Here is a 72,089-nt window from a genome sequence, read left to right as displayed (position 1 = left end):
TGGAGAACAATGAAATCAAGAGGCAGATTCAGGAGCTCCTGCAGAAAGGTCACATCCGTCCGAGTTCATCGCCTTGTGGGAGCCAGATCATGTTGGTACAGAAGAAGGATGGGACGTGGAGACTCTGTATTGACTATCGGGCACTGAACAAGATCACTGTCCGTAATAGGTACCCGATCCCATGGATTGATGACCTCCTAGACCAACTAAAGGGGGTGAAATATTTCAGCAAGATCGATCTGAAGTCAAGATATCACCAGGTACCAATCGAACCCTCTGATGTTTGGAAGACTGCCTTCAAATCCAAGGAGGGCCTTTTTGAATGGTTGGTTATGCCTTTCGGATTGACGAATGCTCCTGCAACCTTCATGAAGCTAATGGATGACATCTTGCGGCCATTCACCAACTCCTTTGTAGTAGTATACTTGGATGACATTCTAATCTTCAGCCAGAGTTGGGAAGAGAACCTCCACCACATCCGACAAGTTCTCCAAACACTGTGGCAACACAAGCTATGTGCCAATTTGGAGAAATGCACTTTTGGCATGACCCAGGTTCAGTATCTAGGATACATCATTGATGAACAGGGGGTGCATGTCGATCCAGCCAAGATCCAAGTCATTCGGGATTGGCCATCTCCAACCACTCTAATAGATCTCTGCAACTTTTTAGGTCTTGCCAACTTCTACCGCAGGTTCGTGTTGGGGTTTTCTCATATTACTTGGCCCTTGAGTCAAGTCACCAAGGGAGGGGCGAAAGCAAAATTATTTTGGTCTGAATCTCAACAGAAGGCATTCATGGAGTTGAAGGATCGCCTCTGCGCGGCACCAGTGCTCGCGTTACCATATTTACAACAACCATTTGAGGTCGAGACAGATGCCTCTGACTATGCTATTGGGGCAGTCCTTACTCAACATGGACATCCAGTGGCATATCACAGTGAAACACTTTCAGACACAGTCCGGAAGTACCCCACTTATGATAAAGAGATGTATTCCATTGTACAGGCTTGCCGACAATGGAAGCATTACATTTTGGGGAAGGAAACGGTCATCCACACAGACCACCGACCCCTGCAGTTCATGCAGACCCAAGGGAAATTGCAGAATGATCGCCATCAGAAGTGGTCTACATACCTGCAACAGTTCCACTTGAATATCAAGTATAAGAAGGGCAACACCAATAATGTTGCAGATTGCCTCAGTCGACCACCGATCATGGCGTTAACCACCGTGCTCAACTCTTGTGGGCACGAGACTTCTGATTGGCCACTTCTCTACAAAAGCGACCCAGAATTTGGCCACACATACCAAACACTCTTGGAGGGTCAACATGTTCCAGATTTTCACCTCCAGGATGCCCTGTTATGCCACCTGGGTCACCTTTGTGTTCCTTCAAGTGAGCGTGCCAAGATGATTTGGGAAGCACACTACTGTCGGGCTGCTGGGCATTTTGGGGTCGAGAAAACAGTGGCAGTACTGCAAAATTATTTCTACTGGCCGAATCTTCGACAGGATGTTGGGAAGTACATCAGATCATGTACTGCCTGTGCCATTGCCAAACTGACCATTAAGAAGCATGGCCTCTATACCCCGTTGCCTACCCCTAGTCGACCTTGGGAATCCATCTCCATGGATTACATGTTAGGCCTTCCTTCCACTAAGCATGGAAATGACTGTGTTTTTGTGGTCGTCGACAGGTTCTCGAAGATGGCCATTATGGCGGCCTGCAAGAAGAATATCACAGTAGAAGCCACTGCTAAACTCTTCTTTGAATGAGTGTGGGTACACTTTGGGATCCCACAGTCTATCATCTCAGATCGGGACAGTTAGTTTCTCAGCACATTTTGGTCCAGTCTCTGGTCAATGCTGGACACCAAACTCACGAAGTCCACAGCCTTCCATCCTCAAACTAATGGCCAGACAGAGGTTGTCAATAGGATGATTGTGCACATTCTGCGCATGTATAACTCAAAGCATCCACGCACATGGGACGAGAGCCTCCCCTATGTTCAGCACAGCTACAACTGAGCTCTTCATAGCTCCACTGGCCATAGCCCTTTTCAGGTGGGTTTGGGATTCCAGTCACTATGCCCCATTGATGTGGCCATGCCACTTGCAGCTACTCACATAAATTCAGCTCATATCCAGTTCGAAACAGATAAGGCCACCAGCTTCATTGAGTGCATCCAACATATTCGCCAACAGGTCCATGACATTCTTGAGAAATCAAATGCCAAGTACAAGCAACAACATGATCAACATCGGGTGCCACACAAGTTTCAGGTGGGCAACAAAGTCTGGTTGCATTTGCAAAAGGAACACCTTACTAGAGCCTATCAGAAATTGAGACCACTCCGATATGGTCCTTACACCATTACTAAGGCTATGGGAGACAATGCATTTGAGCTCAACATTCCCCCATTCCTTGGCCTGCACCCAGTGTTCAATGTGAACCGCCTTCGGCCATACTTTCCACCATTGCTAGACACATCCGACATTGCAGAACAGCTCAAACCCACAGAATTAAATCCAGATTGCATGGAACAAGTGGAAACTGATCGGATCATGGACACACAAATCAAGAACACTTGCCAACAGAATATCTAACTGTATCGAGTTGTCAAAGTAGGCCAACTCCTTCAGCAGGGCAAGTGGCTCACCAGGGAACAAGTTCAGCAAAAGTTTCATCATCTCATGGAGGAACTCAACGCAATGGGGACCATTGCTTCCTAAGGGGGGAGGAATGATCCAAGTGGATATTGGTGGCCACCTGCCAAGTCCACCTGGAACCCCACCATTGTTTCTCTCAACATTTTCAGTTTCCTTAATTGTAGCACAACTTACTATTTTTAGCAGTTTTTCGGGTCCTGAACTTCTGGAGCCGTTTTGAGGCCCTAAACGACGTTTTTTGGGAAATATGGGGGCAACTTGGGTCCATGGACCGACGTTTCCCTTCCCAAAGTGGTAGTGCTCGGATAGATCTTTCTAACGAGCTATTGTACGCGTCAAATGGAGATCATATGCCAAAGTTACGACCTCGGGAAGTTGATGTACCAATTTACCCAAACGGGGCCCACAGTTTGGCATTTCATCTCCTAGGGTTAGGTTTTGGAATGTGAAGGGTTTTCCATTGTTTCTCAACAATAAATAGGCCTTCGAGCCTCATTGTAACACAGTTCAGAGGCATGTAGCCACCACATCTCTTCTTAGAGATAAGCTACCATCGCCCTAGCTAATTTATTTCCATTTCTGGTTGTAAGCATATTTCAGTGTTTTTCATTAATGAAATGAAGTATTATTTCCGCTGCATCTTTGTGTATATGGTTATCTCTGTAATTTGTTGCATTCCTGTTTAAATCCGGATCAACAAGGACTAGAATAGACCCTTAATATCCATGATAGACATTTCGTGAAATATGTCACAAATATGTAATCTACAAGTTTAAACAATAGATCTGAGCATAGGGGTCTCATACTTATCTGACAATTTCTAGGAAGCATTGTTCCCCTATATCATTAGTTGCATTATCATCTACTATGTCATAGATACATTTTTCATTCATTCAAAAATCAAAACATGAGGAGAGCCATACATCATGATTATCATAATACATGTTTATAACCAGAATAATAACAATAAAAATATCAAGGATACATCAGCCATAGAATCTACATATAAACCAGTACATTACACATAAGATACTAAGGAAAGAACCTCTTATTAATGAATTCAAAACCCAACCCAATATGGGACTATGACGTTCCACCTGACCATAGATTGACCAGGCCAAATATATCATCAGTCAATCAGCCTCGTACCATATTCCAAGCATGAATATGGGACCCAAACCAAAAGAACCAACTAGGAATTTCAAGGTTAAACCACCTCATCCTCATCCATAGAAGCTAGGCTTTACCGCACTCCACACCGGATCACTAGGCTAAAATATTGAACATGTAATAATAGGATTTACCATGATCTCCACAAGATCAGTAGGCCAAAACAAGCATGGATGCCACTACATTTATCCACATAAACTGTGAGGACTTTTATTGTCTCCTAGTCTCTACACTTTACCACAATCCATACTCTGATCCAGCGATCAGTAGGCCATAACTGAGACACCAATATCTGGGCTTTTTTGTAATCTATCCTGGATCACTAGGGCCTAAGCGAGACTCCACTCTCCAGGTTTTACCATACATCCCATCCTGGGATTACTATGCTTGATGAAGGGCACCCACCTATAAGTTTTACCATATTTCCCACCATTCACCAGTCGAGGATTCCTAGGTCCATTGGGGCACATAATACGTAGCTTTAATGCAATGCACAGTCTGGTTCAGGGGTCATTAGGTCAGTGGCTTTACCAAAATCCATAGTCTGGTTCAAGAATCACTAGGCCATGTGTTCTTTCTTTCGGAGATCCACCTCACTTAGCTTCGAATCCAGCCAGCAACCTAGCTCAACCAAAACATGAGAACCTCATCACACCATGACTATCTAGAAATGGCAAGGCTAGGATGAAAACACTGTCACACCTGAAAACTCATCCCATGACAATAAAGAACCACATGCAATACCATGCATTCCAAAATATAGTAAGGAAATCACACATACAAATTGATGCCTACAAAGGATCTTGTTGTAGTTACGTGATCCTTCTCTTCCTTTCTTACTCTTTCCTTCTTTTCCTTTCTTGGTCCAATGTTAGAATGCTCCAAGAAAAAACTAAGTGTCTAGGAGTAAGTGGGAGAGAGAGAATAATGAGTGCCCCACCAAAACTTGTCCAGAAAATCTTGCCAACTGATCCTCATAAGCTTTTTTATCAATGAGGCCTCTATTTTCTTCATTTTCCATTATTTTCCTTCAATTTCCTACTCACATGAAACCTATGACCTTTCACCTTCCTTTTCTCTGAATTTCCTATAAATGTGCCAAAAATGTCATTTTTCTTTTCTAAAGCCTTTGTCATTGTCTTTTCCAATTTCCTTAGCCATAATAAACCAAATGAACACCTATTAAGATGTGTTTCCCAACATTTAGCTTGGAATAATTGTCCCATGATTGTGGCCTTATATGTTTTTACACGGTTTTTTAACCAGGCTTGTTACAAAAGTACTTTGTAGATCTTATGATTACTTATTAATTACTACAAATTTGAAAATTTTTCCAGTTACTTAAAAATATGGAGCTCTTAAATGGTTTATGGGACTAGGTACTAACTCTGTAAGACCATGGGATGATATGAAAACATTTTTTTAGAAATATTTAAATACTATTGTACACAACATGATAATAAAGAGGAAATTTTGAAAATGAGTCAAAAGGGAGATGAAAATTTTAGGGACTTTATAGAAATATTTGTATATAACATTAAAGGGGAAAAATTAAATAAACCCGTATTTGATACACTAAAATCCATTTTACTTTCAACAATCAGAGATGAGTGAATTGATCTCCTTAATCTAATGTGTAAAGGGGATGAATGCTAATTATCATTTGAAGAAATTTGTGAGATATGTAAGAAAATATCAATAGGAGAGTAGCCATTACAACTTGAGATCAAGGAATTTCTACTATACCTATCATCATATCCTTTATGCATTAAAGACACTAACCAACAAATAGTAGAAGATATAAATGTCATGGATGAAGAAGACATACGGAATGACCTAGTTGAGTGAATTAAACAAGGGAATCATGACTGTATTCAACTTCGGTTTCTGATAATCATTAATCTAGAGCACCATTGATTTGTATTGGGGTAGATTAGTAATGTTTTGGTAATTACCCTTATCAGAAGATAAAAATGTGCTTGAGTTTTGACTCCAAAATAGAAAGTAAAAGCATGAATTTTATGTGTTTTTACTTAAGTTAGTTTCATGAAGAAACTTAAAACTTGAAACCAAAACACTGAATGGAAGCATGTATCAAACAATAACATAGCTGAAATTGATAAAGGAGTTCACCCCTCCTAGCTACATCTCCTTGAGTCAGATCTAAAGGCGTTACCCCTTCTCATTATGCTCAAAATTCTTCAATGGTAAAGAGTACATAAATGTGCTGACAAAAAGAGTGGCTAGTTTCTCCTTCAAGGAAACATTCTTCTCCCAAGAACTCTCACTCTAAACATATGACAACCTCTAGTTACTCATGGAACAATCAACAAGATAAGGGCTCTCAAATCAAGACCCCATACTCCAACTACCATGAGCATAAACAAGTACAACAATCCACTTGAAGTACTTAAATAGTTCTCTTTCTCCATACACATATAGAGAAAAGAAGAAATAAAGCTATAACACTTCTGTAATGGCTGTTGCAGAAAACATATGGAGGCTGGTAGACCCCTACAAGGTCATCTCCATCTTGGAACTCTTCCATAAACTGAATCAACACTCTATTTTACAAGGGCACCCATAGGCTTCACTTTACAAAAATCCTATCCATAAGTGCTCATTTAGTCTTGAAACCTATTCCAACACTACTACACCAAGGGCACTTTTGAGACAAAAAAAATCTTTTGTCTCAAAAAATCATTTTTTTATTTTAGTTATTTTATATTAAAAATTAATATCAATTGATTTGTCTTAAATATAAACTTTAAGACAAAAATAGGTTGAGAAAAAAATATTTTAAGACAAAATGTTATATTTAAGACAAAAATAGTTTAAGACAAAAATATTTTAAGACAAAACTTTATATTTAAGACAAAAATAATTTAAGAAGAAAATATTTTGAGACAAAACTTTATATTTAAGACAAAAGTAGTTTGAGACAAAAATTTAAAGACAAAACTTTATATTTAAGACAAAATTATTTTAAGACAAAAACAGTTTAAGACAAAATTATTTTAAGACAAAACTTTATATTTAAAACAAAAGCATTTTGAGACAAAAATATTTTAAGACAAAACTTTATATTTAATACAATGACCACTTTTATATTTAATATTTATAAGAACTATTGTTGGTTTGAAAAAGTGTTAAGAATGAATATATAGAGATGAGAATGTGAATATTAAAAAAACTATTAAGAATGAATATATGGAGATGAGAATCCGAATATTAAAATACACTAGAAATAAAGAAAAAAATTATTTAAAAGAAGAAATATGAAGAAAAATCATTAGGCATATATTAGTAGGTAACATATTTGTAATGATAATGAAGCTTGAAAAGAAAGAGGTATTCCTGTTGCTTAAGAGATGCATTTCTAACATTTAAGGCCATAAATAAAAGTGTAATGATCATGATGTTAAGGGAGTAATTTAAGCTTCTGAAATTTTGTTTATGTAACCTTTAAAGTTAGCCATGGGGCCTCTTCCTAGTAGTGTTGGAGTATTGGATGTAAGAGGCAAGCAACTTGGTGTATGTTAATCTCTAAGAAGGTAGTTAAATATACTTGTTACTCATAAGTTATGAGTGTCTCGAGAGAGCTAATTGAATCTTTGAAGAAATAAAATAATATCTCTGATATCACAATAAGGTGGAGCATTTGAATACAAAAATACCAACATTAAGATATGGCATATGCATTTTTCTCCAGGAAGGTGGTGATATATCTCAACGTAAGTTAGCTAGGATCAAACTCTAAGAATAAGAATTATAGACAATCCCCTTCCCAATCGTGAATCATGAAGCTCATCTCATGGAACATCAGAGGGCTCAACAGCCCAGGGAAGGGACGATTAATAAGGAACATGCTACAACAGGAAAAGCCTCAAATTCTCTTCTTGCAGGAGACCAAGTGTAATTCCACAACATTGGAATAGATCCTTGCCAAAGGATGGCCAGGAAGCAAAGAAGTGGCGGTGGAAGCCATGGGAGCCTCAAGAGGGCTATCCATCGTTTGGGATGATAGAGCTATAACACTTACCAACATACATGTCAGTAAGCACTTTATTCAGGCCAAGTTTCATTTAATAGGGACAAATGTTCATGGACACTTAACTAATGTCTGCTTCCCCCAGGAGGCAACAAACAAAGTAGACACATTGAACACCCTAACTCAGATCAACTCAAAAAGATCCCACCCACTTTGGATCATAGGAGGGGACTTCAACATGATTACAAGATTGGAGGAAAAAAGAGGAGGACAGATCAAGCTAGATTGTGAAAGCACGCACTTCAAAAACTACATTCATAACAACAGGCTTATAGATATGGAATTCAATAATGGCGTTTATACTTGGAACAACAAGCATGCAGATGCCCACCAAATTGCATCTCGGTTAGACAGATTCCTGATCTCTGATAACACAATACATCTTGGCGGGGATCTCTTGGCCTCTATATTGCCACTCTCTGGCTCGGACCATTGGCCTATTAGGCTTGACTGGCAAGGACCGGGAAACATTGTTCGCAGGCCCTTTCCCTTTGAAGCCTTTTGGCTGAATCACCCCAATTTTCATAACCTGATAACAGAGACATGGAGAAATTTCACACCACCAGAAGGCGCAAAAATGTACAAGCTCCAACAAAAGCTAAAACATATCAAGGAAAAAATAAAATAGTGGAATCGCTTTACCTTCAACAATATTTTTCACGCGCAAAACACTCTTAAACAAGAGATGCAAAAATTGCAGCAGAGAATCATAGCTGAAGACAGGTCCGAAACCATAGCAGAACAGGAACGTCGACTACAAATGCAGATCTCAGAAAGAGCAAGACAGGCAGATATTATTTGGAGACAAAAATCGAGGATCCGATGGCTTAAAGAGGGCGAATGCAATACAAAGTTCTTCCACCATACCACTATCCAATGGAGAATGCATAACATCATTACTCTCCTCCAAAATCGACAAGGGGAACATCTAGAGAAGCATGAAGATATAGAATAGGAACTCCTCACCCACTTTCGGAGGGTGCATCAGGAAACGGAGACTGATCGGCTGCCAGCTATAGAGAAGATCATCAAGATTATTCCTAAGATCGTAACTGAGGAACACAATCAAATACTCCTCAGGCCTATTTCTTTACAGGAAGTGGAGACAACTATGCGACAGCTCAAAGTTGGGAAAGCACCCAGACTAGATGGCTTCACTTCGGACTTCTTTCACAACTTTTGGGATCTAATCAAGAAGGAAGTCTGGCAAGTAGTCGAGGAGTCTAGAGTTAACAGATGGATGCTTCCATCCTTGAATTCCACCTTCATCGCCCTCATCCCTAAGGAGGAGAACAGCCAGACTCCGGACAAATTCCGACCTATTGCACTATGCAATGTATTGTATAAAATTGTCTCCAAAGTGATCGCCACACGCCTCAAGCCCCTGCTTCCTCTTCTTATATCACCGGAGCAATCAAGTTACGTGGAAGGAAGGCAGATCACCAATGGCATAATTCTCACTCATGAAATCATTCACTCCCTAAAGCAAACCAAAAAGGTAGGTATGCTCCTAAAATCGACCTCTCAAAAGCTTTCGATACTTTAAGCTGGAAATATATTCAAAAAATACTGCTAGCCTTTGGCTTTAACCCCCCTGGGTAAGATGGATTATGAGTCTTATCACTTCTACCTATTTCTCAATTCTTGTCAACGAGACCCCCTCCACCCCCTTCCACCCGTCCAGAAGTATCCGACAAGGGGACCCTCTGTCACCCTTTCTATTTGTTATTATGGTGGAAGGTCTTGGATGTTACATCAAAGATGCCCTTCAAAACCAACAATTACGTGGCCTTTCTTTCCAGAATACCCCTGCTTTCACCCACCAGCAATTTGTGGATGACAATATGTTATTTGGTCATCCTTTAGTGCAGGAAACCCGTAAGCTGAAATCAATTTTATCTGACTTTTTGGATGCCTCTGGCGCCTGCATTAACAAATCAAAATCTCAAGTCTTCTTCTTTCACACACCTCCCATCACTCAAGCCTCCATAGCCAGAATTTTGGGCTTCTCGATTGCATCTCTGCCCTCCAAATACCTGGGAGCTCCAATGACAGCCTCTACCTTAAAGCACTCATCCTAGAAAATTCTCCTAGAAAAACTTGAAGCCCATATCTCTTCATGGACCTTCAGAGCTCTCAATATGGCGAGTCGCCTAGTTCTAATCAAGGCAATGCTACAATCTATGCCACTCTACCTCTTCATGGTCCTGGCAGCACCCAAATGGGTTCTTAAAGCAATCAAAAATCTTCAACGAGATTTTTTATGGGGGAATACGAAACAGAAAAGAAAATGGGCTCTGGTAAAGTGGGAAACAATTTGTCACCTAAAATCCTCTAGAGGCACTGGATTACGGGATCCTCAGCACAGCAACGAGGTCATGGGAGCGCGCATCTGGTGGAGATGGCTCTCGAACCCATATACTCCTTAGGCAATCCTCTGGATAGCTAAGTATGCTCATAATAGACCAGTGGATGATTTAATTCGGCTCAAAGAAGTTGGCACAAGCTCTCTAATTTGGAATGCTGCTAAACAACATAAAGATCTAATCCAAAAACACAGTTTTTGGGAAATCAGGAATGGATATAATGTGAGGTTTTGGGAGGACACCTAGAAGCAAATACCAAAATTGAAGGACCTACTCACGCCTCACCAGCTTCAGGATTGGGTAGAGCAACCGACGATCAAAGTAAATCAACTTTGGGAGGAATTTCACAACCAAGGTTATAGGCAATGGTTATGCCCGAACCTCATTCTTGGGCAAGCCATGCAATCCATCGAAGATATCTTGGATACGGAACTCTCAAACAGGAAAATTCGCCAATCAGATAAGAAAGACATCATCAGATGGGGTTATGAAATGAGAGGTACCTTCACTTCCCGAGAAGCATATCATATAATACTAAGGGACCATATTGTCAAGGATAGCCTCTGGCACAAAGTTTGGGAACCACCAATTTGGCCAAAAATCTCCACCTTTCTCTGGTTGTTGTACCAAAATAGAATCCTTGCTTGGGATAATCTAAGGAAATGGAGTTTTCACAGACCTTCCATCTGCCCAAATTGTAAACAGGCAGAAGAAACTAAGGAACATCTCCTAAACTCATGTCTATTAGCAACCCAACTTTGGGAGAAGGTTAGATTCAAATGTCAAAGAGATGGAAAAAATAAGGAGGATTTAACCAGCACTATTTGTTCTTGGGCACCTCACCCTTATAAAAGAAAAATCTTAAACACCTTATGGAAGCTAATACCAGGTTTCCTCAAGTGGACAATATGGAAAGAGAGAAATAGCCGCATCTTCAAAGACCATTCCTCTCCCATAGAAGTTCTATGGATCAATATATGTCAAAACATATGAGAAACCTTGATGCTCCAAACGTGGCTTGATGATGATTTCCCATCCACACCACAGGAACAAAATATATGGCTGAACTAGAACCTTCAGTGGAACCATGAGCAGGTACACCTAAAGAAAATCCCTCCCTCTGGAGATACACCTGACAAATGGACTCCACGCCTAACACACATGGTACTGCTCAACTTTGATGGAGCATCAAAGGGAAATCCAGGTAAAGCAGGATTTGGGAGAATATTTAGAAATCACAAGGGCAATGTTCTCCAAACATTCATGGGGTCAATAGGTTGGGATACAAACAAATCGGCCGAATTAGAAGGAATTTTGCAAGGACTTCTCTTGGCTCAGAACAATAGATTCTTCCCACTCATAATTGAAGGGGACTCTCAGATGTTAATTAACATGATCAACCAGATCTTACAGGGAACTCCAACACATAAAGTGGGTAGCAGTTGGAGATTGGCGTAAAGGCAAGAACATATTGAATAGTGGCTACTCATTCATAGAGCAGTTACCATCAGGCACACTCATCGAAATGGTAACAAAGTAGCAGACTTCCTAGCAAACATTAACATTGAAAGTGGTAAGACTCTTCATGTAGGAGCTCTTAGCGCTATAGCCAATACTCATCAATTACAGGATTTCAATGATCTAGTGAAAAAGGAAAGGGAAAATGCAGAGGAAACGCACCTGGATGCGGGTGTCAACAATGGCATTTAAATGACAAGATGGAGCGCTGGCGGGTTGGGAAGCCATCTGGCTAAGTGCTTCATCCTGAGAGCTCACCGCAGATGGATTAAAAACACCTTGTAGGTGACATTTATTGACTCCGAAAGCTGTGACGAGCTCACCGCCTTCAACACCATGGCCCCTGCAAACTGTTTTGTTACTCCTCCCCTTCTCCATGGCATTTGTCCTCCGCAAGCGGCTGAACCGTGTTTCAGAACTGCTACAGGCAGTCACTGCCTAGTTCTCTCTTGTTAGAATTTTGGTAATGGTTTTCATTTTTCTCATTCTTGTCATTGTCTTCTTGATTGTGGTTCGCCCACCCCTGCTCCTGCTCATCATCACCTTCATTCCAATTCTTCCGCTATTAATTCAGCCATGGCTCGCCTCAGGCACTGCATGCGCAGTAGTCGTGGAGGTTCGCATGGAGGTTTTAACCGCTCGCGAGCTTTTACCGGTTCCACCTCTGACTCCCCAGACTCAACTACTGAATTTCCCAACTCGTTCACTAACCCCACTCATAGCTACCTGAATACCAAAAGTGGGAGAGGTTGGAGGGACAATGTTGTCCACACTGTGGATCTCCCACTCCCTCCTCTTTTTGGCCCTCACAGCACACAATTTCATTTCTGCAGTTCACTAAACAGGCCTACAATCACTGCTACCATCACAATTTCTTTCAAGGAAGAGTCTGCAATGCAAGCTACTCTGTCCAGTCATGGGAACAAGCAAAACAGGGAAGAGACAAGTATTCATGGGGTCAGCAACAAGCAGCAAGGTGAAAGTAGTAAGGCTCTGCATGACAAAGATAAAGCTGGGGACGCTGGTAAGCGACAGATGGATGCTAAAGGCACTGTATATTCTCCAACTGTTCAAGGTCGTGGCACGTCTGAAGAGGATGACGATTGATATCATTTTGCCTACCACATTGAGGAAGAGCCAGCTCTGGAGGAACCACGAGCCTAACATGTGGCCTCATGCAAAGGTCTCCAGCTCCCAGTTAGATTCGTCTCACTTTTTTTGGTTTTTGGTCTCTCGCAAAGGTGTCTGACTTCCAGGCGGATATGTTTCTATGATTCATGGTTTTGTGGTCTGGATGTGTTCTGTCTTCACGCCAAGTGTCTTGAATTCTCTGGTTGACTCTCTGCTAGGTGGAAATGGCATACTGTTACTTGGTTATGTCCCTATCTTTTTGGTTCAGGATTGCATTCCTCTTTGTTCATTTTGGAAAACCAAGGTCTACTTTGAAATAGTTATTCTGGTTCAATGGCTGGTTTCCCCCATAACAGGGGTAGTCTTCAAAGCTTCTTGGACTGGTTTCCCCTCTGTTGGGGCAGTCCAATACCAACAGTTGCATTTTGTGATGATGACTGATGCTTAACATCTCTGAGATCAGGTTTCTCTGTAACTTTTTTTGTATTATATTAATAGATCAATACTACTTAGAAAAAAAAAACCTATGTTTAATACAATTAACAATTAAGACACAAACATATCAATTTAAGATGATATTATCTAATTACAATTGAAAAATTGATTGTGACAGTGCGCCCTAAGTCGGCCAGCTTGTAGACAGCTATTGTCTTGCGCCTATACCGAGGTTTTTATTTTACTTACCATTCATGTTATCTTATATAAAGACAACAATTTGTTGGGCTCTTTGTTTTGTGGGGGTAGTCGACTAAGAAGAATGCGACAAGTTTTACTGACAAGATTTCTCGGACATCAATTCCTCTTCTGTCCCTTTCATATATGTTGATACGATTAGAGACAACTTGTCTATTGTTGCATTTGGCACTACTACATGGAGGGGGACTTTAAGACAATTTTTTAAGAGAAAAGAAATATTTTGTCTTCAAAATTTCAATATGAGGCGATAGTAAAAAAAGGTAAAGGTAAAGGATTAGGGGTCTGTCTACTAGCATTCACTGAGTGGTTGGTTTACCATGGTTGTGAAGTGATATTTAACAAAGGAAAAGAATTCCTGAGACACATAGCCACGGGGCAAGTGAAGCAGATCGGGGTTCGTGTGAAGAGCCTGTATAAGCTAGATGTGGAAGAATGTGCTACATTAAGCACTAATGCGGAGAAAGTGAAGGTCGTGATGTCGATGAACTTTGGCACAAAATACTTGGTCATTTGTATCATGGTACCTCGAATATTATAAAAAAAATAACCAATCGCCTCTCTAAAGGAGCACTTAAGCAATAGGATATATGCAAAGGATGTACATTACAAAAGTACATAAAATCCACATTCCATGATCAGGACAACAAAGCACATGCAGTCCTAGAAAGGATCCAGTATGATGTTTATGGACCTTTCTTGACAACCTACACTGTCAGACACAAGTATTTTGTCACTTTTATTGATGACTTCTCACAGAAGTGTTGGATCTTCTTCACGTGGAATAAATATGAGACATTCTTTGAGTTCGTAGAATTCAAGACACTAGTTGAAAATGAAGCTAGAAAGAAGGTGAAGGCTCTGTTGTAGAGGCTGCAACACCCTCCAAAATTTTGGCCTACACTTAAATTTCAGAGCCTACTATGGATATTGTGATCAATCGTTCCTTAGTCACTTATTGGTAAGTTGATGATCTCAAGCTCCCCTTTTCGATCTTAAGAGTTGTTTATGCTTTTATCTTTACATAGAATGTGTCATCTTTGGGCATGGGGGTAATCACTTGTCATGCAAAGGGAGGTTTGTTTTGCTTCAAGGGGAAATATTTATGAGAATGATACATGTTTAACACTCATTTCACACACTCTCACACAAGTTTCACCTTTATCCTCCGGAAGTCTATAATCGAAGATTCACTTGTCGTAAGCTGCCACAAAGGTTGTTGCATTAAGTGAAGTATGTGTTATATGTTCTGGATGGTCTATGTTGTATCGATAAGTTTTCAAGTGTGTGATCGTAGTGAAGTTTTATCACTATTCACATAAGTTCCATTGATCCCACACTTAGCTAAATTTCGAAGTTTCCCTAGCAACCTAGCCTCATCCAACTTTCATGAACTACATACTTCACATATGTAACCCTCAAGCTTTTCCGTTGCCTGTTCGAACCGTGCAATGCGTAGAAATCCCAACCTCCCTTACCATTTAGAAATGCACAGTGGTTTCCTCTAGTGTCCTTCCCTCAGCCGGAACCCACTATCTCCAAAAACTGTCTCCAAATGATGAAAAATGATTTTGGGGTAAGGCCAAAACCCCTTTCATATCAATATTCAACCCTAAGACCTGTGGGTTTTGGCCCACAAACTTATCAGAAGAATTATTCGTGGCCTTAGCCTTTAAAAACCAGGACCATACGACTTAGTCGATTTTTCTTTATAAATCGGGACCACAACACTTTATTGGAAATACACAGGAATACACGGGAAAACACACAGTCGAAAGCATGGCCAGACTTCAAAAAGAATGAACCCGCGTTCATAAATCGTCGAGTCCCCACATCCAGTCCATTGGCGTCCCGCTGCACTTTCCATTCATCGATCTTTGCCGTCCATTACTTTCCCAGATCCAACAGTCAACATTCACTCTGAATATTCAAACTGGCACATCAATCCTCCACCATCGATCTGCACTTAGTGGATCCGATGGTCCACATCGATTTCAGGTGGACAAATAGCACGAGGATTAACCACCCGATAAAGCGGTTTCCTCTCTCCTCCTCGCTACTACGTGTCAATCACTAAGTGGAATTGGGTTCTCACCCTTCAATATCACTTACCACTTTTCACTCACCCAAAATACCACTTCCACTATTTCGAAACCACTTTTTTTTCACGAAATAACTTCCGTGCTCTTCCACCGTGTGATGACTGTCGATCTGTTCCATCGGACAGTTCTGATGGTTCCTTCAGGTTCCTCTGTATTTTGATCTAGACCATTGATCTCTGAGATCCAATGGATCCTGTGCATTCTCTCATTCGTCAACCATTTGAGGGATTTTGGGCTTAAAACACAGTTCTGCCACCAACTCTGTCTACACACGACACACCATATATAACAATATTTTCGTTAATCAATGGATCGCCATCGATCGTTATAATGATCGATGGTCGATCAACGATCTCGTAACACAGGAATTAAGCCATCATCACATATATATACGGATAACACGAAAAGGCATTATTACATATACACACACTGAAATCCACACAATATCAACACTAAACATACTTTATATTATACATGATATGATTACAGATTTAAGGCAATTTAGCCTTGGGAGCAAATTCCCCTTCAACTGCATTTTGATCACTCTGTTCTCACAAATTTACTTTGTTCTCACTCTTTCCTATTGAACACGCAGGTTCATCATTTATAAACACATTGGATTGGATCACTGAAAGGATTCGATCAAATCCTCTCCATGAATCACTCAATTGTCCCTAATTCTCTCTACATGCATACATACATATGGCAGATTACATTAAATAAGTCTTCTAGAGACTTTATCCATTCTATCAAACTAGCTTTATTTTAATAGAAATGTCCCATGTTTACTCCGATGGTCCACGTCGTCCTCCTTGTTCCGCTTTGGATTCCTTGTTTGATTAAGAGTGTCGAATGCTCCTGCATTAGGCTCAAGGATGTCATGTTTGTTCTAGGCCTAAAGAAAAATCTCATCTTTGTTGCAATTTTGGAAGACCATGGTTGTGAAGTGATATTAATCAAAGGAAAAGCGTTCCTAAGACACATAGCCACGGGACAGGTGAAGCAGATCAGGGTTCGTGTGAAGAACCTGTATAATCTAGATGTGGAAGACTATGTTGCATTAAGCACTAAGGCGAAGAAAGTGCAGGTTGCGATGTCGATGAACTTTGGCACCTCCCTAAAGGAGCACTTAAGTAGTAGGATGTATGTGTAGGTTTTAATCCCGTACAAAAATTACCTGCATACGAATTCTAAAACACAGAAAATAGACAATGCGAGAGCATAACACATAAAACACATATACAAAGAGATTTTCCTCTGGATCCCAAAACTGAGACTACCAGCTTCATTTTTTCATTATGTTCCTTTCAATGTTATAATACATTTTTCTACATGCCGAAGCATCCAATACCATGGACCGAAAACCATCGCGTCTAATACCATGGACTGAAAACCATCACGTCCAAAAACATGTGCGAAAATCATGCACAAAACCATAGTTGGGTCCGCCCATCCTAACATAGGGTCTAGAACCAAAATTTTCTAGGGCGCTGCCTCGGACCCCATAAAGTGGGGTTACAGGTAGGCCTCAAACCCCCTGTGACCCCCCCCGCTACACAATCAACACAACAAAGGCGGGCTCCTCCCTCCCTCTAACCCCCCGGTTAACTACGTGGGCTAGTCGTGGAAAGAATATAACACAACCCAACAGTATGCAAAGGATGTACATTACGGAAGTACATAAAATCCACATCCCATGATCCTGACAAAAAAGCACACGCAGTCCTAGAAAGGATCCACTATCATGTTTATGGACCTTTCTCGAAAACCTCCACTGCCATATACAAATATTTTGTCATTTTTATTGATGAATCTTCATGGAAGTGTTGGATCTTCTTCATGTGGAAGAAAGATGACACATTATCCAAGTTTGTATAATTCAAGGCACTGGTTAAAAAAGAAGCTAGCAAGAAGGTGAAGGCTCTATTGTAGCAACTGCAACACCCTCCAAAATTTTGGCCTGCACTTAAATATCGGAACCTACTATGGATATTGTGATCGATTGTTTCTTAGTCACTTATTGGTAAGTTTATGATCTCAAGCTCCCCTTTTCGATCTCAAGAGTCGTTCATGCTTTTATATTTACATAGAATGTGTCATCTTTGGGCATGGGAGTTATTGCTTGTCATGCAAAGGGAGGTTTGCTTTTCTTCAAGGGGAAATATTTATGAGAATGGGTTGTCCTCAAAGGTGTATGTAGTTGGTGTTGTTTTGGTTATATGCACTCCTACTTAATATAAAAATGATAAACATTATATATTTGTGTGTAAATTATTTGGATTCACATGGATGCACTACTAGTTCATTTAGAGAACCTTTGTTGATGTATTATGGTTCAAAGGTGTATGTAGTTGGTGTTGTTTTGGTTATATGCACTCCTACTTAATATAAAAATGATAAACATTATATATTTGTGTGTAAATTATTTGGATTCACATGGATGCACTACTACATGGAGGGGAATTTTAAGACAAAATAATTTTTTTGTCTTAAAATTTTCAATATGACGTCGCACTAGTAAAAAAGGTAAAGGATTAGGGGTTCATCTTTACGCTATTGATGGTTTCTTCGGGAAGTAGAGCGATGGAGGTTGACAACAACTAATGATATTTAGGGCAATGGAGGCCGAAAACAGAGGTGTGTGTCGTGAGAGGAGTGATGGAGGCACTTTCTAAGAATGTTAATAGATGGTAACATAGTTGGAGTACTTTTCGAGGTCTCCATCGATTCTGTTTTAATATGTGTTTTTTGACTGTTTTATTTATTTTGAACGCTACTTATATCAATTGGTTGTTGTTATTAGCACATTGTTGTGCTAGATTGGCAACATGGATTAGATTCACCTAAAGGATTGTTAAAAAATGTAGCAAGAAATTCTCAATTTGATTTTTCCTTGATTAAATTGAGAAAATTTGAATTTCCACATTAGTAGACAACTTGGATGCAATTAGCTGCAAATCTACACCATAATTTCTACATCGTATCATAGCAGGATTCACATTAGAGCAGGAATTTCAAATTTGTTTCTCAGGAGGTTCGAATTTGCAGTTCAGTGTAGCAAGATCTCTTAAGAACTGAAAATATGACCTTCAATGGGCTAAGGCTAGAGTATGCCTTGGAAGGAAACTCTAATTTCATTGACTGGAAGGATCACATGGAGGAGGTATTCGATGAAAATGGATTGCTAGAATACATCAAGAGAGATGTTACAAAACCAATAGAATCTTATGCCCAAAACCTTGCTCAGTGGAAGAAATTTGTAGCCAAGGTGTGGATAATAATATTGGAGGGAGTATGAGACCACATTGTCAGCAATCTCCATGGGAAAGAAAATCCTTATGGAATGTGGTGGGCACTCACAAATCTATTCTAGAATGGTAGTGACAACAAAAAGTTGGTGCTCAAGGATAAACTTTGAAATATCAAGATGTAGAAGAATGGCTTTATCGTGCAATATCTGAGGAGGTTCACACAAGTTCGTGATGAGCTTGCAGGAGTTGGTGTTACTCTTTCAAAGGATGACTTGGTAAGAATATTCCTCCTAGGCCTTACCAAGATTTGGCATAACTATCAAGATTAAGTGAACGTGAGGGAGAAACTACGGGATTGGGAGCACTTATGGTGTGATTTGGTACAAGAGGAAATAAGGCAGAATACCAGAGATGGGACCTCATCCAAGGGCAAGGATGAAGAAAACTTTGCATTGGTTGAAAAGGGAAAGAAGGGAAAAGGGGAATAAATCTCAAACCAAACCAAAATCCAACCAAGGGAGAAAGAAGAAAGATTTGTCAAAAATTAAATGCTTCCATTGTCATGAATATGGGCATTATGCCACGAAGTGCCCACAGAAAAAGGCAATCAAGAAGACCTTAGGAGGAGCAGTGGGTGAAGCCTTGGATTTATAGTTTGACCTTGACTTTACCCTTATCGCATGCATGTCCAAAATAGTGATGGGGAGTGTGTGGTACTAGGACTTAGGTGCATTGTTCCACATGACAGGGTGTAGAGACATTTTTAGTGACTTGGAGGAGAAATATCTCAAGATGCACATCAATCTAGGGGATGACGGAAGGTACAACATGACCAGTATTGGTATAGTCACCTTTCAGAGGGAGTCAGGCTCCCCTCTCAAGCTCAAGGATGTCATGTTTGTTCTAGGCCTAAAGAAAAATCTCATCTCTATTGCAGTTTTGGAAGACCGTGGTTATGACGTGATCTTCAACAAAGGAAAAACATTACTAATACACATAGCCATGAGACAGGTGAAGAAGATCAAGGTTTCTGTGAAGAATCTATATAAGTTAGATGTGGAAGATTGTGTTGCATTAAAAACTAAGGAAGAGAAGGGCCATGATGTAGGTGAATTTTAGCACATAAGCCTTGGCCATTTGCATCATGGCACCTCGAATATTATACAACAAATATCCACTAGCCTCCCTAAAGGAGCACTTGAGCTGTAGGATGTATGTAAAGGATGTACCTTGGGGAAGTACATAAAATCCTCATTTCATGATCGGGACAACAAAGCGCATGCATTCCAAGAAAGGATCCACTTTGATGTCTGTGGACCTTTCTTGATAGCCTCCACTGCCTGACACAAATATTTTTTCCTTTTTATTGATGACTTCTCACATAAGTGTTGGATCTCTTCATGAGGAAGAAAGATGAGACATTCTCCAAGTTCATAGAATTCAAGGCACTGGTTGAGAAAGAAACCAGCAAGAAGGTGAAGGCTCTCAGGAGAAATAATGGAGGTGAGTATGTGTTGAATGAATTTAAAAATTTATGTGTGAAATAAGGCATTCAACGAGAGTTGACAACACCCCACAACCCACATCAGAATGGAGTGGTTGAAAGAAATATCCATAGCATTTTGGAGCAACGAGGGCGATGTTGCATAACCAAGGCCTACCTTTGCATTTGTGGGTTGAGGCATGCAATACAACAGTGTGTTTGTAGAACTGAAGTTCTCATCAGATTCTTGGCATGATTACACTGGAGGAGGCTTTCTAAGGAAGAAATTTGGATGTGTCGCACTTCAAGATTTTTGGAGCCTCTGTTTACTGCCATGTCTCCAAAGACTCAAGGAATAAGATTTAGTTGACCGCATAATTCAGGGTATTTGTGGGTTACACAGAAACTCCCCACAACTAACATGTGTACTTTCCATCACTCATAATGATAGTTGTGTGAACGGATGTAAATTTTGATGAGGAGAAATCTATGTGGTGCTCTCTTGAGAGGGAGATTTAGATGCCACCAAAAGATGAGATTTTAGCTCAAAAAGAGGAACCTCAGGAAGTTGTAGAGCAACCACAAATTGTGGAGCAGAGAGTGGAGACATTCACTAAAGCAAAATCTCCAGAGAAGGCAGAAAAATAACCAAGGAAGTTGATAGACTTGTGCAGGATGCGAGGGAGAATGTGGGATATCCTTCAAATTTGCGTAAGCAAAGGAGGTCACCTGAGAGGTACACTGGCTACATGGCTCTTATGACTGAGCTTATAGAGATTGAGCAATCCTATTTTGAGGAAGAAATAGAGCAACCTGTATGGGTTGATGAAATGTTGGAGGAATATGAATCCATTGCAAAGAACCGTGTTCGGGAAAAGGTCCCAAGAACAACATATAAATCAATAGTGGGTTTGAGATGGATCTTCAAGGTGAAGTAGGCAACAAACGGAAGCATAGGGAAGTATAAGGCCAGATTTGTGGCCAAGGGGTACTCTCAAGTTGAGGGAATTGACTATCAGGAGACATTTTCTCTTGTAGTAAGGTACTCATCCATTAAATCAATTCTTGGTCTGGCTACGTAGATGGGGTGGAATATCCACCATATGGGTGTAAAAACAACATTTCTGAATGGGGTTATTAAGGAGGAGGTGTACATAGAGTAGCAAAAAGGTTTTGAGACATTTGATCAAGAGTCTCATGTGTGCAGACTCAAGTGAGCATTGTACGATCTCAAATAAGCACCTTGTGCTTGGTACACCAAGATCGATAGTTATCTCACTGGTTTGGGCTTCACCATAAGTGAAGCAGATGTGAACCTCATCACATATGGATAGAAGGAAAATTTCTTATAATTGTCTTATATGTTGATAATTTTATTTTAACTAGTGATGAGCCATTGACCATATCTTACAAGGAGGACCTTGCAAGGGAATTTGAAATGAAGGACACGGGTCTCATGCACTAATTTATTAGGTTGGAAGTATGACAAGCTGATGGGGAATTATTTGTCTCTCAAGGCAAGTATGAAAATGAGATACTGCAAAGATTCTACATGGAGAGTTGTAAACCCATGGAAACACCTCTAATGAACAACTAGAGGAAGGAGGATGCCACTTCAGGTGAAGTGGATGCTACCATTTATTGATAGCTAGTGGGTCCACTCATGTATCTTGTGAACACATGACCAGATATGTGATGTGCAGTCAACGAGCTAAGCCAAGCTATGGTTAGGTCAACCAAACTATTTTGGAAGGGAACTAAGCATGTTTTACAGTACCTCACAGGCACTACCTAGTTTGGACTATGGTACAGACGAGCAAAGGGAGTGAAGTTGTGCGGCTTCATGGATGCAGATTGGACACGAAGTCCATTAGAACAAAAGAGTACATCAAGTGTAATTTTTAGTGTTGGGTCCGTAGTTGTTTCTTGATACGACAGGAAGCAAAGATCTATGGTGCTCAGCTAGACAGAAGCATAATACATGGCTGCAAGTCAAGAAACATGTGAGGCGATATGGATGAGAAAGATACTTGTTGGACTATTTGATCAGATGATGGATCCAATTGTGATAATCAGAGTTGCATCAATCTCTCTGAGATTCCTATATTTCACTATCGATCCAAGAATATAGATATCCAATATCACCATTTACGAGACTGTGTCTAGAGGCAGATGATGTTGCTACACTCCATTCTAATAAAGGAGTAACATGTTGACATTTTGACAAAAGATTTGTCAAGAGGGAAGTTCAAATTTCGTAGGTGTAGGATAGGGGTGGTTGATAATCCCTTTCTTGCAGAGAGGGAGTCTTGAAAGGTGTAGCAAGAAATTCTCAATTTGATTTTTCCTTGATTAAATTGAGAAAATTTGAATTTCCACATCAACAGACAGCTTGGATGCAGTTAACTTGTGTGACATGGCTTGTGTCACCTGGTTTACTTAGTAAATTTGAGTTGGAGGAGTTAGAGTTTAGTTAAGCATGTATGATTTCTAATTTGTAGCAATCAAAGTTAGATATCTCAAGTTGTTTTCAGTTAAACTAGTTCCAACTGCTTGAGGAACTAGTGGAAGGCCAATTGTGCAGTGGGACTTCAGTCAAACTCGGTGATCATCCAGTTAACTGATCAATCAACCTAAAATATCTAATGCATGGAGAATTCTAGTTCCCCAGCTATGGTGGAGATTCCAAGGTAGTGTATCATCAACTGTAGACTAGCCTTGAGTGTACAGGTGTTGCATGCAGTTAGATGATTAACCTTTGGAATTTCACAATCCATTTTGTAAAAATTCCTAAATAATAGGGGCTTAATTTCTCAAGGAATTGCACAAGGAAATATGGGCTCAAGCAGAGGTAGAAATTTACTAAGTCTAGGTTAGAGCTTCTCAGTGAGCAGAGAGACAGGTCATTCACTTGTAGGTTGTGCTCAGTTGAGCAAATAAATTGCAATACATTTCTATTGATCATATTAATGCAAGCATACATTGGGGTTTTTAGTATATTGTTTTCCCTAGGAAAAATTTTGTGTGCATGTGTGTTATTTCTTATTGCATGTATGAAATTTTTGTTCTAAATTGTGAATTACCTTCCAGAGAGCATTAGAGTAGGTTTGTGTCCTATGATTTTGATTAAAACTTCATGAGTAGTTGCAACTCTACACCATAATTTCTACAAGGGTGGTGGAGGGAAATTATCTATGACAACTTTTGCGAGAAGAAGATGTTGAGGATAAAAGATTGGATTTTGGAAGAATTAGTCACAAAATTCACAAGGGCGGTAATTTTGGTTGCAGGTGTGGAGGTAGATGGATTAAATGTAATTTTGGCTGCAAGTGTGTAGGTAGACAAGTCATAGTTACTCCTTTGATTTTTGTCGATGATGTGTTACTATTTGGTAGATTGACCTCTTTTGATCGGTCTCTAGACTCCTTATGAATAATATTAAATCTCATATGATTTCTTCTTACCCAGATGGTGCATTGATACTAGAGATTTATCATATTTTTGGTGTTATCTCCACTGCACTGGATGCAGATTTTAAATATCTTAGATTTATACTCCAACCTAATTGTTATGGAATTAAGGATTGGAGCTGACTTATAGAGAAAATCCAATGTATACTTTTATCATGGGTACACAGGTGGCTCTCCCTAGGAGGCAAGTTGACTCTAGTTCGAGCAGTCCTTCAGAGCATCTTTGTATATTGGCTTCATATTTTTTCTCTGCCTAAGAATATCAGTAAATGTATCTTTTTGGCTTCATCTTGGCATGGGACAATTTGTGTCGTAAAGGACAGAGTGGGCCTGGTTGTTGTTTACTCTGTATGGAGGCGATGGATGACCATACTCATCTATTTCTTTGATTCTCCTTAGTAAAATCAATTTGGAATGGTGTATTTAATATGTTGCATTTACAGGCAGATTAGAACTACTCTTTTGTGGTTTATTGTATTAAGGACTGGATTATTGAATATAAAACATTTGGACAACTTCCAATATACATTGGGGTTTCGACCCAAAGAATGCATTACTGTCCCAAGCTCCTTTGTTGTGATACATCCACCTCCATCCTTGTAAAAAAATCTAAAAGCCTCCCTGAACTTAGACATAACCTCCATCCCATATTCCTTTAGTAGATAAAACCCTTCTCTCATTTTCTGACCATGCCAATCTACCCTCCATCCCATATTCTCTCACGAGCCCTGTGTAAACCACCATTTCGTTCAAGGATGGGGATTTTGATGCCTACTCTAACCATATTTGTTAGATAGCTTCCCCCTTTTCTTGCTTATGGTTTCTTGAGTTGGCCTCCTCTAAATATTCCCTACTCTCCTTAAATTATTTGGAAGGTAGTCTTTGGCTGCTAACCCCATTTTACCGGAGATCCTTGACATGTCCCTTGAAATTTTGATTCGGCCCCATGATCTATTTTATGCCAGTGAGTCGAAAGCTTTAGATTTCTTTTCCGCATATTCATTCATGACCAAGCACTATACCACTAGTTCTAAGAATCTTGTGGTTACTATCACCACAATAAATGTATATTGTATTTTAGAGGAGATAAGAATTGTATATTTCCCTTTGGGACACTCAAAAAATATTTTGATGCACCCTATTTCTCTAACACTCTAGTCTACTTTATGACCTTAATTCCCATTCCATGTTCATCCATGTGGATGCACTTTATGATGTTATAGGACAACCTAATGTCCTTGTCAACTCCCTCTCATCTTCCTTGCCATGTTTTCTAGGACTTGTGTAGCCAACAAGAAATTTGGGAGATGAATGACAACAAGGTAGAAAATCAAGGGGTTTTCAAGTCATTTATTTAGGGTTCCCACTAGAATAGTCCCACCATATGATCCACCCAATCCCTAAATTGGGGTTTAGTTCTATTTCAATTAATTATTAGATGATCATGGTGGGCCATGATTCCAAGTTAAATTTTATGACTCTTCATAGGATATTATTGGAGATACTTTAGGAGACACCTCTTTGGCTAAAGGGTTAAGGAAGGATTTTGACTTCAATATCAAGACATCAACCATATCCTCAACATTTCTCCCATCAACCATATCCTCAACATATTGAACCAACAATCAAGAAGACAACTGAGGTGAAGCATGGGCATCCTCTATCGCCCACGTTGTTCAGGATATATATAAATCTATGAATGCCTCTACACTCCACCAATTTTGCATCAATAAAATTTTGGGTTGCCCCACTATCCACCAAGATGGATACACATTGTCCCTGCAATGTGCCTCTGATTCCCAAAATTGCCAAATTGGGATTTTCCATGTCAAAATTTTAATTCGAGATTGACCATGCATTGGAAGGAAATTAACACATTATTAAGACATTAAAAATGAATAATTGACACAATACCAAATCCAATACATGCATTGATTTTTATCTCACAAGGTATTTAGACGCTAATTGAGCAAGTTCACACGAAGAGAGAAAGGAAATATCATGATACATTGTTCAATTTGTAATCAAGAGCATTATCTTGGATAAGGGAGAAGTAACATTTAGTTTCTTTCTCATATACAAAGGAAAAATTATGAAACAATGTAAAATGCCTTTCGTGAAGCAATGTTGTTGTAAAGGGTGGGGATTTTGGGTAGAGGGTTATAGGTTTTGAGGTATTAAAATAAGTATTTGGTAAAACTAGGGGATATGTACTAAACTAGGCATGAAGTAGTATTGACTATTTAGTAATAGAAAGAAAAGGGTATTCTAAATCGTGAACAAACTAATGGTTGTTTATCTCACCACTTGAAAGGATTTTATGATTTCAATGAACCAAATGAGGGGGAAGATTATACAGTAGTAGTACTTTTTTGCAATGTTCCAAATCAGATGTGAATGGAGAGGACTTTGCAAAGGTTTTTTTGCAAGGGTCAAGGGTCTCTAGGCTTTGATAGTTGATCAAAATGGTGGAATGAGGACGAGTTATCCAATGCAATGTGATCAGAGGAAGTGGATTTAGTTGTATGTTTGGATGTCATGAAGATGCTAAAGGTTGCGAGGTTTGTTCTGGCAGGTGGAAAGGACAATGGGAATTGTTCTTTGCCAAGGAAGAGTAGATTAGACTCCTCTTCTTTGGCAAGAGATATACACAACAAGGGGTAACTAAAAAATTCATTTGCGCATTTTGACATCATTGTCGATGACATTTATTGTGAATGGGTTGTCATGTTGGTTAGCTAGTGTTGGGGCATAATATGATGGAGACAATCAGGAAATCTACTTTCACTACAAAAAAGGGGCAAACAAGAAGTTAATTTTTTTTGCAAGGAAATTCTGAATACATTATCACATTAGTTTAGTGGTTGTCATTTATTAATATGATCATGGTGGGTCATACTTTCTAAGCTAAATGCTATGACTCTTCATAGGATATTTTTAGAGATACTAGAGGAGAGACCTCTTTGGCTCAAGGGTTCAAGAAGGATTTTGACTTCAATATCAAACCATCAACTATATCTTCAACACTTGTGTGATCATGGAGGAGGGGGGACATTTCTCTTCAAAATTATTCCTCTACTTTGTAGATTTTTCAAAGTTGTTTGATGTTATCTTCAGGGAGGCATTGTTCCATGGATGAAATTTGCATTTCAAAGATTTTGTTTACTTTTATTATATGTCTACTAGTTTCTCTAGGAATTTTTTCTTCTTCCTTCCAATTTAAAGTGGGAAAGTCTCCGCTTTAAAATGCCCTGATATTGTTTTGCAGTTACCCAAATCCACTTCCCTGTTGTGTTTGCTGAGGCAATTTTGACTTGGCCCAAATGATTTGTTTCCACAAAATATGAGATTTCCTTGCCATTTTTAACATTTACTATTGATTTGTTTTCCATTTTGGGATGAGGCCACTCACTAAATATCCTCAATGAAAATAACGCATGAACCTTGATGAAGCCCTAAAAGAACAATCCCTCGTTCATCCGTAAAAATCATTGAATTTCGCTTTGAACAAAACAAAATATGCTCAATACTAAACTACCCACATAAATGGTATTGAGATGTAATAAAATTTACTCCAAGTCTAAGTTTTCGATTCCTTCTCGAGTCGGAAAAACCACTAGTGGTATCGAGTTGGTAAAAGAAAGTAGGATCTGTTATCCAAAATCCTAGCTTAGTGCCCTGAATCCCTAATGTGACTGATACTTTGATTAATTGAGCTGATGTATCGATCCTTTGTCTCATGGATAGCTGTGACAACTCGATTTATTGATTTAGCTGATCTAATCTCAGGGTTAACTGTGGCAGCCGAATTTGAATCCATGATCCATTTGTCGTTTGTAGAAAAACCACGAGTTCACTGAAACCATCAAGAGAACATGGACAATTCTTCATGTTCTTCCACTCCAACATAATTATATTATCAACATTATAAAACATATAAAATATGTATCAATTTGTACCAGGCAAATCTACTTGAAAGGATCACAACCTATAAGCTCGACCGCTTACTCCAATAACGTCAAGATAATTAAACAAGTGACCTTTAAATAGAAAATATTTTTTAACAATGGGAACTCAACTAACTAGGTTGACCCTTAAGACTATGTATTTTTACCATTCACTTTGAAATTTGAGAAAAATAATTTTAAATTTATAAAATTACTAGCATTATAAATGAAATATTTATAATAAACTCATTTTTGCATTAAAATAAAACTTTTATTAAGTTAAAATTAAAAAATTTGTATTACCAAACTCCTCCAACAACCAGAAAAACAAACAAAAAAAAATATCAGAAATAATAGTACTCAAGGTGTAAAGAAGCAATAAATGTAAAAGACACTCATACCGATGAGAACACACTTAACATAATATCAATGAATTTTATGGTTAAAGACTTGCGTAATTACATTAGCGTAAGTTTTAGCGTAGGTTCTAGATAGAGCCACATTCCGCCGAGGGGGTCTTATGCCTCCCATCCTACCCTACCTTTTCAGTTTCAAGAAATCTCTTTCTTCCGGAGCATTCCACGCACTCCAATAATGAGCAGACTTCGGAGGGATCGAATCCCATTACCACACTCCAATAGTGCGCACACTTCAGAGGGATCGAATCCCATTACCTCAGTTCAAGGTAAGAATTCTTTGAATCAAAATTATCCTCCACCTCCTTGTCGGAGCTTGATTCTATTTCTCCTTCCCTGGGTTTTAATGCTCTGAAAATTTACAGGTGTGCTCTGTTTTTTTGATCATTTTGATATATCTCCCTGTATAGGTTTGGTGTATAAATCGGTGACCTTCTTTGCCAATCTGTTTTATATCCTAGGCATTTTGTTCAAGTAAATCCTGTATTTGGTATTTGGTGTGTCAGTCCCTACTGCTTCCCAGTATGCATAGGGTATCCAGGTTTTTTCCCTGTCTTTGCTACAGCTTTCAAAAGCTCTTGGATGTACTATCTGTTTCTCTTTATATTGCCTCAATATAATACAATTATGCTTTTTCGTTCTGAAAAAAAATAATGTTGCTGGAAGTTGTTCAAAGAAGAAATTTTAAAGAATTTATGCTTGTATTGTGAAAGTTTATTTCTTTTCATGATCGACATGATTTTGTCCAGCTGATTGTGAATGTAATTTTACAAGCTCTAGGTTTTTTAGTGAGGGTTTATGGTTTTGGTGGTAATTTTGGAGAATAATGTTTATATCCTGTAGAGCATTATGAACGCCTTTGATTTGGCTTTAGCCGATGTTTGTTTTGTGCTCGTTTTGTATTTTGCCAAAACAGAAGCTTGATAGTTAACAACACCCGCCTACCTAGGGTTCGAATCAGGGATCTTGGATGAGGATAAATCTAAATGATCAACGAACACCCGCATACCATGGGATTCGAATCCACACCCTATGATGCTTTTTTTGAATTTTTCCCAAACTGGAAATTGATTGATAGACAACGACACTCGCCTAGCGTGGGGTTTGAACCCACTATGCGAGATGATTGTTGTCTGTTAAACTTAGCGATGGTTGTTTAGTATTTTTCCAAAACAGGGGCTTGAGAATAATAAATCCCGACGGTTCTAACAAACAGGAGCTCAGAGAATAAGAAATCCAGAGATAGAAATATTTCATTTCAAAATATGCATTAAATGAACACAACACGCCAAACGTAGGGTTCGAACCCACGACTACAAGATTAGGAACCTTGGGCTTTAACTACTGAGCTAGATGGGTTACTCCTTTTGACTTCCCACTTAAATCAAACTCCAGAATTATTACCTTCAATGAATTTAGGTTAAATTCAACACAAGTAGTTTACTATTAATAATTCCATGTTGTGGACATGCTCTTGAATTGCAGTAACATCAACTTTCAGTTTGTTCTCGGTTTTGAGTGTCCACATTCTTTTTTTTCTTTTCAAAGGATGGGGATGTTTTAATATATATATATATATATATATATATATATATATATATATGATGGAAAGATTAACTACGTAGACCATGAAACAATAATTCAGTTGCATTTGGCTTTTACATTGAAATCAAGGAAATGGAGGCTCAGTGGTAGTGAAGGGAAATATGGAACTAGGAAGAAAGAGAAAATAGGGTTTATTTTATTTTTGCTGGAACCTCTTTTTGTTGTTGATCTCATTTGTTTATCGGTAGGGATGATGTAGGTGCTCGTGATAGCACTAGTTGAGACATGCCAATGGGGTTGTGGTTTAAGGATGATGACGTTCCCATGCTAGGCTACCCCGAGGATTCACTTCTCTTGGAGGTGCGAATTAGTTGTTAGGGCCAATATTATGGTGCAAATTTTGGTTGATTTTGATGAAAGAGCACCCCTTGGTGTGGCAAGTCAGCCAAATGGAATTCATTTGTTGTCAAGTAATTGAACTTTTGTTCGTGGTCAGTTGTTTAACTGACCTACGGGTCTTTTTTACCCCACCCAGTCCCTGACATTTTTGGGCCAGTTGTAATGCTTTTTGACCTAAATACAGACTTCAAACAAAATAGTATACAATAGGCACCGCTAGTGCAATTGTGGTTGTATACAGTAGTCACCACTAGTGTGATTACCATAGTATGCAGGAACCACTAGACTTTATGCAATCTCAAATGCTCTTGAAATCTGGAACTGTTGATTTCATGCCTTAAAGAACCAGATTGATGCCACTAAATTTGGATCTGATTTTTAATTGTTGTTTCCTTTCTTTCAAAACCTCTTCCAGTTATTATTAATCTCTTATTATTTGACTACTCTGCCATTTACCTCTGAAATAATCAAATTTACTTCTTGAATATCTACAATAGCCCCAAATTGGTTGATCCCTGCCTTAGAATACTCTGCCACCTCATTCAATCTGAAATCATCACATGCCATGTGTATAGAGTAGATAGAGCACAAAAATGCTTCATTGTCATCACCTATTAATGCAACAAAAGGAGACAAAAAATCACTCATTTGTTGGCAGTCTCCACTGTTCGAATCATATAGAACATAAGTCTCAAGGATGGTGAGTAATTTTTCATAATGATGCTTACGAGATGTTTATAGGCGTTCATCATTAATAGTAACCGCAAACTTTTCTGGAATGAGATTATATTCCTCCGTAGATTCATTATCTAAGAAGGCCTCACTTTCTCTATTCCTATCATTATTTTGTTCCAATTCTTCTGAGGAAATTCTCTGTAGTTCATTATGTAAACCATTATGATAGCAGTATGTGAAACATCATCGAGTTTTTCTAATAATCCCTTGCATTGGATACAGGCTGCCTAAAATCTCCAACTTATAGTTTGAAAGCATGACTAGTAGTGACAGGCATAACAAAAATCTGTTATCACCACTGAAAAGTGAAATTATAAATAGTAGAAGAGAACTTAATTTCTTTAGTTTCCATCCTCCAAAACCATAACACAGGAATGAACTTTACAATCTTGTTGACCTTAACTTTCTTACTTGTTAAACAATTACAATGTTTTTCCCATTTAATGGTAATGGTTTTTAAAAGAAAATGATCATGTTGTCTCACAATTATTTGATAGTAGGCTCTACCTGCAAAATGGAGAGTGTACTTAATAAAGTATGGACTATCTTTAGCCATAAACGATGACTAGGGCCTTTGAAAAAAATTACTATAATTGAAAACCTTTACATTTGTTTCTGCGATATATTTATCCATTGTGTACTGTCCTGTCCAAATGAACAGAAAAATACAAATTGAAACACCTAATACAAATTCCCTTGAAAATAAATCCTTTGGCTTCGAGATGGTCTTCATTTGATGTTTTTCTGTTTGCAGTTAAGATCCACCAGGATCACTAAACAATCCAATTCAGATGTCCATGAATGCAGCAATTTATTCCTATAGCATAAGCAATGCTCTAGTGTCATAGTATTATTGTCAATAAAAATTTTGATTGATATCAACAACGACTTTTGATGACATAGAAACTAGGACCTTATGGGTGCAATTTGTCAACAATTATCACTGACGTAGATGCTAAAGAGCCAATGCTTTTTGACACTTGGATATTTCCATAACCATCAGTTCACGGTTAGGTGTTTTTATAAAAGTAGAAAAAATTAAATCTGGGGATTTTCTGAAAAATAGGCTTCAGAGAGCCATTTGAATCTTCCAAAACATGACACTTGTTGAAAAGATGAAAGAGGTTTTTGTAAATCAGCATGTTCCCGAAAAATTCATGTTTTATTTTTTCAAAATTCATCACCACCTTCTCTTAAATTGCTCCCAAAGTTAGTCTTTTATGGAAAAAAGTATTAAAAACAGTTTTGTCAATTTGGGCAGATTTGCCTTAAACATTTTTCGTGAAGCTGGGTGAATTCCAAGGGTTCCAGAAGCATGTTGGGTCATCTAGGAACACAACCTAGGCTCCTAAGTTTCCATGTGAATGCCCAAAGTATCCAAACTAAAGGCACTACCAAATCAAAAGGCAACGCTCACTCTAGAAAAACTATCAAATCAGTGAGGGCTCAAGAAAAAACTTGTATGTCCTAACAGATCCTTCAATATCTGGTGCTCACATATGAAGTATTGTTTATGCACAACAGTGGTGAATTAAATCTAGATGGCCAATTGGATAGCTAATATGAATTAAATCTAGATGGAATTCATGTTTGTGAGATAGCTAATATGAAGATATTGTAATTCTCTATTCCGAATAAGGGAAGATTGCATATGCTATAGGTAGTATGACAACAGTTTCCACTTTGCCTCATTGGGTAACATTGGAAAGAAGAGGAAGTTTGGTGCAGTAGCCATAGTAGAGTAATGAATGACACTTTAAACAGTTGAAAAAAAATACTTGTGTGCCAGATGTTGATGAGTCAAGTAAAATTTTTATTTCTTGTCTAGTTAATCCAGTCTAGTTAATGCTTTTCAATGTTGCACCTTGCTTCTGACAGGTTGAATTAGAGGACCCAGTTGAAAATATTAGGGCCAAGTTGGTAAGATAGGTTGCAGCAAAGACAAATGATTTAGCAGGTGTTAGAACTACCACATCTATTGTACTTGCGCAAGGTTTAATAGCTTAAGGTGTAAAGGTAATTTATTTGTCCCTATTACTGGCTTAAGTATTTATTCATTTTTATTCTGTCTACAAGTTTGGTTCTTCTTGAATCCCCTTTACTAGGAAAAACAGAACTCTTTTTTCTTTGGGCCACCTGGATGAGCACAGATCCGAAAGTGGTGAAGCGGGTATTTAAGGGGGCAGGTTTCCAAGACAATAACAACTAAGAAAGCCAACTATTTGAAGCCCCTGTCACTCAAACCCATCATATCCTTCTGCTAAAACGGTCTCCAGAAGCATTCAGGCATAAAGTACACACCCAAATGATGACTTGCAGCATATCTATTTTCATTCTACTGACATGGCCTTTTTGGGATTTCAAAGTGTGTTAGTTGTGTCTTACTAGCCCTTTATTACTCTTTGCATAATCTTATTTATAGACATGGGATTTGGGCTTATTTGAATTCATGGGTGTGAGGTGATTGTTGATATATCTGAGGTTTGATTTGCAGGTTAACCAGGTGGGTTGAGGGATAAAAGGAGATGGAAATGAGACGGTGGGTACTGGGCATCTAAGCTGGGTTGGATTCTTGGTTTTTAGACAATCATGGGAGAATCAAGTGCAGCAGCACCTACTATCACGCCCAAAATTGATACAGCCATTGGTACCATTGTGTGGGTGAGAAGGAGAAATGGGTCCTGGTGGCCTGGAAGGATTCTGGGTGTAGAGGAGCTATCTGCAACTCACTTGATGTCTCCCAGATCAGGAACCCTGTTAAACTTCTTGGTAGGGATGATGCCAGTGTGTGAGTATCCTCTTCTTCACCCTAATCATCTTGCATTTTTCTTACCTTACAAAGAAGCTATCATTGCCGCATATCCATCTGTAATTCTAATTTTTAGATGTGGAACTTTAGTTAGATTCCATGTATTTAAAATATAACTTTTGTCCAAAGGCGATGATTCTTACAAGGTTCTATCCTTGTTTTCAGCAATTCATTATTTTTTCTTGGTAGACCTTAAAAAGATTTTGAATGGATCAATATTCATCATGTTGCGTAGTTGCATAATATGTTTCTGATTACTGTCATCATGTGACATGGGAAATAATGCACATAAACCAAAATAAACAAAGAAATAGTTACACCCTCATCTGGGATGTATGGCATTGATAAATAATTCTTTTCACAGTGTTGTGCTTCGTTTAATAAAACAACAGTACAAAATGGTACCTCATATTTTGGCAATATTTTTGTATGCAAATCTCACACTACGCTTCCTGCTGTACTCTTTATTTAAATAGTTTTCTGCAGCTCTCACCAACATGGGGAATGCAATTATTAAAGTAATTTTTGTTCAGTGGTGTATTTTTTTCTTGTTGGAAATAATGTAAGCCAGTTTCTTCCTTGTCTTTGTATATTTGTCTGTTATTTTCCTTCACGACTAGCTCATGCCTGACTGATGATTTTTTGGAGTATCCCTCTTAGTTTGCCTGAAATTATTTTCTGGTTGTTCCTACACTAGATTCAAATATATCCACGAAGTGTCTAATAAGATCTACAATTGAAAATCAAGAAGTTGTTGGTCATTTTGGAAGATTGACATTTTCGTGTTGAAATTATATGGAAACTATAATATGAAAGTACTTTGACTAGAACTTGGAATAGCATATTAGAAATGAAAAGTATACGAGAAGTTTCCTCTTCAACCTAAGATGCTGACATATATTAATGAGAAAAATGTCTGTTTGCATAAAGGAGTTTCTACATGAGCTCTTAATCCATATTCATTTCCTTTTTGATGAGGATGCAATTTGCTGGCAATCCATAGCTTTGTACATGATAATAAGTTGATGATCACAAAGATCTTGGGATCACGAGTAGCTCATTCATAACTGATATAATCAGCTGAGAGTACTCCGCTGAAAACAGTAGCAACGATCAAGTCAATACACAGTAGAATATCCTACTATCACGTGAAGGAAAGAATCAGAAACAGAATAGATGCACATTTCATGAATCTTGCCTATAAGCATCTTCTAATAGTGTTTTGCCAATTCCAAATTCTAGATGATTACTATTGCAGGTTAACAACTTCTTTATCAGTTTGTCATGCTAAGATGTCTTTACATAAAGTAGCAATCCCATGGATCTGACTTTGGGTCAATCGTAGCGCAGCTTTTCTTAGGATCCAGGTTTGTAACCATAGACAATGGTTCTATTTTACTGCAGATTTGATTACAGTATTTTTTTATAATAATATATTAAAAGAAAAGAGGGAGTGTTGTGGCTATATTCGTACAACCCAATACAACATTTTTGTATGCCACTCTTCATCCTATCCTTGGGTTAGGGTTGGGATGATGGCTTGAACTAGCTTTCATTCTTGATTTCCTGTGCTTAATAGTGCACAGGCTTTTGAACTCAACAAATTGCTTGAAAATTAAAATACTCTGGAAAAACATAGTACATACCTATGCATTTTCCTATGAACCCAAGGTGTTGCCATATTTTGCTAGCAGGGATTGAGATCCCCTAGCTTTATTTTTGTCCGCTTCTTTTTCCCGCAACACCTTCTCCAACTTTTGTCCTCTTGTAAGTGGTGGAGACTCGAAGAGTTGGATGGGTCTGCTTCTAATGTTTTTGGCTGTCAGTAATTGATATAGGAAATATCTACCTGGCTAATCCAAGCCTAGATGCAGAGAATATGAAGGGTTGAAGCCCATTCTTTGAAGACCCATAGAAAAACTGCATTTTAAGCTGATTTTTTAGTTTGTTTTTCCATTAAATCATGTGTGCACAAAATGGCAGGCCTTGCAAAGTTTGCACCCAATCAAAAAGCACAGCAAGGAAACAATAATAGGAAGGCGTTAAGAGACATTGGCAATGTGGTGGGAGCTCGGAACCCCAAATGCAATATCAACAAACTTGTGGTGATGGAGTATGTTGTTTTATGTTATTTATTATCCTTTAGATGTATAAATTGAATCAATCTGCTGTTGGGTTTTTGTTTCTTTCTATTTGGTGGCCTCTGCTTCTAATGTCAAGTCCTACACTATTGGATTGACTACTATTTCAGGAGGTCTAGAGTAAACTTGGTTGTCAATGCCAACAAGGGAGCTAATCCCAGCACTCAGGTAAGTTTAATCAGAGTCGATTAAGCAAGTTGAATTATTGTTTTTTTGTAAAGAACTGGTTCTACCATTTATAAAGGACAATCTGCTGGGGAATTGAACTAGCAACCAGGCAAAACCTCTATGTTCAGCCACCTGCTTTTTCGATCTTCCTGCCTAGTATTCTGTTTTTCTGGGCATGTTTAATTTGTTGCTCTTTGTTTTCATTTCACGGGACTCATTCTGTTCTCTATTTTCTGTGAGCCCAAGCATGGAATCTCACTCTTTAATTTTCCCATTTTGATTCCAGCAATTCCAAGCAGATGATATTGTTGTTAAGGCAGGAGCCAAAGCAGAGGCAAAGGCAGTCCAGGGAAACAAACAGAGGCGGATTGTCAGAAGGAAGGCTGAGAATGACACTGCTAGAAAGAAGGATAATGTAGTTTCTATCAGTGATAGCGTAGACTCAAGTGCACAAGATGGGGGATTACAAACATCTAGCCAACTCAAAGCAATGAAACCCATAGCATAGTCACATACTGCGGTGCTAACAACTCGAAGTGAGGTCTGTCTTATTGATTAAGTTTATTAGTTTTCTGGTACTTTTCTTGTTTTATATAATGGCTCAAATCCAAATATATCAGCCAAAGGTACCCACATCCACGCCCAATTGCTAAGAGGTATTATAGCTGTAAGATTTATTTCTGTTTATCTATTATGTAGTTTGGATAAAAATGATTAATAATTTTGATAGGGGTATTTCAGGACGCTCAAGAGGTTCTCCCTAGCATTGATGATGGAGACCTCAGAAACCAATTGGCAGCTACGGAATATGTTGGAGACATATACAAGTCCTATCAGAAGATTGAGGTATGTTTCTCTATCAATGATTGGAGATTTGTGTGAATGTGAAGGTAAATTTTTAATTTTCATTTAGTAATCATTGGCAGTCCCATATGTCCAGAACATGAGACGTGTACCTCTTGATATATGTAAAGGCAGGATGAAATTGATGAGACAATGAGGGCAACCCTGATTGATTGGTTGATACAGGTACAAATTAGTTCCTATCCTAACTTCGTTTGTTGCCAATGCTGGATCTAGAAGAACTTTATGTGGGCAATTTCTTAGGCTTTACCTCGAAATATTAAATTTTACAGGTGCATTACAAATGTGAACTAATGCCAGAAGCATTATATCTCACTGTAAACATTATGGACAGATATCTTTCTATGTATATTTCTAGGAAGTGGGACTTACAGTTAGTGGGTATCACTGCGATGTTTATAGCTTGCAAATTTCAAGATACCTGCACTCCTCAGGTAGGATGACTTACTGACATCCATAAGCATGACTGTAAGGAAACCTTTTGCATATATCTAATTGATAGAATACCTGGTTGGCTGTTGAATATTGACATAAGAAGAATCAATTCATATTGGTTACAGGTCAATGAATTGATCTATATCTCAAGATACCAATACACATCCAAAATTATAGTAGCCATGGTAATTATCTCTAGCTGATATCTTTCTGTTTCATTTAATTACAATAGATTTTAAAGATTCAGTGTGAGTGATACATTGATAATGATACTGGTAGGATCATACAATATTAAATCGATTGGAATTCAATCTTACTGTTCCCACTCCATGTGTATTCCTTGTCATGTTTCTCAAGGCAGCTGGTCCTGACAGAGTGTTAAAGTGATGAACTCCACTGTTTCTTTTGTACAGTCAGAATAATCTTCTGATGTATTGATCAAATTGACTTTCAAAATGCTTTTGGAAAATTGAGATTTTGGTTTAAATGTCGTTTCTTCATTGTATTTCCTAATAATCCTCTCCTTTACTGTTAAAAATTAAATGTATTATCGCATGGTTCAGATAGAAAATCTAGCATTTTACTTGGTTGAGCTGTGTTTGCTTCATTACAAAATGATCAAATACAGTCCATCAATCCTTGCTGTTGCTGTTGCCTACACTGCTCAATGCACTTTGAAGAAGGATCCATGTTGGAGTAAAACACTTGCTCTTCACACAGGCTACTCAAAAGAAGATCTCAAGTAAGTCTTCTAGTTCTCAAGGCACCATGCTTTTAATGAGTTTAACCTTCCAAAGGATACTTACTGCTAAATATCTTAGGAATTTCCATGAATTACGCAATCTATGGATTATATATCCAAAACCTAGTGGACCTGCTACAACACTAATTTACTGGCAACCTGTCTGAAATTGTATCTAATTCTACATATGGGAAAGATTGACAAATTTGCACATCAAACTGTCTGGGGTGAGTGCACATTTAGTTAGCCCTGTATGTTGTTAAGGAATAACATTTGATTTACTTGTTCTAGCGAATGTGCAAACTTCATGGTTGACTTCCACTTAAGTACAGGAAGAAATGAGCTGAGATATGTTCATGAGAAGTATTCAGATCCATGTCATGGCTATGTTGGTTTTATATGCCTTGCCAACTTACCTAATGATGACAGTTGCACCACCAGCAATGACACTGTCATTTGTATTAGTGATAACATCGACTCAAGTGCACAAGAAGGGGGATTAGAAATACCTAGCCAACTGAAATCCAGGAAACACACTGCACCATCATTGACTACAATGCTAACATCTCAAAGTGAGGTCTGTGTCACTCTCTTATACTTTTCTTGTTCTTGTTCAACAAATATACACAAACCAAATACTGCAATGCTAACATCTCAAAGTGAGGTCTGTGTCACTCTCCTATACTTTTCTTGTTCTTGTTCAACAAATATACACAAACCAAAGAGTATCCATGTCCACTCCAAATTACCAGCAAGTTTTATAACCTTAGGATAGCTTTGTCTTTAGTCATGTTGTAAGTTGGATGAAAATGATTAGTTATTTGGATAGCCTCGAGTTAGTGTTGTGTTTATTTATGATGTAAGTCGGCTAAAAATGATTAATAATCTTGATGAATGTATTTCAGGATGCATTCAAGGATTCCCATTAGGTGCTTCCTAACATTGATGATGGAAACATTGAAAACCAATTGGAAGTTGTTGAATATGTTGAAGATATATACAAATTCTACAGGACAATTGAGGTATTTTTCTCTGTCAATGATTGTAGTTTCTTGTTAGGGTGAAGGTAAAATTTTATTTTCCTTAACTAAAATTTCGCATTCATGTATGCCCAGGACATGAGTTGCGTACCTCCAGATTATATGAGAAACCAGGTTAAAATCAATGCAAAGATGAGGGCAGTCGTGATTGATTGGTTGGTGGAGGTACAACTTTGTTCCTATGCTAGTTCCAACTTCCATTTGCTGTCAAACTTAGATCTAAAAGAGATTTATATGGTCTATCTCTTAGGCCTGACATCAAAATCTTAAAATTTTCAGGTGCATCTGGAATTGGAATTAATGCCAGAGACGTTGTATCTCATTGTGAACATCATTGACAGATACCTTTTTATTCAGAATATTGCAAGGAAGAATTTGCCATTACTTGCTATCGCTGCAATGTTTATAGCTAGCAAATATGAAGAAGTCTTTCCTCCACAGGTAGGATGACTTGCTAACATATGTAAAAAAGGATTTGTATATATCTAATTAAAAGAACACTTTGTTGGCTGTATAAAAGTACATACACCCACAATATCTACTCCTACAGAAGATTACGGTTTATGCTGGAATCAGCACAAAAATTATATTATAATAGGTAGCACAATATTGATAAGAGCTGGTTTATACTTGGGTACAGGTCAATGAATTCATCTGCATCTTCCCAAATGAATGCACGTCAGAACAGATAGTGGCCATGGTAATTATCTCTAACTGATAATTCTTTGTCATTGATTGCAACATAGTCTCCAAACATTCAGATTGACTGATCAATTGATAATAACTCTTCGCAGGAGTCTACGATATTAAAGCGACTGAACTTCAAGCTTACAGTTCCCACTCCACCATATGTATTCCTCCTCAAGTTTCTAAAGGCAGCTGATTCCAACAAAGTGGTAAAGTTTTGAATGACACCACTTTTTATATTGTTGAAAGCAGCCAGTGTGGCATTGATCAAATATACTTTCGAAAATGCCTCATAAAGTCTAGCATTCATGTTTTAAATTAATTTTCTTTATTGTATTCCTAATAATACCCTGCTGTACTGACAAGTCGTACCATCTATTATTCAGATGGAAAATCTAGCATTCTTCTTGGTTGAGCTGTGTTTGCTTCAGTACATAATGAGCAAGTACAATCCATAAAATTTGTGTTAAGGGCTTTGAACACTTATCCGCTATGGAAGGCTTGTTTGTTAATGTGGTTTTTGAAATATTCAATTTATTTTTTAAGTTGTTTGTGCAAGCGTTTTCCGTAACAGTAGTGAAGGCTTATCTGGATCTCAAAATATTGTGCATAGGTGATGCTTTGCCCTCCTCTAGTTAGTTCATTCTTGTTTATTGTGTGTTTTTACAAACATTTTTCAGTATGGTCCACTTTTTATCATTTTTGATAATATATCTAATATATTTGATACTTGTAGACCTTTAATCCATAAAAAACAGCCCAAAAATCTCAGAAATAGACACCTATAAATATAAACTAGTCATCAAATTTCAAGGAATATTTTTTCATGGGGCTGAAATCCTATTAAAATTTGGAAAAAAATGCATATTTTCATATTTATGAGATGTATACTTTGTTTACTGAACTAGATTTGTATGTGTTCATATTGAAATCTTGTTACTATGTTTTAAATTGTGAGAAGCTTGATGGCTAAATGTTGTTTGCTTTATGATCCTTAGTTACCATTTGTGAAGTGTTTTAAGTAACTGGTTACGGCTGATCTTATGCTAGATCCTTTATCAAAGGTTCTTAATGTAGGTTCTGATTATAGCCGGTGTGATAACTTGCCAGGTACCAAAGGGACTGTCACATGCTTTGCATCATACTTGGTGTGCACCTCAATTTTCAATTCCATTATGGCATTAGCTGGGAATATCAATGTAAGACTTAAATTTTAAATACTGGACAGCTAGACATTATGTTTATTTTATCAGCATTTTGTATCTTAAAATGTAGTTTGTCATCCTTGTTTTATATATCTTACGATATTAGTTTTCATTATTTTGTTTTATATTTTGCAGTACTATGATGTTTGGAAGGAGTGCAATGGTGGCCTGTGCTATGATTTTTCAAATATGGAGAATTACTTAAACCAGGGTTCCGTTAGGGATGCCCTGGGGGTTGGCAACCAAAAATTTGTCTCCTGTAACCCCTTGGTTTATGAAGCTATGCTTACTGACTGGATGTGGAAGATGGAAGTTGGCATTCCAACACTCTTGGAGGATGGTGTTAAGTTGCTAGTTTATGCAGGAGAATATGATCTCATTTGCAATTGGTTAGGTAATGATACTGTATACATATAACATATTGTTTTTGTTTTGACAATGACTTTATGATTTAGGTGTTAAGTCTGTTATTAACTTATTTGCAGTTGTGTTTTTCAGGCTTGTCAGTCTAATCTTCAAAATTGAAAAGTTAATTGTTCAAATTATGTTTCTTTCAGGCAATTCAAGATGGGTGAATTCCATGGATTGGTTTGGAAGTGAGAATTTCAATAAGGCACCTACAAAATCCTTCCTTGTAGATGATAAGGAAGTAGGTTTAATAACCAGTTATGGAACACTCAGTTTTCTCAAGGTAAAAGGCACTCGATGATCATCTTTGATTTCGTTGTACAAGTAGACAATTTCTTCCTTACAGAACCTTCTATTTTGCTACACCAGGTTCATGATGCAGGTCATATGGTCCCAATGGATGTATTGTGTGGAAGATTCCTGCTTATTATCTTATGAATCTGTTCCAGGTGAGAACGATACGGGCCAGCAGACATTCAAAATGATTTTATTTATTTTTTTTAAATAATTTTTTATATTGTCTCTAGAGAGACAATAGTTTGAATTATGGACATTTATTTTTTTTTTAAATAATTTTTTATATTGTCTCTAGAGAGACAATAGTTTGAATTATGGAATTGTCTCTAAAAAGACAAATATGTAATTGTCTCTAAACAGACACAAATGAAATTGTCTCTAGAAAGACAAATCAAATTATCTTTATAGAGACAATAATAATATGTGTTCTATATTGTCTTTATAGAGACAAATTTTTGAGACATTATATTTTGAGACACCCGCTTAGAGACAATATTTAAGGCAATATTTGAGTTTCTTTTTGTCTTAAGTGAAGAAAATTGACTCAAATATTGTCTTAAATATTGTCTTAAAACCCCCTACATGTAGTAGTGCAATGAGTTCAGAATGTCCAAAAATGGAAATCCAGCCTCCTTTTGCATCCCAATTGGTCGAAGATTGTCTTAGTTATGACTTTTGTCACTCTTTCCACAATTTTCTCCTCCAAATCTAGCTTATTGCCAGTTAAATTCATTATCCACAGTTAAAACTAGCAGTTCGCCATCATTCCCACCTATCTCGTAGTTAAGGGCCAAGTTGTCACATGCAGAGTGGTGGTATGTTGGAAAACGTTGTGGTTCTATAACCTATTGGATATCACAATCACAAGCGGCTATTGGTGGAGGGATGGTCTTATTAATAGTCCTTCAGAAACTATTATTGCTGATCTAGTGAACCCATCGGGCTTATAAACATCAATGCATAAAACATCACATCCAAGGTCTTATCGCTATTAGAACTCATCGTTCATCAAAATTAGCACTTTCCCTCAGTGGATATAAAATTACATACACTACGATAGCAACAGACCCATCAAGGTTATAGAATATAAGATATAACAATATTGCATCCAAACAGTCTATCGCATTTTGCAATGTTAATGACAGAATGTAGCACGATGCGATATTGGTAAACCCGATGGGGACCTAAACTGTGACATATAAAATCCCATGTCCTGGGTCTCATCGTGATCAACATTAACCCATATATCATATATACACATATTGGGGGTACCAAGTGCGATATGTGATTGCAATATATCACATCGCAACCCTCTACGTTCAGGGTCAATTCTTTGGCATTGCACCTAAGCTCCGCTGATGGCCAATTATTTAATCGAACCACTTGCCATTGTGATATGAAATATGCAATATATGAGGGCCATTGGAGGGTTTCCACTTGGCGCCTTCTCATTTGCTGAAGGGCTATGCCTTGTCATCCAATCCTGCCATATCATCAAGTCAACCTAAACTTTGAATTTTTCTAACTTCTGCATACGAGCTCAGATTTGAGTCTCGTTCACGCTGTTGGATTCAAAATGATGAGTTATTCAATATAAATATAATCTTATCAAAATTTTCAAACTTTCAATTTTTGACAAATTTTGAGCTCTTGATCACTCTTCCCCATTGAAAATTTTCTGGTCTCCAAAATTTTACATAATTTGCAACTGATATGTACTTTGTCTACACTGCAAGTATCGTACAGGTCATCCTTCCTTCTCCTTCACCTTTGTTCTTTGGATCCATAAGCGATGAGCCGACACCTGCATCCCCCCCAAACCTGTAGTACAACAAATTACATGTTTCACTATGTGAACAAAGAATTCAAGTTTTTTGTTCTCCTCGACCTATCCATGTCACTATGGTCATCCACAACAACATCCTTTTGAAGAATAATTCCAGGAAGATGAGCACCTTGGAATTGCTTATCTATAAAATACTTATCAAGGAAATCCTAAAAGACTTTGCCAAATGAACCCGAACAAGCTTCACATAGTGAATACTTGTATAACTTGAGTGTTACACACATTTGAAACATACGAAATATGCTAGAACTACTCATGCAATAGTTTTTAAATGATTTTTCAAACTACAAGTACAAATGAATTTTACAAAATGGAATAAACTTGATTCCCAAATTTCTCCATTCAAATTGACTATCAACAAGCCAAACTAGCATTGTAATTCTTAAAGAAAAAAATGTTGCCTATAAGTTATTTATTTATGAACATCACTTTTACAAATTACCCAACTATGGGATATGCAACTAATGCAAAACAAAAATTTACAAACTTTAGTTGGACAAATAGTCCGCCCATTTCTTACCCAACTAGGCAAATGAACTCTCTATTTGAAATTTCTCTTCTTCTGAATCTGCTTCAGGGATGGTCACATCTTGCCCCACTTTTACTTGTGTCGCTTCCTCTTCTAGTGCTTGCATGATTTGCTTGCCTTTACCAACATGAAGTTGTAGAAACAATTTCTAACACTTCTCGACCCAATGTCCACGGATATTACTGTGAGTACAAAAGTTCTTTTGAGCTTTTCTCAGCTCACTTGCCTTTATCCTTGGATGAGATTTTCTTCTTTTGGTCTCAATTCCAGTATACATAAACATCTTCTTCATTATATTTTCCTTTTATCTCACTTATCTACACAATGGTTAGATGAAAGGAAAAAGGTGCATGGAAACATTTTCCTCAACATGTTATTAAAATATGCATGTTGTTTTACATCATGAACAACATTTGAATTAACATCATTCGAATTAATAGAATGGCTATACCTCGGTTTGTTCTCCTTTGGCTTATGCTTCCTGCGTGAGGAACTTGAGTGGCAAGAAAAACTCTGTTTTCCTTATTCTTTAGATTTTACATCTCTCTTTGGAGACGTTTAGCACTATAACTCCTCGTTACACTTGAGGAACCAAGAAGGAACCATTTTTCGATGCAACTCCAAACATCTTTCCTCCTCATGTACTTTCTTACGGTAAAAGGAACACAATATCCATGAAATCTCGCTAGAATACCACTTTTCTTTTGTAACATCCTAATCCTTCATATTTAGGCCTCTCTTGAGCCTCAATTGGATTTTTAATGCCTTGCTAGTCTACTCCAAGATCTCCTCCCTTGTAACCCATTTTGGTCATGAGCTTGGATCCAATGCCTTTACTATGTTTTTCAAAGGCTGCAAATGAATTTACATCAATACTTTCACATAAGGAAGAGTCATGTAAATTCTTATCATTTGCTTCATCTTTCGATTGACACACAAAGATGTTTTCGAATTCCCTTTTGATTTGAGATGTGTCCTCTTAGAATCTTCGGCTCTCTTCTTTCTTCTCCTCGGATTTGGGTTCTGATAGAACCTCATCTTCCACATCATGTGGAAAAAAGGTACAAACTTGTCCATCTACCTTCTTGGAGGGACTTTCTACACTAGCACCTTGCATAATAGTTGTAGAAAAGCATGAAGATTATGGAGAAGATGGTGGTTTATCACCATTATTGTAACCTTCTTCCCTGGAGAACATTCTCCTCTTGGAAGTCTAGAGCTTTCACCTTGCACTTTGGTATTCCTCTCTTCATACATGACTTTCACCATTTTTTCCATGTCTAAGAAAGCCTTTCAAAAATCCTTCCCATCCTCTAACATTCTTGCAGGATCTCCTCCTTGGGACATGCCTTTCTTGAAGCTTCTACTACAATTTGAGGTAGAACTTGGTGGTAGAGATTGTAACAATCTTGATTTCCTTTCCAAAACCTTCTCCTCAATGAGCTTCGAAACACATTCACTTGCAAACAATAGTAAATTCCTCCTTGCAAAAAGAAAACCATACCATTGATACCAACCTTATCTGAATTGGGGTAGATTAGCAATGCTATGCTAATTCCCCTCATCAGAATATAAAAATGTGCTTGAGGTTTGACTCCAAAATAACAAGTAAAAGCATGAATTTTATGTGTTTTTACTTAAGTTAGCTTCATGAAGAAAAATGAAAACCTGAAATCAAAACACTAAATGGAAGAATGTATCAAACAATAATACACCCACCATTGATAAAGGAGTTCACCTCTCCTGGGATACATCTCCTTGGATCAGCTCTAAAGGCATGACCCCTTCTCATTATGCTCAAAATTATTCAATGGTAAAGAATACATAAATGTGCTGACAAAACGAGTGGCTAGTTTCCCCTTCAGAGAAACATTCTTCTACAAAGAAATCTCACTCTAAACATATGACAACCTCCAGTTAGTCATGAAACATTAAGCAGGCTGAGGGCTCTCAAATCAACACCCCATAATCCAACTACTAAGAGCATAAACAAGTACAAAAATCCACTTGAAGTACTTAAAGAATTATCTTTCTCCATACACATGTAGAGAAAAGAAGAAATAAAGCTACAAAATTGTTGTAATGGTTGTTTTAGAAAACATATGGAGGTTGGTAGACCCCTAAAAGGTCATCTCCATCTTGGAACTCCTCTATAAACTGAATCAACACTTTGGTTGACTAGGGCACCCATAGGCTTCCCCTTACAAAAATCATATCCAGAAGTGCTCCTTTGATCCTGAAACCTGTTCAATAAGTTCAGAATGTCCAAAAACGACAATCTAGCCTCGTTTTGCATCCCATTTCGTCAAAAATTGTCTTAGTTATGACTTCTATTAGTCTTTCCAAAATTTCTCCTCCAAATTTGGCTTATTACCAGTTAAATTCATTATCTGTTGTTAAAACTGGCAGTTCCATTGAAATCAACGATTTTTTCATCATTCCCACCTATCTCGCGGTTAAGGATTGGGTGGTCACATGCAGAGTGGTGGTGTGGTGGAAAAGGCTACAGTTCTGCAGGCTATCCGATATCACAATCGCAATCAGCTATCGACGGAGGGACAGTCTTGTTAACACTCCTTCAGAAAATGTTATCGTTGATCTAGAGGACCCACTAGGATTATAAACCTAAATGCATAAAAAATCGCATCTAGAGTCTTATTGCTATCAGAACTCATCGCTCATCGCAATCAACACATTCCCTCAGCGGATATCAAAATCCATACAATGCAATAGTAGCAGACCCACCCGAGTTATAAAATACAACATATAACAATATTGCATCTGGGAAGTCTATCACATTTTGCAATGTTAACGATGAAATGTTATGTTATGCAATATTGGTGGACCTGACGGGGACCTAAATTATGACATATAAAAGCTTTTGTCCGGGGTCTCATTGCAGTTGACGTTAATCCATGTATCATATATATACATCTTGGTGGGTACCAGGTGTGATATGCGATTGCAATATATCACATCGGAACCCTCTACGTTGGGGCTGATTCTTTAGTATCATACCTAAGCTCTGTCGGGGGGTGATTCTTTACCCGAACCACATGCCCCTGTGATATACGATATGCGAGGGCCAATGGAAGGCTGTCATTTGGTGCCTCTTCATTCACTGAAGGGCTATGCCATGTCATCCAAACTTGCCATGTCATCAAGTCAACCCTAAACTTTGACTTGCTCTAACTTCTGCATATGAGCTCGAATTTGAGTCGTGTTCACATCATTGGATTTAGAATGACAAGATCTTTCATCTAAAACTAATCTTATCAAAATTATTACACTTCGAATTTCTGACAAATGATTTACTTGAAAGTTAGGCAACTAGAAAGCAAGATTCACAATTTTTTTGTAATTTCATGTCGGTTTCAATTATGGTTCTTAAAATTACTTTTGATTGTATTCTCAAGTTGGCTAATGTGGGATTCCTCAAGGCCCCCCTTCCACCAAGTCTTGACCCATCGACTTTAGCATATCATATATGATCAAGACTAGATATATTTTTAGTACCTTGAGGCTTGCATGCCTTAATGGAAATTTATCTCGGAAATAAACAATGGGAATACACTAGCATCCCATGTTTGTCAAATCTTCTAGGTGACTCAACTACAACTCATTTATTATACCTAGTAAGATGTACTCGGGCATCTTGACTCTCATTGAAATTAATGATTAGTAATCTTGAGTTGGTTAATGACATTCATTAATGGATTGTAATCCAAAAATTTATTTATATGTTCATCCCCAACCAAATTTATTCATAGATAAAAAATTTTCCACAACGTAGATATGGATGAAGGATATATGTTTTTTGTAGCTTAGAACACTGTTCCAATAAATCAAGATTAAGTTCCTACTTCTAGCAATAAGAAGGTGCAAAGGTTCCAATTTCAGATATCATCTTCTAGTTATACAACAAAGAGGAAAAGAAGTAGATCAAATTCTTTCACTTCACATTTCATGATCAATAGTAACAACCAAGACCTCTTATATGCATAACTTATGGGCTTTTTAGGTAGGTGAAAATATGTTTTTCTCTAATCATTAATAAAATGATTCTTTGAACGGTAAAAGACATGAATTTAGAAAATTTCCCACGTGACATTGTTGTCCCCATTTTCCAAAGAATATAAAACACCTTTAGTTTGGGTGGTGGGTGGGGGGGGGAGGGTGATATTCATTACCATTTTTTAATTCCATATTCCATAACCTTATATATTTTTTAATAATATGTCTCTCCCAATCGGCTGTTGTTTCTCTTTCATTTAAATATGGATATGTTTTGAAATGATTTAGATTATGATAAAGGATCAATTGATATATATATGAATGGGTCTTCATTTGGAATGCATTTCGAAGTTTTATGAGTTGCCACTTAGATATCTTTCAAAAAAGACTGCACAATAACAAGATATTGAGAAAATTAAATAATTAAATAAGATTTTCAGAACATGCAAATCTTGGAGACATATCTAAAGTCACAAAATGACCTGTTGATAAAATAAAATATTTCACTCCTTAATTCTACATAAAAGAGAACAAAAGGCAACAGAAAATGAGATGACTTCAACCTATGAGAATTAGTGAATGTTTCTATGAGGACATGCAACATCTTTGGTTGGGGGAAAATGTCAGGGAAAATGTTGGGTTTCCAAAATGTCATATTTTTCACACTCTTTTCCTTCACTTTTAGTCATATTCCATTACCATATAACCTTACATTAAGAAAAAAAATTATGATTATATATGGGTTTAGAATTACTATTTTGAAAGCATATATTTTAGTATTATGAGTGAGTTAATGATTAAATATGAGAACAATAACACATTTTCACTTATATCTAAAGGTTGAAAGAGTTTTTTGATGTTTGTAGGCATATGTGAAAACTCCAACAAAGCCATATTTCGCCGCTTGGCCTCAAATTCAAATATTCTCTTCACGCCTTGAATATTTGAGGAGGTTTTGAGATAATCATTCAAGTACATTTGATGGAGAAGAATCATGAAACTTTTGATAAGATATTTTATCAAATATTTTAGATATTTGTGAGAGGATTTGTAGAGATATTACTTGATATATATTAACCCATAGTTGTAACCACATGAGACATTCGTGGATCTAGGAGATATTTGTGGATGTAGGAAATTTTTTTGGATTTACATTTATTAATTAGTTATATTAGATTTTATATAGATACGTGTTCCTTCTATATTCAGGGGGGGGGGGGGGGGGGGGGTGGTTCTTGGAGCATATATCCAAACTTTAATCATGGAATAAAAAAAAAATCATAAGTTCTTCTGTCATTTGGTTTAGAGTTTTATATTCTTGTTTTGTTATACGATGTAGTTATATAATTCATGTAGTTTTATAAAGTATGTAGTTTAGATTATTTCTTATTTTTTAGATTAGAAATTCACCATCGATTAGATGCTCGAGACTCAATTGATGTTTTATCCCATTTACTCCTTGAACAATCAAGTGTGTCTACTCATGTGATCATCCAGACCCTCAATCCACACACACACACACACATATAAAACACAAGTTACCTCATGCATTTAAAAATCTTTAAGATTAATATTTAAAAAGATCATGAATTCAAAAAAATAATAAGACAAATAAATGTAACTATCTAAGGGCTTCTTCGAAATTAGTTGGTCTAAATTCTTCATTTCAAATATAAACAAGACTAAAAACACAAATGCTAAAGTGCACATCTTGATAGTTAAATAATTTTTTTTATGAAACTTCTCACCACGATAATTCACCATTTTGTGATTACAATGTTGGGGCACACTTAGTATAGTATTGAAAGAAACACATGGTCATTAAATACACCACATTTATAACTAAAAAACACACACATATCATATATATCTTACAATTTCCATCAATAAATTTTGATGGAGTGGTTCTTGACACCAAATCATATTTAACACATAAATCTTGAATTAGCGTTGCCCCATACAATATATCACTAGACATCTTATTAACATTTGCACAATGACTTATGCTAAATGATTGAAATTGGTTGGAAACAATTTTTTCTTCTCTATGCAGTTCTTTTAACTTCTTTTTGACTTGGTACACACCTTTCATATAGTTGCACATAAGTTCAGAATTGGTGAAGACTACAATTCCATTGGATCCATACTCCCTAGTTGTTCCTAAGCCTTCTATTGGTGCAATATAATATGCTTCATTTTTTGTTGTCCTTCAAGGTACATCCCTTTTCTTTGGAGGACTTTGTTTGTCGCAATATTCTATATAACATTCATAATCATTGTTTATCCTAGATTGGGATAAGAAGAAACTTCAATTCATAATCTCCATTTTTCAACCATGTTTAATGGGTTTTTGATCCCTGTAAAAAAAAATCAATAAAATCAATAAAATGAATAATATATTTCTTTTTTGCAAATGTATTGGCTATAAAAAGTTGGATTAATAACTTTATGGGAGAATGATGAAAAATAAATATCTAAAATCAAATTCGATCTTGGAATACATTCTAAGTATTGAGCAAATCGTTAGCATGGCAAGTGAGCAATGGTCCAATTTTGCTTTCTTTTTGGAAACATTATTGTCGACTGTTTGTTTCAAGTGGAGAGATTGAACTTGTCATTTTTTGGTATTGTAAAGTTCAAATTTAGTTTTTTTTATAACCATGAAAAGTACGAACTTCTTTCTCACCATTTTATACTCTTCATTCCATTATAGTTAATGCAAGTAAGTCAAGTCCAAGATGATTCCTAGGTGAAGTTGAAAATTGGCTTTCCATCGATCTCAGAGCATGATTAGATAGAGTTGACAACAAAAAGTAGTTACTAGTCTTCTTGTTTCTAGATTTCTCACTTTATTTTTAACTATATTTGGAATCATATCTATTATTAAAATTGGATTACTTAGGTGTTTTCATTTGCAAAAGAAATGGCCAAGGGAAAACCAATATAGCACTTGAAACTAGCAGTTTTTGGTTCCCAACAACTAGTGAATATGGTTGTTATTTGGTTCACTGAGTTCAAAGTAGTAAATAAGTATGATCTGAGTTAACATTATAGTCATCGTAATTGCGATACTCTTAGTAACACGAGTGTAATTTTGTAATTCAACTTCTAGTTCTTATATTAGCCAAGTTAAGCCCATTTTAGAGTCATATAATCCTCCTAGTTTCTCATAGTAGGGGACCCATTAAAGGATTGATTTTTTTATCTTGCTATAAGTCTACAAGAGACTTAAAGAGGTGACCTCCAATCTTGTTGAAATGACAAGAGGTGACCTAGTGCATCTAGGGAGTACTTGAAAGGGATAAATGACCTGGTGCATCTAGGGAATACTTGAAAGGGAGTACATGTGTGGGTTATATGTGTGTGCCGAATACAAAACAACATAAACTCTTATTGAATTGGATTTAGTTTATTATGAAGGTCTATATGGAAAATATTAAGGGTTAACCCTCCTATTTGATGTGAGGAATTCCCATGATATACTTGAAGGAAAGTTGATAATGTCCTTACCTATTTTGATGATAGAAGTATGTTATATAGTGTGGATATTTATGGAGGATTGGAAGAATTTCTTAGTAATATTAAAATTCTTCAACTTTAAACTAGTGCCATCTCACTCCAATTTTGGGGATTTAACACTACTTCCTCATCTCCTTTGTAAAACGTGTACTAATTGAGTAGCTAGTTTTGATGACATCTCATCTTAAGGGTTTTTGTGATCACCCCTAATTCTGTCACAAAATTTTAGCATCTTAGATACTGCAACATTTCACCTTTGTATCTATCCATCATTTTCCCTAGGCTTGTGTATCAAAGGTAGACTGTAGGAATGTATTTAACACATTTGAAGTTGTTGAGGGGAGAAGTGTTTCAAGCTTAGAGATGGTATTGTTGACTATATGTCTAGCCTCTCCCTTGTTGAATCTATAAGTATTTGGCTTGTGATCAAAGGAAGCACTTGCTAAGAATTGGATTAAACTTAACTGAAGCTTTGAGACAAAGTCAATAAAGCCTTGATTAAAGAGGTTGGTCTTAAGGTTTATGTGAATATTGATGAATTTAATGTTAACTAAATATGTTAAAGCTCATATCATAGTCCTATAAATATGTTGGGAAAATAATGATTAAGTATTATTCCTAGTCCTAGTTTATTCTAGTGTCCTAGGAAGACATGTCCCCAACACTAATGCTACCCACACTCCTTTGACTTGGTAACTTTATTGAGAAAATGGATAATTTGAAACCAGTTATCTAATAGATTTTAAATTATCCATTTTCAGAAATTATCAATATTGTAAATGTTCTTTTTGCAATCATATAATATATCTGATCTTATAAAAGAAAAACCAGACAAACAAATAAACAAAACAAAACATTCTTCTTACTTATAAATGCTCTTATTTATAATGATATATATCTTCCCATAAATAATTACTATCCTAAATAGTCATAAAGAAAGTGTAAATTTTCTATTTACACAATCAAGTTATATTAGAATGAAAAGACATTTGCAAAATAAAATCAACAAATATTTCACTATTCCAACCATATAAATAATAGTTTTCCAAAATAGCATCTAAAGGGTTTTCCAAAATAACATCTAAAATGTTGCATATAATGATCTTTAGTTATATTAGATAATTAGATAATGATCTTTAAATTATTAAAATAATTATAAAGCTAATGAAGGTTTCTATTTGGAAAATCAAGTTATATCATAATTGAGAGACATTTGCACAATAAAATCTACAAATGTTTCACTATTCCACTGAATAGAACTAAGAATTCATTATGCAACATTTCACTTGTGGAAACTACGGAGTGCAAACTATTGAAGGTGTGCAAACTATGTAATTCTTCAAAGTATCTATTCCACAATAGAACTAAGAATTCATTATGCAACATTTCACTTGTGGAAACTACGGAGTGCAAACTATTGAAGGTGTGCAAACTATGTAATTCTTCAAAGTATCAATTTTTTTTTTTTATGTGTGTGTGTATGGGTCGTGATCTCATTTCAAAGTTTTTTCTCCGTGTTTTCATTTCTTCTGTTGAACGCGCTGTAGTTTTTTCTTCGCAGGAGAAGGTATTGCAGTTGTTCCAACATAGTAGGTCGGTTATTGTTGTTTAAATTCAAGTTTTCAAGTTTCTGGTATTGTTTTTTATGCAATTTTGTTATTTTGTTTTTGTAGTTCTATTGGTCTAGATGAGTTCAACGCTGCTTTGTTCGGTGGTGGAGGAATTCCACCAACATGGCCCCATAGTAAGTTCAACCATTTCCTATAGTGAAGTTGTGCAAACTATGTAAGTATGCATGGTAGCATTGCGATTTATGCACAAAGTTCATATTTATGAAATCACTGCAAAATAATATATCATACACGTTTCCAACGCTATTAAAATATGAAATTTATATCTCCAAAGGGATGGAGTATTTGCATTAAAAGAAAATAACTCATGGAAATTTAAAAGTAATCATTTCATCTCTTGAAAGGGTATATTTTATCTAATTTCTTTTTGCTAATGTAGAATGTCAGTTATAGAGTTTTACTGCTTGGTTGATAAAGTCAAAGGAATAGATGGGAAGGATCATGTTCTTGTAACTTTGATGGGAAGTATTTGTCACAGGTTGAGTAGGTAAAACAATGATAAAATTTGAGTAAACTTGCTTGATTTCTTCTACATCCATTATTGGATTTTCTAGCTATTATGATCAAATAAAATTAGTGGTGAAAATAAATAAAGTCAAAATATTAATTTCAATAACGAGCAAGTTACGAGAAACCTAAAGCATTTTTTTTTGAGAAACAACTTGTTTCTTTTCTCAAGTTGACTGCTTTTCTCACTTAAAGATGATTACTTCTATGAAAATATTGCAGAAAGAAGAGCACAATGCTGCAAGACTGTACACATAAAGAACCGATGAACCGATCAAGAAAGAGAAATGCAAGGACGGGGGAACAGTGTTTTTTCAATAGTTTCGATCAACAACAATAATTTTCGGAATTATATAGATGAACTAATGAAACGATGAAGAATCTTGTCAAGTGGAATTGACTATCTGTTCTTGATTCTGGTGAAGGGTAATGTATCAAAGCTCTAGATTTTCATGTAAATTGTTTGAGTAGAAACAAATTGGGTAAAAAATTAGAAATTCTGAAATATTTGTTCCCGATGGATATATACCACAGACTCGGGAATTTGAAATTAGGACCTGGAGGGCATGAAACCGAAAGGGGGGGAAATATACCTTTCTTGCCAGTCTCCATAATTTTCTTTTCAAAACAGAAAACCCCAATATATTTGTCTTAAGTTGTTATGGTGTTAGAAAATGGATATTTCATATGACTTGCCTTAGCCCTATAGTGTAAGTGTTAATCCTTAAAAGAGTGCTAGCCTTTTCTGTTGTCTCCATTCTTTTCAAAAGAAGAAACTAGCATAAGTTGTGAAACTATCATATGTTTATTGATTGTTGTGTGTGTCCCTCCATGTTGGGACATGTGGGGAGAATTCTTATTGGGGTGATAGGATATCAAGTAGAAAGATAGCTTATTATTTTGTATGGCCTATTTGGTGATAATTTTCCTGTGTCTAGTGGGAATGCCTCTCTCTAAAGACGGGTCTGTTGTTGGTGGTAGTGGCACCTATCCCAGAAGATCAATAAAACTCTCCCAAATATTCCATTTGAAGACTAATGATTGGAAAAATCCTAATCCCTATTGTCATAGCACTCTAGGTGGGCAACAAACTCAAATTGTGTAATATACTTAGTTCAAGACTAAATCGACTTCAATGAGAACTAGGGTGCGTATTAACTCTAGTTTCATAAAGCTCATATTCAGGCGGGGAGAAGCGGTTTGATTCCAAGGTCTTAGTTAGAGAGAGACTACCATAATGAATTATACATCATATTCCCTCGGAGAGTGCTTTGTCATGGTAGGTTACTGGAATATCCCGTGTTTTTCTCAGACCCCTGATTGGGAAAAAAATGATTAGATCGAAATGACTTTCTCGTCAAACCTCTTTATTCCTATACGAATCTCTGACCATGCGGAATATCCATAGACAATTATCTATCTGGCATTATGAAATTTGGAATGCCTTTATAACTACTATTATTTTGTCATTATGGAATTTTTCAAAATTTGTATCCTAATATAAGCGAATATTTGAGTATTATATAAAGTTTGTTTGTTTGCACAATATTGACACAAAAATATCATTGTGTTTTCTTTATTTTGTTTTGGAGTGTATTTGTTGTTCTTTAAACAAGATGTTTATGGATTGGAATGCGAAAAGTAGAAACATTGTGATGTAACTTACTGTGGGGTCGGGTTGATAATTCCTCTAGCTTCGAGAATACTAGCGCCGAAATCCTCCAGCACTGAACAAACCAACACTGAACTCCTCCAGCCCAACAGACCTGCAAAAACAAAAATAAAAATTAACAAAACTGCAACAAAAATAATACCAAAAACTTGAAAACTTGAATTTAAAAAACAATAGTAGACCTGGCCTTCAATGTGGAACAATTGCAGTGCCTTCTCCTGTGAAACAAACCACTGCATTGTTCAACAGAAGAAACAAAAAAATAGAGCCAAAACTTTGATATGGGCTCACAGATCTGCAAAATAAAAAAATAACAAAACTGCAACGAAAACAATACCAAAAACTTGAAAACTTGAATTTAAACAACAACAACCGACCTGACCTGCAATGTAGGAATAGCTGTAATTCCTTCTCCTACGAAAAAAATAAATACAACGTTAAATAGAAGAAATAATAATACAGAGCTAAAACTTTGATATGGGCTCACGACCCACATATATAAAAAAAAATTCGGCCAAAAATATTGTTCGGCCGAAAAACCTAGTCACCGAATTTTCACCACACCGGATTTTTTTTTGCATGGTATCCATTAGCTTTAACATTAAAAATTTTGGCTGAAAGTTATTTTTAACAATTTGATCAAAAAAAAATAGTTTGGCTGAATTTTTTTTAAATAATTCCAATGAAAAGGTGCATTCAGAAAATTTTCACACGCTATTCTCACAAAAATGTAACCTAACTTCACAATTCTACCCAAGTACATTATCTCAAGGGGAGCTCTTCAAGGAAAATAAGGTTTTCTCATTTGTGTTGATAACAGTGGGTTTAATCAAAGAAAGTTGTTCTAGCTCAAGCATAAGACAACATTTAGATCTTATGTGTTTTTCATTCTGCAATCATGTCATCGATCTTGCTTTGTATGTGACGAAAGTTTCAAGCACATAGTGTAATTGTGACTGCAAAATGAGCCTGAAATTGGGACTTGGATCATGTCCAGAGTAAAAAACTGACATAAAATGCAATTTCAAGATGCTAGTGTTATATGAGAATTTGAAGGAAACCTGAGTAAGTGCTTTTGGCATTCATGAGTGCACTCTTAGTTATGATCAACCTATAAATTGATGGAAAAGAGAGTTTTAAATTGTTGTAGTCGTGGATCAAATGAAGTTTTGACTGAAATGCAACTTGAAGCCATTTGGACCCTTGGATGGTACGCTCCTGTATGAGATAACCTACATATGAAATTGTTCAAACTTAGTGCATACTCCCTTTTTGTCTATTGATGTGCATAGACAAGACGTAGAGTGGTTCGATTGAAAATTTGAAGTGATGATGCATTCTATAAAAGAGCTGTCAGGATCATTGTGTTGTGAATTTTGAAGGCCAATGAATGAGGGTGATGATGGTGATAAAATATGGTACAATATAGCTAGATGTGTTTTGATGTGGTCAATATATTGTGCTTAATTTAGTTTGATCCGGTCCTCCAGAGAAGGGACAGGACGCATTTATAACACATCGACTTTGTCATGAAATTAGTATAAACACATTGATATTATTGTAATATTATTATTGGCTCGTGATATAGTCAATGATGATCACTCTAGCTTATTTTGGTCTCATAATGGTTTGATCTGGTGTTCATACAATTTGGATGATATGTGCATCTTCTCAAAGGAAACATATCCCTATAAACGATTAAGTTTAATGAAAACCATGATTGGTTTATGAATGGACTGAATTGAGGTCATGATTAGATTACTTTGACGGTGAGAGGGTGAAAAATAAAAATAACTTTTTTCTTTGTGATGGATTGACTTGGGTTTGCAAAAGTATGTGATTAATGTGAAACCATACGTAGAGCTACATGTTAAATGCAGTGAAGTAATTTTTAGTTGTCTAATACAAGTGTGGTTGGAAAGTGATAGATTGTCCAAATGTATATGGATGCTTGCATTGGACGTATAGCACACATTGGAGCTAATATACATAAGTAAAAGGTTGTTGTGCATAAATGACGAGATATGTGTGTACAGAGAACATGTGATCTGAGCCTTGAGGTTTAAGAGGCTCTATTAGGGAGTTGGTGTAATAATATACTAAATTGGGCTCGATTGAGGTTATTATGTACATGTATCAATTACTTGAAAATTAGATCTGAGGTTAAAGTGTTTGTTGCATCTAGAGGGCGATTTCTTATGGATCACTGCCATGAATTATAGCTAATATGGAGAACACCAGTGCATATGGGTTAGAGAACTAGTGGATTCTATATAATGATAACCTAAGATTGATTTTGGTGTGTTTTAGTCTACAATGCATATTTGAGTAAGGAAGTCTCTTCATGTATCTGTTCTATTTATTGATGTGTATACTTATGGAATGATGGATAAAAATGTTCATTGTTTGCAAATTTTTGTGGTTATCCTATTTTGAAGAATTTGTTTCTATATTTTATCCACAATGAACATTTTTAATAGAAATTTCAAGTCTAGATCAGGACTGGCCATCAGGAGTAATTGATGGGAGAAAGAGGAGAGTTGAAAAGGTATAAATAGATAAAAATAAAAAAAACAAGAAAATAAGCCAACTAGGGGTGAAAAACCCAAACCCAAAACCTAAAAGGAATTTGATTAATTAATATATTAGGATTAATTAAATATAAAGTTAAAGATAATTAACTAATATAATAGTATTAAGTAATTAATTATATTAGTATTCGTTAAATTATATATTAGAATTAATAAATGACTTAATATATTAAAATAATAAAAAAAATAGAATGTTAATGCTAATTATATTAAATTCAATAATATACCAAATAAATAACTATAATAATATAAAAATGTATTTATTAGTAAGTATATTAATAGAATATCATATAGAATACAATATAATCAATTAGTAAATTACTTAATTAATTTAATTTAGTTATTTTAATTAATATAATATAACTAATGCCTAAGTTAATAAAATTATTTGTATATTAATGTAAATATATATAGAGACCTACGAACTATAGAATTATATTAGATAGAAATGAAGAAAGGATAAATATAATATTAATAGAGCAATTTTATTAATACTAATATTCTCATGAGGGTGATAATGTTAATAATAACTCTATTAATTTAATATTGAAAGAGACAAAAAACCCATAAAGTTGAGAGAACATAGGGAGCCAACTCTTACTAACTTTGATATCACCATCCCTATTAAGGTTGTTTAAATGTCTTAATATCTCTAGGGCCTCTCTGAATCTTCCCCTAAAGTAGTGATCTTCCTTCGGAATGATAGTAGTGTCTTCTTGGCATATGTGATGTTTCATGTAGAGGGAATGCTCTATAAGAGTAGAGGAGTGAGAGTGTTGAATTTTAATGTCAACACTATGCTCTTTTACTCTTTTTTGAATGACCTCCTGGTTTCACCAATGTAGATTTTTCCACAACTGTAATTGATTTTATGGACTCCTTTTAGTTGACGTTGATAAATTTTATCTTTAACAAATTTCATATTTTCTCCTTATAGTTATTAATGGTTTGAATATTGAACCAATATTCTTTTTCCTGAGAATTTTAGCTATTATTTCAGTTAAGCCACGTATGTACAAGAGGTGAGCTTTTATGCCGGAAGGTTGAAGATTAGTATATTTTTGTGAGGGGATCTTCTTCCTTTTTTCTATTTTAATGGCCTTGGTAATGTATTTATCATTGTAACCAATCTATTTGAACACCTTAGCAATATGATCCAACTCTTGGTCCGAGTGATATTTATCAGATATCCTAATAGCTCTTAACTTCAATGTATTAAGGATTCCAATTTTCTAAGCTAGGCAATGGTGGGGGTCTGCATGCTGGTAACTATTTGTATGAGTCTTTTTCTTGAATACTTGATTCCCTAAGGTCCCGCATTAATTTATAGTAATTAATAAATCTAGGAAGGAAATGAAATTAGTATCCTCCAATTCCATAGTGAATTTTATGTCATCAGATATTCCATTAAGATGTTCTAGGAATTTGTTGAGTTCTTTTATACCATGTTTCCATTTCATATTAGTATCATCAACAAACCTTTTCCATCTTCTATGTTTCAAAAAGAAGGAGTATAATGCTTTATGTTCAATATTTTCCATGTATAGATTAATGACAATAGGAGAAAAGCGGGAGCCCATAGCAACACTAATTACTTTCTCATAGTACTCTCCCTAGAAGCTAAATAATGTTGAGGGAAGTCAAACTTCCACAATTTTGGCAGTTTCAGGGTCAGTAACCTTATAGAGAACTTAGATACCATCTTCTAAGGGAATCTTAATGAATAATGAAACCACATCAAAACTAGTGATTAGGTCATCATTGTCCACTTTATTGTCCTTGATGAGTTTAACAAAGTCATATGAATCCTTGATGAAGGAGTTAGTGAGGACAACACAAGGGATTTATTTTCCAGCCACATATTTGGCTAATCCATAAGTGGGGGAACAAATGGTAATAACAATTGGTCTCAATGGAACTCTGTTTTTATGAATTTTGGGAGACCGTGGATTCTAGGTGTTATCTCAGTGGTTGGGAGGATTTTTTTCTTTCCTCTTTCATTGTGGTTGGAGTTTTTTATTGCTTTCTCAACTTCATTAAAGACTTGTGAGATGGGGTTTTTGCCTAGATTCTTTTAACTACCACAATTGAGGCGGTCCTTCATTTTTTAATTAGCTTTCCTTGTACCCCCTATTTGTTTTGATAATTAAAATGTGTTAGGCCCCTATACTACTAGTGTAGCCCATTATTGTTATTAGTGCAACCCCCTTATTGTATTTTTGTGCCCATATAGTCCCCATATTATTATTATTGTGCCCCATAGAAGCCTACTATTATTATTGTTGTGCCCTTAGAATATTATTGTTAAGTCATCTCTGATTATATTGTGACCCCTTAGACTCCTATATATAGAAAGGAGATATTGTCATTTGTATCATCCAAGAATTTTTCATTTATGTAATATAAAGGAGGTCACCCCCTCGAAGAGGCTGATTTTGAAGTCATTGATCTATAATTTCTCTATTTTGTGAGTTGGTTGCATAAAAATTGGTACAGGAGCTTTGGATTCTAGGGTTTTTGCTGCTCCAAATGGGTCATCATGGAATTTTCACTATAACATTTTTTATACAATTTTTTAGAAGCAGAAAGTACAACCCATTTGAGCTAAAATCTGCATGAGCCTCGGGTCCAAATTTTAGATCTTGTCATGTTATATTGTGGGAGATATGATCCAAGGAAATTAGGGTTTTTGCAGGCTCCTAAATTACATCCCAAACAGGTGACCTTGGGAAGATCGTCATAACTTTCTCTCGAAGCATCAGATTGAAATTTCATAACTAGATATAGAAATAGGATAGAAGGTAGTGTTCTTTACATCGTTGTCAAGCTAAAGGTTGAAACAGTCACACATGGAGGTCGTACAAGTCTGCCATACTAAACGAGTCTATAATCAGGTCATCACATAGGGGCTTCACTGCGGGAGTAATACCATAACACGTGGGTTCATATTGGGGGATATATAATGAGAAAAAAGTGACATAATATATTGGGGGATATATACAGGGTAAAGGGTTTGTATATTGATAGGTATAAAATATGGAGCTCAAAGTTAATGAAAAAATATAAAGGAGTATAAAAAATGTTAATGAAGAAATGGATACCTACAATATCTAGTGAAAGTAGGGGCTTTTTAAGTTGGTAAGGTGTATTGGGTTTATATTGGTAAGGGGTTAAATAATGTGATTTTTAGAGGTATTTTCCAATATATGCTCAAATTAAGGTATTGTTTAATATGTTATGATCGCACGTGATATGTCAGAGGTTCATTAAGTGAAGCCCCCATGGGTCATCATGGGAGATTTGGCATCACTCTTTCTTGAAGAATCCAATATTGATCCAACTAGTGGGGTTAGAAAGAGGACCTAGAGGGCTACCACATAACGTAATTTTAGACCTTGGAGATCCGGAATTACAGAGATACAATAGATTCAATATCGAGATCCTACAAAGCGAAAAAATGTGTGTAGTTTTTCTTTTAAATTTGCATAAGTTTGGCTTGAAAAGTTAGTTTGAAGTGATTCAAAGGGCATAGTGAATCATTATTATCATTAACTGATGCCCCAAAGAAATAAAATGGAAACACTAGTAATTAACATGAAATCTCTACCATGATTCATGAAGAAGAGGAAGAAATGCAACATGATATATCAAAATTACAAGACCAAGTGTGACAAATTTCACTCTCACAAAAAGTAACATAAGCTAAGAAAGATGGTTTAAAGAAAGGCATGGAAGCTAATATGGACGACGTGGAAGCTAATATGGAAGCTATGATGGATGGTTTAGAAGCAATACTGAAAGAAAACATTAAAGATTTGAAGAAAGACATGGAAGGTATGAAAGGAGGTTTGGCAAAGTTGCTACATGAAATGCTTCCTAATGGAGAAAAGATAGTAGATGAAACTCATGATGAGAACAAAAGTAATGTTAATCATTATTTTATAGAATCTAATGTTGGATTGAAGACTCACCATGTTCCAAATATCGATATGAGGAAGTTTTATGGCAAGCATCCCATTGTTAGTGTCAGTGTCTTCACACTGCCATCAGTGATCAAAATTTACTCTTTTGCATTTCATACTAGAAGTCCCATTCTGATGAGTTGCATTCCATTAGGTCATGGATCTACTGATGGTAGGGCTCATTTTAGTTTTTCCCTCATGATATATATCTGCTGACCTCCTTTTATACTTTTCAGTCAATGATTCATGCTTATTTTCAGTTCATTTCATCAATTATTTAGGGTTTTAGTCTCATTAGGTCTTAGAGTTTTACCATGGTAAAATTTCAATGACTATTGTTAATAATGGTCAGCAGACACATGAGGATGTTAATAATGATTAGAAAAGTACTAATTCCTTAGTTTGTAAGCTTAATAAGGTTCTCACCTCAAAACTAGTTCTAAGGTGAGAACAGAGCATTTGTATTTTATTGTTAAATTTCATGTAATTTTATTGATCTCATATGTAATAAAAGGTTCCATGTTGCTCTTGGTCACTTGGTGATATTTCCAAGTACATTTCACTGCAACAGTCAAAGAATTTGAGCATCAGTCCACCTATCAAAGCAAAAAGTCAAATATAAAAAAAAAACAGAGTATTTCAAAAAACACACAGACATTACAAAAGTGGGTTTTCACCATCAAATATTAAAAAATGAAAGTCATATAAAGCCATATCTCTTTGGATCATTCCATTATTAAAGTTGAAGTCAAAAGTGCTAAAGGAGAGCCAAGAACGCGATTTTGAAGTGTCATTGAGCAAAGGTGTGCAATCGCTACGTTTTTTAACATTCAGACCGACGTTACGCACCAGAGGCCGGTGCTGTACACCTGGTAGGCTTCCTCAGTTCAAAACTACACAGGCACTATGCACCTAGGAGGCGTTGTGCACCTAGAAGTCAAGCCCCAAATCGCTCCAAATTTGCCAAATTCGCCTTAAATCTTCCAAGTTACCTCTTTGCAAGTAAGTCAATCAATATTGCTTGTTGAAAAGGGTTTTGCATCAAATTTTTGGTGATTCATTCACTCATAAAGTTAAAACCCTAGTGTTCACCAAACTATCTCATAAAATTGACAAGCTCACTCTCTCATTTGTTTTTCTATCTCATCCATTTCCTATTGTTCCCTAAACCCCATTCCCTCATTAATTTTCCCAAAATCCCATTCCCACGCGTAAATTTCCCAAACCCTATACATTCTCCCCAAAACCCATCATACTTTATCCTACATACATCCCTAAACCCTACACTATCCCCAAACCCTATTTACTCCCTAGATCCTATTCACACTCTCATTCACTCTCACCTACTCATCCATAAAATCTCTTCATACTCATCTTTCATTCATCCACCCTATCTCCTCATTCACCACAACTGATCACAGCAATGAAAACAATGGAAAGAGACAGTGAATATGAGCTTGAAGAAGACACACCTAGTGACAGTTCCAGGGAGAGAAACATAGAACATAGGAAGCCTCATACGGGAGGAAGGATTATCAGAGAGGATCCCACCAGTTCAAGAGAGTTACAAGCTTGCCCATTTTCCATTTCTTGTTTTAAACACCATTCATGTTTTGGTTTTTGTGAAATGGTAGAAAGGGTTAAATTTCATCATGAGTTGGCAAGATTGTTTGTGACACATTTGGATAGCAACGAAGTAAACCTTGCTGGAATTACATTAACTTTATCACCAGCTGTCATCTCAGAGGCTACAAGTATTCCAGATGTGGGTGAAAAATGGAACAAAGGTCAAAATATTGATAGGGAGTACTATGAGCCTTACATCAAGGCTAGATATAAAGACAAACTGAAGAGAGTATTCCCTTTCAAGTTCTTGGAAGACAGGTTTGCTCCATTGATGAAGATCATTATCAAGTACTTTACTTGTGAAGGTAGGTTCTCCCAATTGTATGCCTACCACATTATATTGCTAATGCATTTCACTAAGGTAAGAATGATGAATATCCCTTACTTCATGTCCAGAAACATTGAGAAGATGGCACTTATTGTAAAGAAGAAACCATACCCCCAGTAGTTAAATAGCATTTTCCACTACTCTCTGATTAAATCATTGTTCTACATCAGCTAAACCTTCTTAACATGCCATGGGAGACTTTCATTTCTCATGAGATGTTCAAAGGCCCACAAATCTTTTCATCAGTGCATCATGAAGAACGTGGACCTTCAGGACATCAAAAGGTCAAGGAGACTGAAACTGTTGGAGTGCCAGTGTTTGTGACATATGAGCGACGCACTAGGAAACCTTTTACAGCTACTAGGCGACTATTATCTCCACAAGGTGTGGAAGGGGTCTCGCCTTCATCATCAGGCTACAGGAAAATGCTATCTCCACAAGGAGTGGAAGGGGCTTTACCTTCTTCTTCAGCTAAATAGGTACAAGCTGATCAGCAAAGCAAGGGTAAAGGTAAAGGCAAGAAAAAGATGCATAAGAATGATCTTAGTGATGAGCAAGAAAGAGATTTTGACCTTGTTGATCATGAGGAGACACAAGGAGTTGATGTCATTGACTTGGAAACTCAGGATCCAAAGAATGCCAAAGACATGATCATAAAGGAACAAGAGGCTGAGATACAATTCTCGTCAGACAACTTAGAGAGGGCTAAGTGGGTCATCAAATATCTAGAACAAGAAAATAAAGCAAGTCCTCATGGAGCTGCAAATGATCAAAGAAAACAAGCAAAAGGCCAAGAAGGATAAGGTCAAGTTGACTTCAATTGAACAAGAGATTGAGAATGATAGGGAAACTTGGCTTGAGAAGGTTAATATACACTTTGAGGGGCTGATTTGGAAGGCCAATAGAGACAAGAAGATGATTCACCACATGGCTTACCACTACATGAATTGTAACAAAATACGCAACATAAGGTTGAGAAAGCTTAAGGCTAAGTTGAGGAAGGCCTTAAGGAGAAAAAAGGAGAAAGATAAGTTGAAAATATTGGCTGAAGCCTCACTAGCACATCAAAGCAACTAATGGTGGTGTCTTGTGCCAAATCTGGGCAAGTTTTGATTAGTTTTTGTTATTTTCAAATTTGGAAATTTTGAACACAGAAAATTGCCCTATGTGTGCAGCACCACTGGCATTGCGCTTTTGCCTGGAGGAATTTTTGAAAAATTGGCTTATGTATTTGCATTCAACATGATGAGAGCATCAAAGCCAGAAAATCTCACCAATTTTGGAGCAAAACTAGGTCACCTAAAGGCCAAAAAACTACCAAAAAATGACCTCCCTGCCTCTTTTTGGACACACAGAAGCAGCCTTGCGATATTTCACTTTTGAGGGGGCCAATGACATCCAAATGAAAAGATTCAAGATGTTCCAACAACTAGATAGGAATACCTTTCAAATGAGATATCTTGGGCTCAATTTGGTGAAGGGGAGTCCTCCAAAACTGGGTCTGAAGCGGCATTGTGCACAGAACCAATTTGCCCAAAAAATCTAGTTTTCACCTAGTTTCTCTGCAAGTTGACTTTTTCTCTCTTCATGGATGAATTTATGATTGTAATTAATGCTATGCTATTTAAATGTAATTGAGAAATCATATTCTAGGGTAGATTCATCAGTTTTAGGTGGTTTTGGGGTCAATGAATCAGTTTCCATGGTTTTAGAGGCAAGCTGTTCCACTGCCTATATTCTTGTTCCTTGTTTGGAAATGGTTGTAACAGTTCTTTATCTCTTGGATTCGACCCCTAATGGATAGCATAGGTGTTTTGATGTCTATATTATGTATTTTTTCAGTCATTAGCAAAGGTTGGACTCTCTTGGATGCCTTGAGCTACATTGTACACCTTTATCAGCAGTTTGGCAAGGAAATAAACTAGGTTTTGTAGCTATTTTTATGGGATACTTTTGGCAAAGTGTTTTTGCATAGTTTCTTCTTTTCTTTTATTAGTTTTTCTCATGTGTTATGTGTGCCACAATCTAATTCATTTCTTCAAGCTGAATGATATCAATATAGATAGGTAGAATACATTGCTTACAGTGCTCTGCCTTGGGAAACCATTTAGTTTTGGATGTTTTTCTACTGTTTGAGAAGTATACATAATATTTGCATGCCCTCCTCAGCTCCTCACCAGTCTTAGACCTCTCATATCACTCAATTCCAAGTGCCAAAACACCTAACTACCTCACCCCATAGAACACCCTGCATCTTGACTTGATTTCCTGGACCCAAAGCTGCCCACTCCATCTGATCTAGCAACAAAACCAACAAAATCAATCAAAAACCCTAGAGATACTATACCTACCCTAAAATCCATATTTGATCCAGTCATCTTGACTAAGATTATCAAGGAGAGAGCCCTCTCCCGACCTGGTAGGGCCAGCTACTAGGTTAAGCTTGGTTTGTGGTTATCCTAGGATTGCCTGCCTTCAGCTTGAGGTCAATCTAGGCTCTAACACCCGTATCAGGGGTACTACAGATGGAGAAATATTTCAATCTCCTTAATGTGAAAAACACACAATAGGTACACATTGCAACTTTATATTTGGAACCCAATAAGTTTGTATGATATCGATGGATTTTCTCTCATAAACAATTTGTCACTTGGTCAATTTTTATGGAGGAAATGATAGCACATTATGATGATAAAAAAAGCAACACATTCTTTAGCGAATTGATAAATCTCAAACATAAGGGTTCAACGGTGGAGCACATTTAGGAATTCCAAAAATTGAATATAAGGGTAAAAGATATTCCAAAGGAGCATATGATTGATGTGTTCATAGGGACTTTAAAGGATAACATCCAACATGAGGTTTACCTTTGGGAACCTGAATCATTGGAGAAGGCATTCAGGTTGGCAAGAAAAATTGAAAGAGAAACTATGAAAACAAGGAAGCGTACCACTCACAACTATAAAGATGGAAGTGTTGTTGCCCCTAGCCTTCCACAACCTACAAGGTTGAAACCACAACACTTGGAAGAAAAAAGAGAAAAAGAGCTTTCTTACAATTGTGATAGAAAATACACTAAAGGTGATAAGTGTTTTGAAAAGAAATCATTTTACATTGGTTGTGAAGAGGAGGAAGAAAAGGAACAACAAAAGTCAAAAGTAGAGGATATACACCAAGAACCAAACCTAGAGAAAGAATAAATGAATCTGACCATATCTTGTAATGCATTGGCAAGAATTACCACTCGTCAAAGCCTCAGGATAGGACATATCAAGAAGAAAAATTTAATATTGTTGATTTATTCGAGTAGTACCCATAATTTTATTCATTGTAAGATAGCCAAGGAATTGAATTGATTCCTATATTCAACACTAGAATGTCAAGTGATGGTTACAAATAGAGGAACCATAAATTTCTCTAGAAAGTTTCCATAATATAAAGCTATACATGGGAGAATATGCATTGAATAGTTAATTTCTTTCCATTCCAATGGGTGGTTTGATGTTGTATTAGGAGTCCAATGGCTACAATCCTTAGGTATGATAACTTTTAATTTTCAAGAAATTTTCTTGAAATTTTTTTGGGAAGGAAAGGAATTTGAATTAAGGGGTATCGCAAGGAAACTGAGAAAAATAATAACCTCTAACAGCATGAGAAATCTCTAAATAATGAACAACATGGTGTAAATGCAAAATTATGTTCACTATAGGTTCCCACATCGAAATCATTTATTTCTCTAGACCTCCAAAATGTTTTGGACAATCATTCCAAGATATTTGAGACTCTGAAGGGCCTCTCACCTATTTGTGATCATGATCATGCTATTCAATTGATTCCAGGAAGTGTTCCTCCATACATCATGCCGTACAGATATCCATATTCCTAAAAGAGTGAAATTGGACATGTGGTTGCAGAAATGCTAGAGGCTGGTATAATTCAACATAGTCAAAGTTATTTCTCTCCTCCATTAGTATTGGTGCACAAGAAGGATGGATCATGGGGCATGTGTCCAGATTATAGGGAGCTCAAGAAGGTCACTATTAAAGATAAATTTCCTTTTCCTTTCATTGACGAATTATTGGATGAATTACATGGAACAATTTACTTCACCAAGTTGGATCTTCGATATCATCAAATCAGAATGTAGATCGAAGACATTCCGAAAATAATATTTAGAACTCATGAGGGTCATTATGAATTTTTGGTGATGGTTGTTGGCCATACCAATGCACCTTCTACATTTCAAGGTTTAATGAATTTCATTTTCAAACCCTTCCTTAGAAACTTTGTGTTAGTATTTTTTGATGATATACTAATCTACACTAAGTCATGGAAGGATCATGTTCAACATGTTGACGAGGTGCTCAAAATATTGGAGGAGAAAAAATTATATGAAAAATTCTCCAAGTGTTTCTTTGGAGTACATGAGGTGGAATATTTGGGTCACATTATATCTCATGAAGGTGTTAATGTAGACCCTTGTAAAGTTAAAGCCATTAAGGAATGGAAAATCCCCACATCCATAAAACATCTGTGAGGATTTCTTAGGCTGAAAGGGTATTATCACAATTTTGTTAAGAATTATGGGAGAATAGCAGCACCTCTAACAACATTACTGAAGAAATATTCATTTTGTTGGACTCCGGAAGCAATGAAGGCCTTTGAACGTCTTTAAGAGGAAATGTGCCAAGCACCGGTCTTAGCTATGCCAGACTTCACAAAAGCCTTTATTGTGAATGTGATCCCTTAGGAAATGGAATTAATGTTGTTTTAAAAGCAAGAAGGAAGACCCATTACTTTCGAAAGTCATCCAACCAAAGGAAAGTATTTACACAAAGCTATTTATGAGAAGGAAATGTTGGCAATACTACATGCACTTAAGAAATGGCGACCTTACCTAATGGGAAGACAGTTCAAGGTAAAATGGATCATGATAGTCTTAAATACCTTTTAGAACAAATATTATCTTCAGAAGAGTAGTAAAAATGGGTCACAAAGATGTTGGGTTATGACTTTGAAATCATCTACAGAAAAGGGAAGCAAAATGTTGTTGCAGATGCACTCTCAAGAAAGGATGAGGATGTGGAAGCATTGTTTTGTGCCATTTCTATTACCCAACCAGATTGGATAAATGAACCAAGGGATGAATGGAAGAATGAAAAAGAAGTGTGGGAACGCATTCAAAAGTTGTAGCAAGATTTGAGTACATTTGATATATTTAGATAGAAAAATGATTTGTTATGGTACAAAGATCTCTTATACCTCTATAAGAATTCCCAACTCAAACAAAATATTCTTCTAGAATTGCACCCTTCTCCCTCAGGAGGGCAATTAGGATTTTAAAAACTTACCCTAGGGTTAAGATGGAATTTTTTGGATGGCCTTAAATATGATTGTTAGGTGCTAAAAGGTGTCTTTTAGAACTCCTAATTACCTCACATTAATTATCAAGTTGGATAAGTCCTTTTGTTCCAAGAGTATACACAATATGTGTAAGCTATAAATCCAGAGAGTAATGCTTTAAAATAATTTATTAAATTCAATACAAGAGTAAACAGATGCAATCATAAAGATCAAGCTTGTAACTTTGAGGGAAGTAATTCATCTAAGCATCACGACTCAATCTCAAACAAAACCATAATTCAATCTTAATCAACCAATTCGAATGATAATCAACTGAGGGCATCGTAGCATTAACTGAGCTCTTTCAGCTAGACTTAAACTACTGGATAGAAGGAAAGCCTTTGATCTAATCAATAACACTCTATCCTTTAATTAACCAGAAATGATTCTTTAACTGATGACTAATTCAATCCACAACATGAATAAATAAAACCAATTAGAATTTCACATTAATGAAATGAATACCCGAAATCTGAATTAATGAAAGTAAATCAACTGAAAATCTGTAAAGCAGAATAAAATTGTAGGAAACGAAAAAGTATAAAACAAGGAACAACAGTAACATCCACCAGAGACCACGCCCTAGCCACTAGCGAATACTACTTAGCTACTTTAGAATATCCGAACGAACAACAACGCAAGTTATATATTAATCATCAAATTCACTTGTCATTACAATACAATCTCATTCTTCAGAATCACGCTTCTGTAAATTAAAATTAAAATTGAAGTAAAAGGATAGAGATATCCCTTTCTTCCTTCAGTTTTCCCCTTTATAGTCAAAAGGAAAAAGATAAATGTGATCCCTCAAGATCAAGAGATCCGGAGGGATTCACAACTAAATGCTATCTTCAGACAATTCTTTCATCTTGCGCTGATCCTCTTGATTCGTTCCTTGGTTCGACCACACATGATGTGCCTCATTTCCCTTGATTAGCTTTTGATGTTTCGACTTTGGAACAGTAGTTGTTCCATCTATTGTTTTTCTACATAAAAAGCAATGAGAGTTAGTTTGGATGGTCAAATCATATCAAGAGCAATTTCATTCATCCCTTATCAAAATCCTATCAATATGTTATTATATCATGGCACAAAATGGATAAGAAAAGAGGAAAAAGACAATGTAATCAAGAGTAAATACATACCTATTGCATGGCTCAACATACTCCCCTACTTACCTTGTTTCATGTCCTCATGAAAAATGAATAGTTCCTATGTAATGTAGTTAAGGAGTAAGCTAGAAAGAAGGTTTCTTTATTAGGCCTAAAACCGTGATGTTGTGCCAGAATTACAAAGGATTCCTTTTCATGTCCTTCAGGCAACTCATAGTCATACTGATACCCTTCAGGAGGATACCAAATAATGGGACTCCTAAATCAACATCCCAAACAGTAAGGCCCTTCCCTCAAGATAAGATTGATGTATGTGATCAACTGGATTGCAGTAGCTTTGAAATTCCCATAATTAAATGGTTCTCCTTCCTTAACACTGTTAGTTGAGATCGTCCATCTCATTTTGAATGCAATCAGGGATCTTTCCTAAATGGAGAGGAAATATGTTGTTCCTTTCTGCACAATTTCCTTATGTATGGGCCCTAAAATTTTAATCACGCCCTTTTGTGTCATCAGCCTTTTATGTCTAACAAATAGTTGAAAAGGGCGAGTAGGCTCACTCCTTACCCAGAGATCCAACCTATGTTCCTGTCTTTGGAACGAATTATAAGCCTTAAACCACTTAAGTTGATTAACTGCAAAAGAGATAAAAGCCTAGACTGAATGTCCCTAGCAAAAGGGCTAAGATTCTTATCCACTTATTCTTCTAATATGAAATTATGTAGATAAAATTCGCAAAGAATTCGTTGGACTTTTGCCCCATGTTCCTTACAGAAACTTATAAATTCTTCATTTGTCTTTAATTCGATTGGCTTGCAAGCTCTTATGGCTTTAATCTTTAAACAATAAGTACCATTCTAATAATAACGGGGCATAATTTGTGGTACGAGACCTACATGTCAAGACATCCGAATATAGTGAGCAAATGGTGTCTATTTTACTCATGACTCTATCCAGCTGCTTGTCTTCACCTTCTTCAAATTTTCTTCCTCCTCTCTAAATCTATCAAAAGCCCCACTCTCAGTTATGGTTAATTCCCTAAACTACTTATGCAACTCCTGATATTTTTGCAGGGGAACTGTCTCCTATTCACATTGTTCTAAAGCAAGCTAGGCTTGTGTCAGCTCCTCCTGTAGCTTTAGAAGAATCGGTTATTTCTTGATAGGATATCCTTGGCTTGCTCTTTTGTCTGAGTGCCTGTGCTATGAGAGGATATATCCTCGGTTTGCACTTTCTTATTGTGAGAGGACCAACCCTTCGTCTAAACGGCTGCATCCACTAAGTCTGCATGCAAACTTGCCTGGGTGGCTATTGTTTGAGTAGGAATGAGAAAGGTTTGGGTTTTTGTTGCCCTACCCTTACATATTTCCATTTGCGTAGCCACAATGACTACCTCAGGAGTAGTGCTCTGGGCTTTGCCGTTTGTAATTTCTTTTATTTTCTGACATAGCCTTTTAACTATCTTTTGAAGCTTTTGGTATTTTTTTCTTAGCTTCTTTAGTTTTTCTCTGGCTACTCACCTCTTCCGAGGAGCATCTTTTACACTAACGAGCTTGTCAATAGCTTTTGTATCTAAATATTCTTGTTGTTTATCATGGTTGTTC

General features: G+C 36.6%; 3 protein-coding genes across 3 annotated transcripts; all 3 read left to right on the top strand.

Moving 5' to 3' along the window:
- The first annotated feature begins 36,663 nt into the window (after positions 1-36,663).
- On the top strand, positions 36,664-37,753 carry LOC149202121 (cyclin-B2-1-like). The gene is made up of 5 exons (XM_089401495.1): positions 36,664-36,693; positions 36,809-36,913; positions 37,046-37,096; positions 37,204-37,365; positions 37,646-37,753. Exons 1-5 carry the CDS (start codon positions 36,664-36,666, stop codon positions 37,751-37,753), a joined length of 456 nt encoding a protein of 151 aa, XP_089257621.1.
- Positions 37,754-39,547: 1,794 nt separating this feature from the next.
- Positions 39,548-41,029, top strand: LOC149202120 (G2/mitotic-specific cyclin S13-7-like). The gene is made up of 5 exons (XM_089401494.1): positions 39,548-39,589; positions 39,789-39,848; positions 39,943-40,044; positions 40,222-40,300; positions 40,946-41,029. The coding sequence occupies exons 1-4, from the start codon at positions 39,548-39,550 to the stop codon at positions 40,291-40,293; spliced, it is 276 nt and encodes a 91-aa protein (XP_089257620.1). The 3' UTR covers positions 40,294-40,300; positions 40,946-41,029.
- On the top strand, positions 40,906-41,552 carry LOC149202119 (serine carboxypeptidase-like). Its single transcript, XM_089401493.1, has 3 exons — positions 40,906-41,034; positions 41,176-41,434; positions 41,539-41,552. Exons 1-3 carry the CDS (start codon positions 41,011-41,013, stop codon positions 41,550-41,552), a joined length of 297 nt encoding a protein of 98 aa, XP_089257619.1. The 5' UTR covers positions 40,906-41,010.
- Positions 41,553-72,089: the final 30,537 nt, after the last annotated feature.

This window comes from Pinus tabuliformis, chromosome 2_1 (assembly GCF_031772625.1).
Source record: "Pinus tabuliformis cultivar Carrire ecotype Pingquan chromosome 2_1, CPIR1, whole genome shotgun sequence".
Lineage (NCBI taxonomy): Eukaryota > Viridiplantae > Streptophyta > Pinopsida > Pinales > Pinaceae > Pinus > Pinus tabuliformis.
This window is presented reverse-complemented; position numbering and strand designations above follow the sequence as displayed.

What these genes read in the sequence shown, in the direction of transcription:
- LOC149202121 (XM_089401495.1), top strand. Translation starts at nt 36,664, where the DNA reads ATGGCTCAAATCCAAATATATCAGCCAAAG. An exon ending in AGTCCTATCAGAAGATTGAG is followed by an intron (nt 36,914 to 37,045) that starts GTATGTTTCTCT and finishes ATGTAAAGGCAG; the next exon opens with GATGAAATTGATGAGACAAT. An exon ending in AAGATACCTGCACTCCTCAG is followed by an intron (nt 37,366 to 37,645) that starts GTAGGATGACTT and finishes TGATACTGGTAG; the next exon opens with GATCATACAATATTAAATCG.
- LOC149202120 (XM_089401494.1), top strand. Translation starts at nt 39,548, where the DNA reads ATGTTTATAGCTAGCAAATATGAAGAAGTCTTTCCTCCACAG. An exon ending in AAGAAGTCTTTCCTCCACAG is followed by an intron (nt 39,590 to 39,788) that starts GTAGGATGACTT and finishes ACTTGGGTACAG; the next exon opens with GTCAATGAATTCATCTGCAT. An exon ending in CAGAACAGATAGTGGCCATG is followed by an intron (nt 39,849 to 39,942) that starts GTAATTATCTCT and finishes AACTCTTCGCAG; the next exon opens with GAGTCTACGATATTAAAGCG.
- LOC149202119 (XM_089401493.1), top strand. Translation starts at nt 41,011, where the DNA reads ATGGCATTAGCTGGGAATATCAAT. An exon ending in CATTAGCTGGGAATATCAAT is followed by an intron (nt 41,035 to 41,175) that starts GTAAGACTTAAA and finishes TATATTTTGCAG; the next exon opens with TACTATGATGTTTGGAAGGA.